General features: G+C 36.4%; 2 protein-coding genes across 2 annotated transcripts; one reads left to right on the top strand and one right to left on the bottom strand.

The window, feature by feature from the left end:
* Positions 1 to 2826: 2826 nt before the first annotated feature.
* On the bottom strand, positions 2827 to 33258 carry LOC308702142 (uncharacterized protein; the record flags this gene model as incomplete). The annotated part of the gene is made up of 27 exons (XM_081384809.1): positions 33138 to 33258; positions 27024 to 27122; positions 26770 to 26880; positions 26027 to 26134; positions 25685 to 25801; positions 24614 to 24698; positions 22499 to 22694; positions 20582 to 22397; positions 17579 to 17749; positions 17109 to 17282; positions 16770 to 16940; positions 16453 to 16623; positions 11598 to 11771; positions 11257 to 11430; positions 10947 to 11117; positions 10361 to 10534; positions 9350 to 9520; positions 8613 to 8786; positions 8276 to 8446; positions 7726 to 7899; positions 7420 to 7584; positions 6181 to 6354; positions 5921 to 6094; positions 5188 to 5361; positions 4530 to 4703; positions 3159 to 3320; positions 2827 to 2989 (listed from the first exon to the last, which is right to left on the bottom strand). Exons 1-27 carry the CDS (start codon positions 33194 to 33196, stop codon positions 2827 to 2829), a joined length of 5847 nt encoding a protein of 1948 aa, XP_081240935.1. The 5' UTR covers positions 33197 to 33258.
* Positions 33259 to 33298: 40 nt separating this feature from the next.
* LOC308702141 (ribonuclease inhibitor-like) lies at positions 33299 to 43797 on the top strand (the record flags this gene model as incomplete). Its single annotated transcript, XM_081384808.1, has 7 exons — positions 33299 to 33324; positions 37567 to 37740; positions 38183 to 38356; positions 39252 to 39425; positions 40332 to 40505; positions 41400 to 41558; positions 43076 to 43797. The coding sequence occupies 7 exons, from the start codon at positions 33299 to 33301 to the stop codon at positions 43077 to 43079; spliced, it is 885 nt and encodes a 294-aa protein (XP_081240934.1). The 3' UTR covers positions 43080 to 43797.
* Positions 43798 to 52806: the final 9009 nt, after the last annotated feature.

Genomic DNA, 52806 nt, shown 5'->3' with positions numbered 1-52806 from the left:
TTAACTCCACTGATCTTCATTAGCTTAAAAACAGTAGGCTACACGAAGATGATTTTTTTGTTATATTTATCTGCTAATGTTGTTTTGGCTCCTGGTTTTAAAATATGCAAATCTGATATTAGCACAAAATTAGATGAATGCAATTCGCACCGTCACAATTTCCAACCCTGCATGTCGGTTCTGGGTGCAAGAATAAAAACTAAATGTCAAGTTCAATTTGTCTTTTTCATTTAACTTTTTTAAAGTTGAGTTTTATTTACAGTATTTACGTGTTTTCTAGTTTCAGGTTAGTTTTAGTAAACAAAGTTACACAGTTAGTGTGTTAACTGGTATCAAACATGTTTAACTGTGTTAAATTTAATCATTTTTATGTTAATGAATACGGGTTCCATGACCAGGAAAACATCATGCTGAAAATGGGAAAAATTAACATAAAAAAAATTCTGTGAAAAGCATCAAAGAAAAATCTGACAGAAAAAAACGTATGGATGGAGGGACAATCAAACGCTCGTCTCACACAGACTGATGTAGGTCAGAGGTCAAGTGTTAGGGTCAAGAGCATTAGCTCAGGGTCAGGTTTGATCAAAAGACTTGGCGATCACATGGAGTGTATTTCAGCTTTAGTTTTAAATCTCAGTTCTTGAGATTTTCATTCATAAGATCATTAGCTATCATTAGAAACATGTTTATCTCAGATGATAATAATAATAATATGATGATGATGACCGGACAAATAATACAGCTACTGTATTAAGGAGCTGTCATATGCCTGTATTGATCATCAGCAGTGAAGCGTTCTGTCTACAGCACTGTGGCATTCTGGGTAAATGAATGACTTAAAAATCAGAGGGGCAAACCAACTGTTCTCTCAGTGATGTGCAGCAGACACACACACACACACACACACACACACACACACACACACACACACACACACACACACACACACACACACACACACACACACACACACACACACACACACACACACACACACACACACACACACACACACACACACACACACACACACACACACACACACACACACACACACACACACACACACACACACACACACACACACACACACACACACACACACACACACACACACACACACACACACACACACACACACACACACACACACACACACACTATTGTTTTTATTTTAGATACCTTTTTAAAATACTACATTGAAAAATGTATATATTATAGCCTAAAATTCAACCCGTCAAAGTGCCAAGTAGAAGTGACAGCATTACACACCACTGCTGAAATACACACGCATTTGTCAAGCCCTGGTTACATAACATTTTATTTTATTTTATCTTTATATTATATTGTCTTTATATTAGCCAGAATAGCATGTTTATTCTTTAACAGTTCTTCTCAAGACCTTTTAAATTTCAAGTCTATTATTTTAACAACAAAAATATATGTATATGTTTTTACTTTATGTTTACAATATGTGAATATAGTAACTTAAATACTAACTGGTAATATTTAAGTTTAGGAGGTCAGGACTGGTGTAGGAGAAGAGAATCCAGGCTGTTTCCAGAATCTAGTTTCAAGCATCATGAAAAAATCATGCTATTATTTAAATCTTGAATATATATCAAAACCACATAAAGAGTGCTTCAGTAAACCAATGATGCTGGCTGTACAATGAATCTCTTATTTACACTGTGCCTCTTTATTCATTATAATGAAAGGATTTGTGAGCACGCAGAACTCAGCACTGAACAAAACCCCGTTTTTGAGTGATTTTGACTAACTAATTGGCCACTGAGTTTAAGAGATCAACAGACATGACTGTGTTTGGCTGCACACCTCAACACTGCAAAAAGAAACCTTTCACACTATCCAGAGCACAAACACAAACACACTGGAGTGTTTGACAAATCTGTTTCACCTGTATGCTTTTATTACAGTATAGACTGAAACCGTTGCTTTCATTTTATGGTAATTATAGCGTTAGCACCGTTTAGCACCTGAGATTCCATTCAGTCCTCTCTGGTCAAAGCATCATTGTCTTGCGTACAGAGTATAGTGTACAAAACACAACAAAACTCTTACCTTAATTTTTCTTTACAGAACTAAGAGAATATATATTTGGGTAGGCACAACTTACAATACAAAGTAACAAAATATATTCTGTAGCCTACATAAAATGTATGAGATATAAGCTACTGTATAATGGCTTAGTCTCTGAAAAGGTTTGCTTGAGTAATATTTACGTTTCTCGCCGTCAAGTGATGAGTCCGATGACGGCGACGTGTGGGAGGAAAGGATTTTTTTAGATGAATTCAATTACAACTGCCTTGAACACAAAGGACTGGTTAATGCTGAACTTCTGAAGCACAGGGAAGCTCCTTGTGCTTTATATTTTATAGCACTTTCATAGCTACATAGCACAATGTGCTTTATAAAAAGTAAAAACACACATCAAATACAACAGAAAATAAGAGCTTTACAGAATATGCAGACACACTTAAAACAAGCTCAAAATATTTCATTAAAGCAAAAAATGTAAAAGTACCAACTTTGCTCAGTAAACATTCAGCATTACTCATGTGTATGTCTCTATTAATGCTGCATTCCACCTGTATGCATTAGTAATCATTTAAATAGTAATGCATAAAAGTATAATAAACTAATATATAAAAATAAAACTAATGTAATTAATAACAATGTAATAAACTTCACTTTTGTTTGTTATTTGTTATGTATAACTGTAGAAATGACAGAGTGCTCTTCTCGAAGATTTCAAACTCATACAAACACTGATTTTGTTAGATTTTGGTTACAGACATCACATCATCACACATTTATTACAGTGCTGAAGTGAAGCTCTTCTGAAGATTCCTCATCTGATAGTGTCTGGTCCAGTCCTGGTGATTTCACAGGTTTCTGAGATTTAGATGTAAACCATAAACCAATGCAGTTTAGTCCGGCTCTGAACAGAGTCTGTTCGCTGTCGAGCCTGTAAGATCGAGGAATCAAAAGAGAAAATAATCTGTGTTGGCTAAATTGAATATATAAAAAAAGGAACTGAAATATAGTAATTAATAACAGATTACACTAACATTCAATTCCTGTAATCATATTAATTATGGTGTTAGCGTGACATGACAAAGACGATGTTTACTCACCTCAGGTTACAGTCTGAGTCGTTGAGGACTTTACTGAGCTGCTTCTTTGAGTTTCTTATCTTATTCTTATTCAGATCAAGTTCTTTTAAAAAATGCAATGCTTTGGTCTTAGCCAAAGTCTGAGCCAAACAAGCCACATCTGTAACGCCACAGTCATTTAGGCTAGAAAAAGACAGAGAAAGAGACTTTCACTTTAACCCTTAGAGTTAGAAATGAACTTTTTAAGGTGTGATCATATTTTGTCTTTGTCCAGCAGCTCCGATGCCTGCTTTCAATATAATAACCAGTTAGAACAAAATCAATAAGTGGCGAATAACATTCTTTTTAAAATGAGATTACACTATACTAATAATAAGCTCGAAATAACATTGACGTTAAAGGTGCACTATGTCTCTCTGAGAACAGAGTTTGTTGTTCTCTCACTCATTAAATACATTTTGTAAATTAACAATAAAAAGTTGCATTGTGTGGCTTTAAATCAATCACTGATAACGTTATTCAGATCCAGATGCAAGTGTAAGTGAAACCTTTTATGTATTGCAATTTTATTAGTCTACAGCAAGAACTATATTCATCCAAGTTTATCAACACGGAAAGCAGCAGCGGTTGTGTGCCTTAAGTTGAAGAGATTTTCAAGACACTTTATTTTACCCACATCCCTTTGCAGTTAAATTATTTTATTTGCAAAAACGTCTATTTTTTTCCTATGAATTTTGTTCAAGTCACAATCGGCACATTGTTTACAGTGGAATATATATATATATTTGGACCATGATTTCATGACAAATTATCAGAACAAAACCACTAACAACTTACTGACTTCTACTGCGAAATAATGACTTCTCTCTGAAATAGCTGAAAGGCATTTAGTTCCACTTTTCTATTACGTTCTGCCAAAAAAATGCATCATTAGCAATATTCTTTCATTGAAACTTGACCCTTTCAGTGTCACATTAGTCAAGGACCAAATGTCCATCTCTCATCATGGCATAAAATTGAACAACGAGCCTATAGCCTGAATATGTAATATGCATGAGCATGATGTCGCCGTTTTCACAAATTCACGTTTTTTGTAGTTTACACAGAGAAGACAACAGTAGTTTTCAAAAAGTGCTTTCAAACACCTAAAGTGCTTTGCCATGTAAATGAATGGCCAAAACGCAAAAATGTTTTCAGTTGAAAATGCTGTTGTGTAAATGGCCCCTTAGTTGGAGAGTTTAGCTTCACCTCTATTTAAACACACCTGAAGCAGCTAATCAAGGTCTTTGAGATTACAATAAACTTCCAGACAGTTGTGTTGGAACAGGTTGGAGCTAAACTCTGCAGGATGTTGGCCTCCAGGAGCACCTCTGTTAGACAAATGCTTCTCACCTCAATCTCTCCAGTTTACATTGTGAATCCTTCAGTACGCCACATAAGTGCTTCAGACCTTTGTTTTTTATTTTATTCCCACTCAGGTTCAGTTCTCTCAGGTGTGATGGGTTTGATTTCAGAGCTGAAGTCAGAGCAGAACAACCTTCAGATGTCATACCACAGTATCTTAACCTACGTTGGAAGAAATGAAACAAACAAACATTTTATTCTATAAAGGTATATCATCTTCATGGCAAAAAGACTAAAGTGAAAGATTTGCCACAAATATAATGTGCACTTGCGCTCTTTACAAGATATTGAGCATGAAGCCCCAATATATTGAGTATAAACTTAGTTTTTCACTCAGATGTAATAAGAAGTTCAAAACAGCGTTGTGGATGCTATTATACCCATGTTGTTGGATGCAGACTTTTCATGCAGCATTTAAGTATGTAATGCCAGATTCACACATTCTGAGTGTGTGGAGTTAAAGGCAGACTTTTTTTTTTAAACTCTCAACTTTACCTTAACCACAATAATATAAACTCAATAAACAAACTCAAGATTTCATTTGAAATCATGTCACATTATGTTCTTCCATTTTATTTTAAGTATATCAGGGTCTTAAAATGTCAGGTTAAACATGTTTTGATTCTTGTATGTGAATGTTACTGACCTCAATCTCTCCAGTTTACAGTGTGAATCCTTCAGTACGTCACATAAGTGCTTCACTCCTGCATTGTTTAGTTCATTCCCACTGAGGTCCAGCTCTCTCAGGTGTGATGGGTTTGAACACAGACCCAGAGTCAGGATGAGACACTGTTTCTCTGTAATACTGCATCCACACAAGCTGAAGACAGAAAGAGAAAAGAACCATGACTCAGATCCATGTTAAGTCTGGAAACTTAATTGTATAACCATAAGCAAATATAGGATAACTAGGATTTGAGAATGGTGCCATCTGCACTTGGATAAAAAAAATGGACAATACATTATTTGTGTAGATTAAGATATGATCAACTATATTGATAATTGAAAAAATTACATTTCAATGTACTATTTTTAATGTGGGAAAAACAAGGAAATTTGGTACATGAATCACAATTTAGTTGAGTGTAGTTCACCAACACTAAATAAAAATGTTTCTTAATAAAAGTAGATGTTGTCAAAAGTACTATTAGTGCTGGAAAAAACATATAATTCTGTCAAAATAATCTAGTATTATGCATGATATGCTAGTTTTTAGTCTGCTGTCACTTCTATCTCAGTTTACAGTAAATATTTTATCTGATTTCAGAATATGAAACATTGCTCTTTCTACTGACAAATACTGAATCATCACAAAATTAGCTAACAGCGTAATAAACTTTGATCACACTGTAAATGCTGCACAGTATAATGATACTAACTCTAGTTTTTCCAGCTTGCATTGTTTGTTCCTCAGTAGATCACAGAGGTTTTTCACTCCTGAGTCTCCTAGTTTATTCCCGCTCAGGTCCAGCTCTCTCAGGTGTGATGGGTTTGATTTCAGAGCTGAAGTCACAGCAGAACAACCTTCATCTGTCATATCACAGTATCTGAACCTACATGTACATGGGAAAAACTTTTCATTCTGATTCATGCAAATACCAAAACACTTGACTCTTTATTCTCTGTGAATGTTACTGACCTCAATCTCTCCAGTTTACAGTGTGAATCCTTCAGTACGTCACATAAGTGATTCACTCCTGTGTTTTTTAGTTCATTCTTACTGAGGTCCAGCTCTCTCAGGTGTGAAAGGTTTAAACACAAAGATGAACTCAAACTGAGACACTGTTTCTCTGTAATGCTGCATCCACACAGACTGAAGACAGAAAGAGGAAAATGAAATGACTCAGATATTTTGCCTTCACAATATGTTTGCCTTCAGAGCCGTATGTCTGTTGAACGTTTTGTCATTATGCTGTCAACATGTCAGGGTCTAGATTCAGGTTGTGTGTCACCTTGACCCCGCTATATTACCGTGGACGAATCTCACCCAGGGGTGTATGATGTGCATGGAGGAGGAGCATGCTTGTCAGTCATCGAGGGGGCAGTTTCCCAATTTCATCATTATTTGAAAAATTAAGCAAACATTTGGAACTTTACTACAGTAAAAATCTACACTTCTATAAGTTAAGAAAATATGAGAATTTATCATACGTTTGGGCCAGATTGCTGCCGTAGGGTGAAACAAGCTAAATAACGTGACTTCATGTCAGGTCAAAATCATGTTCTGACAACAATGGCCAGTAGATGGCTGAAGTGGTCTAAAGATTTAATGCTTAGAATACATTTGGATATTTATTTAAACATTATACAACTGTCATGTGCCATTTTTTTCAGTAACACTAACAGCAATAGACTGCCATTCATTTTATTCTTTCTCTGTGTCTGTAAGAGAGTGTGTGTGGGTGAGAATCTTGTGTTTAGTTGTATTCTGTCATCCTTTGGATGTTTTATAGTCTCACCCCATCATTTCTGTGTGTGTTCGTTTAACATTGTGGTTGGTAAATAGATTTTATTCAACGGATATTAAAATTGCTCATTCATAGGGTCTGTCCATTTTGACCATGAACAGCCAAGGTGCGACTTTTTTAATGATCACTTAGACTCATCGATTGAAGTCCATTTTTTTCTTCAGAGTGCATATCTAAAGTCTCCAAGTTTTGGACCACTTTAGAAAAAAAAAGAAAAAAAAAGTAAATGTGTCAAAAATTACCGAATTGCCTGGGACAGTTAAAGACACTTAATATAAAGAGTGATCAATGAGGAAAGGCCAGTAGGTAAAGTGCTATAGATGATGTAACTTGAATCATGTTGTCTTCAAATAAATACCTAAATAGTAAACTTTAATCACACTGTAGCCGCTGTAAAGTATGTTACTAACATTAATATTTCCAGCTTGAATTCTGGGTTCCTCAGCAGAGCACCAAGGTTTTCAACTCCTAGCTGATTTCCACTGAGGTCCAGCTCTCTCAGGTGTGATGGGTTTGATTTCAGAGCTGAAGTCAGAGCAGAACAACCTTCAGATGTCATACCACAGTATCTTAACCTACATTGAGAAAGAGAACCGGAAATAAGATAGACCAAGGAAGAGACATTCTTTTTATTTCACCACATCACAAAAAGCACAAATAATGTGAAGTTTTCACAAATATAATTTTGTAACTCATTATAGGTGAATGTTACTGACCTCAATCTCTCCAGTTTACAGTGTGAATCCTTCAGTACGTCACATAAGATTTTCACTCCTCTGTTTTGTAGTCTGTTCTCACTGAGGTCCAGCTCTCTCAGGTGTGATGGGTTTAATTTCAGAGCTGAAGTCAGGATGAGACACTGTTTCTCTGTAATACTGCATCCACACAGACTGAAGACAGAAAGAGAAAAGACAATGACTCAGATCATTGATGACCCACTAATGTTAAAGGTTTGAGTCTTATGACAATAGTTTGACATTTGAAAAAAAAATGTTGTCACTAATACAGCTCAGAATTCAGCATCATAAAGTGTATTTGTCAAAATATTCTACTGTAATTCTACAACCTGTTTTCTCCCTCTGTAATACCAAACCAACTAAAAAGTTTGATGTCACTTATTTCCTCAGAGCTCTTGGTAGAAAGCTTTTTAATTTTAATAAATCATTTTATTGTGGCTTTAATTCTGACAAATGAGAAAATAGTACTATCAACTACTGTATTACTATTAAACGTAACATAATATTTTACACAATGTAAAATACTCACGTCAGCGTGTTGAGTTGACAGTGTTTATCCTGCAGTAGAGCACAGATCTGATTCACTCGTGTGTCTCCTAGTTCATGTTCACTCAGATTCAGCTCTCTCAGAAGTAATGGGTTTCTACCCACAAGTCCAATCACATACTGACAGGCTTCATCTGCAGCAGGACCCAAAAACCTGCAGAAGAAGTGCATTGACACTACCTGCCATATAAACACTTATTTTCACAAGCTTGTGAAAGGGCCTTTAGTCATTTCAAAGCTTTTATGAATGTCTTTTGATCATTCTCCTTCATCTGTAATGTTTTAAGACTATTGAACGTTATTATTTTAATAACACTCACCTCAGTGTCTTCAGTTGACAGTTTGGATCCTGTAGTAAATCATTGAGCTCCTTCACTCCTGATTGTCCAGGATCATTTCCTGTGAGATCCAGCTCTATCAGGTGTGAAGGGTTTGATCTCAGAGCTGAAGCCAGAGCTTTATAACCTTCTTCTGTGATTCTGCAGTTTGAAAGTCTATAGAAAAAAAGAAAAAAATAATATATATATAAATAAATCAAATGTATTATATATTTAATATATATCATATTATATATTTAAGATTTTATATCAAAAAGGTTCAAATACATTTTATTTATTTTAGCTTCTGATCAGAGAAGAAAAACATAATTCATCATCCGAAAGAAGCATTAGACTGGAGTTTGATCTCAGTGGCCTATTTCACAAAAGTCTATCCAGGTAAATTTGAGCTTTGTGTGGAGCAAACTCCAGTTTTTCCGGTTCAAGAAGATGGATTGGTTGTTAGCGGTGTCCATCACCATGGTAACTTACATTGCACGGATAACCAGCTCTGAAACAGGTTTTATTCTGGGCAACAGATTGCAAATCAAAACTGGACCAATCATCTATGAGCAAAGTGACGTATCTGATGCACTAAAGTCTCTGCAGTTTAAACTGAAAGTTTTAGAGAAAATTATTATGCAAATTATTTATTAAATTTTTTTTATACTTATTGCATTACACAAACTAATATACTTCAAGATTTTAAACATACAATAATAAATGAACACAACACTCACATCAGTGAGTTGAGTTTACAGTGTTTATCCTGCAGTAGAGCAGAGATCTGATTCACTCGTGTGTCTCCTAGTTCATGTTCACTCAGATCCAGCTCTCTCAGGAGTAATGGGTTTTTACCCACAACTCTATTCACATACTGACAGGCTTCATCTGCAGCAGAACACAAAAACCTGTAGACAGGAGAAGAACATTGACATTCCCCACCATATAATGACTTATTTTCACAAGCATGTTAAAGGGCCAGTGTTCATTTTAAAGGTTTCATTATGATGGTTTAATTCTATAATTTAACATGGTTTTGAATCAACTCCAAAGTTTATGGTAACATCCTAAACCATTAAATGAAAATATAAACAATGATTTAAACAATTTTACAGTTAAAACAATACAAGTTTTGACAAAACCCCAAAGTTTAAAAATGATAAACCACACACTGCAGACTTTAAACCTTTTCTTAAGAAAATCACATAAATTAAATAATCAAATAAATGGTACATTTCAATGTCAGAATAATGAATTTTACTGAAAGGTGATGAGTTTCCAGGTATGGTTAATAAATTAATCTGTTAAGTTTATTGATCATAGATAAATCAATTTCAGCACATGTGTTCAGTAATCATGCGAGCAGATGGTGAAAACTTATGACATACATCAATCATATGACACTAGAGTGCACATTATAGCTTGTGCAGTGCACATATTTCAAAATTTGCTAAAAGTTGCTGAATAAATTTTAAAAGAAGCTAAATTAGTCTGAAAAACTGTAAAATTTTTGCAACAAAATTGCTAAATTGGCATCACTGGGGGGTGAGAGTAGCACCAGTAGCATTTATATTTATTTTTCTATTCTTAATGTTAGTGGTGTTAACATTTCCAATTAAAAAGTTATATGAAAGTTAATTTGAATGAAAATCAATTACTAAGATCTTTTAAAACTGACATCACTACTTCCAGATAAAGTTTTAAATCAATTGCAATATTAATTATTGCATTATACTGAGAACACTCACCTCAGTCTCTTTAGTTGACAGTTCTGATCCTGTAGTAAATCATTGAGCTCCTTCACTCCTGATTGTCCAGGATCATTTCCTGTGAGATCCAGCTCTATCAGATGTGAAGGGTTTGATCTCAGAGCTGAAGCCAGAGCTTTATAACCTTCTTCTGTGATACTGCAGTTTGAAAGCCTACAAAAAAAAAAAAAAAAAAAAAACGTGAATTAAAATTAACGTTGTGGTGTGCAAAATCTGAATCCATAAATTGAAAACATGAAAACCAGAATACATGATCAGATAAGCAGGTAAGACATAAGTTGTATTCTGTCATTAATATGTGAAGTGATTAATTGTAATTAATGGTCAGAAATAGTGTATTTTTTGCATATGTGTGGTCTGAGTTATAAATTGATTCACACTTACATTTTTCCAAGATTTAAAATACTGTTACTATAGGCCTGAATCTTTATGCAGTTTTTATTAGTATTGTATTTAGTTAGAGGTACCACTGTTATGAGGTTATTGATGACTTATGATTATGAGCATATTCTTGAAATATATAATATTTCTGTGATTGGTGTGGAGTTGAATGTAGTGTACTCACCTCAATATCTTCAGCTCACACACAGGATTCTTCAGTCCCTCACAGATCTCTTTGACTCCTGAGTCCAGCAGACTGCTGTTATCCAGATTCATCTCTTTTAGGATGGTTTTGGAAGAGAGAACAGTAGCTAGAACTGAACATCTTTTCTCTGTCAGCTCACAGTTATTCAGCCTAAACACAAAAACAGCATTATTTATTATTCAACACACATCAAATCAGCAGGTCTTCATATCTGCTCACAAATGTAGCTGACAGTCATTTATAATGAATAAACAGAGAAGTTTTAATGTCTATAATTATGTTCACTCACTTAATTTTCTCCACTTTGCTATGAGAGTCCATCAAAAGAGCAGAGAGCTTCTTCCCATCCAGATCTCCTAGTTTATCTTCACTCAGATCCAGTTCTGTCAGAAGTAATGGACTTGTACCCAGAACTTCAAAGAGATACTCACATGCTTCCTCTGCAGCAGGACTTTTTAAAAACCTACATGAGGTAGATATTTTAAAGAATAATAATTTTATGTATTTTGCAATTCTACAATAGTAGAATGCATAATTAGTTCAAATTATTGATGTAATTATGTTATGCAACTTGTGTGGGAAATGAAAAGCAGTTGTACATAAGTTTTAAAAAAGTAAAGCTTTAATTACCTGATAGTCTTCAGTTGATTATGTCCATCCTGAAGTAAATCATTGAGCTCCTTCACTCCTGATTTTCCAGGATAATTTCCTGTGAGATCCAGCTCTATCAGGTGTGAAGGGTTTGATCTCAGAGCTGAAGCCAGAGCTTTATAACCTTCTTCAGTGATACTGCAGTCTGAAAATCTACAGAAAATATAAAAATATAATTTTTTTATTACATAATCCCATTGGGGAAACTGCTTTTTTATTGAAAATTTGGGCACCGTTGGTTTTAAGGCCAGCGGCGGAACACAAATAAAAGGGAACAGAAGATTTTCCACAGGGCCCTCTTCCAGGGGAGTGAGCGGTGCGGTCACCGTCTCCTGGTGAGCATCCCATCCATCTCTGGGTTTTCCGTCCTAGGGCCGCTTACCCCTGGCTTTGCCACCCTTCTCGGACGGGGCCTGGATGGGCGGGGCGGCCTGCCTGCGACTGGCTCCACGGCGTCGTTTAGGTGGAGGCTGCTGCTGCGGCGCGGGAGCAGGGGAAGGACGCCTCCGGCGACGAGCAGACTGAGGGGCCGTGGGCGGTGGGGTGGAGGCAGCAGCTGACCGCCAAGGCAGGATGTCCTTGATGGCCTCTATCTGCTTTTGTTGTACAGCCGAGAACTGCTGGGCGAAGTTCTCGACCGCGTCACTGAAGAGGCCAGTCTGGGACACGGGGGAGTTAAGGAACCGGAGCTTGTCGGTTTCCCTCATCTCGGCCAGACACAGCCAGAGATGACGTTCCTGGACCACCAAGGTGGACATCGCATGACCCACTGACCGCGCGGTGACCTTCGACACACGAAGCGCGAGGTCTGTTGCTGTACGAAGTTCTTGGAGAACCTGTGGATCATGACCATCAAGGGTGGTGAGGGAGGAGAAGCCACCGAGACGGTTTCTGGCAGTGAAAGGTGCCATCCACGTCCCTGTAAGCTCCTCGTGCACTTCTGGGAATAAAGGCACTGGGGTGGGTTGCTGAGAACCAGCGTGCGCCACCCTGAGATAACAATCGTCCAGCCTCGAGGGCTCGGGACACGGTGGAGGGTTCCACACGGGCCCGATCCTGTTGGCGGCCCGGGAAAGCATGGCCATCATCTCCCGGTCTGACTCGGGTACTGCTGGTACACCTGAAGGAGGCAGCAGCGCCGATTCGTCGTCCGCGGAGGGGTCTGACCCACCCTCTGATGCAGCGATCGACATCTGATCATCGCGGGGAGCACCAAATGAAACGACTGGTACACACCTCGAGGATGGTCCTGCACGTTCCATTGGTGGCTCAACTGGCTGCGGACCGTGAGAGGGATGAGGTTTCCTAGGGGGTTGGTTCCCCGAAGGAAGCGCGTTCACCGTAATCCTCAGGTCACCCGTGTCACTGCCCGAAGAAAGCCTCTGTGGAGGGTTGGATCGAGGCAGAGGCACGGGGACTCCGCCCCTTTGCAGGAACGAGAGTCTTGACTGCAGCTCCACGATGGTCATCTTCCCACAATGGGTACATAACTCATCCACAAAAGCTGCCTCAGCGTGCTCGAGGCCCAGACACACGAGGCAGCGATCGTGACCATCCCATGACCCCAGGTAACGACCGCATCCAGAAACACACAGATAGAAAGTCATCTTTAAAAAGAAAAAAGCTCTTTTAGGGACTGCTCTCACTGGTGCTGGAGCACGCAGGGGAGCGGCCATTGCGAACACAGACAGGAATGTGCACCAGTCTGTGCGCTGTCTCTTTCTCACTGGCAGGTTACTAGCAGTAAAAACAGCTTTTGAGCACTCTCACCGGCACACCTTACCAGCTGTTAAAACAGCCTTTTTGTTTTGCTCAAAAAGAAAAAGAAAACAGAAAGAGAGAGAGAGAGAGAGAGAGAGAGAGAGAGAGAGAGAGAGAGAGAGAGAGAGAGAGAGAGAGAGAGAGAGAGAGAGAGAGAAGAGACCGCTCGCACTGATGGGATGGAGAGGTCCAGATGAAGAGGTCCAGAAAAGCTTACAGTTTTCACACTCTGTAGAAAGCATCGAAGTGCTTGGCTCCGAATCAAAAAGCTAAAGTGCAATCACACCTGCTGCTCATTATATACCCGTGCGACGTGGTTGAGCAGCTGATGCAAATAATTGCACGCCAATGTGCATTGGCTCGTTAAGTTTCACTCGAAGTAGATTGGCCTCTCTAGCGAGATTCCTATTCGACGGTCTCGACGTGGCGTTTTTTTTTTTTCTGCTTTCAACCCTGCTTGCTCTTCAACTCTGCTTCGTGTATTCTCAAAACGGTCCATCTACAAAATCATAGCAGAGCATTTATCTTCAGCTGGGGAAATTCGAGACTAATATTAGTAAACTTGTCTCTTTTGAAGATCAGACTCATTGCCAGTCACTGCCTGAAGTAAAAGAGGGCTGCCCACTCTCACGCATTGACCGCGAGACTCACGCAATTGTCACTTTTCACACGCTCTCACGCCACACATCCATTTTCTCACGCAACTTACCGAAATGTATATTCCTCATACATAATATCGACCAATCAGTGTTTTTCAACCGCGCAAAGAGGTCAATATACCAGCTGGAGAACAATTGTGTCACATAACATTTACCTCAAGAAAGCCATTTAACCCTCTGGGGACCAAAAACGCGCCCGCGCGTTTTGCTCGTTTTTTTTTTTTAGCAATGAAAATAAACACTAAATGCTCTGTTAATTTTGATCTTTCATTTTCGTGTAATACATCAATCGATCCTGTTCAGTTTCTATTTTTTTTCTGTATACTCACAATAAAAATAAAGTGTTTTGCTTTTTGACAAATAAAGAAAAATTAAGATGATGCGATTTCTGCCTTCTCTCTGTCAGTAAACTCCCGTTTGAAACGCGTTCGAAAATGATCTATAACTCCGCGAAAATTCAGTCAAACAGGCAAACAGACCCACGGGCATAAAGCTTGAGATCGCATCTTTTAATTGAAGTCATTTATATAAAAAACAAATATTCTTAGTTTCTGTAATCTGTATACAAAGAGAGCGACTCCAGTCGAGCTCATTACGAGATGATTCACAGTAATTTGACCACTCCCCGGAGAGCGCGCGCTATTCAAATGCAAATTCCGAGAACCATTTCAGTCTGTGAAACGCCCACATCAGCTGTAAACAAAGCGCGTCGCGAGTGAGACATTATCCTTTATGGAGAAAAGTTTCCACAGTGCTGATGAGGAGAAATATCTCCTGATATGAGCAGCAGATCGTGCTGAGGAGTGAGGTAGGCTGTTTTCTTTTCTCAAGTGTGGAATAACGTTATGGAATAACGTTAGTGTAGGCCTATAAACCGCAAAAAGATGAATCGCATTTCTATAATATGACTCGTGTTTCTGTGAGATGAATGAAGGGTACATATTTGTAAAGAGTGTTTAGCCTAAATATGAATCGCGTGTCTGTGTGTGAAAGAATAAACTGCTTTGCCATAGCCTACTGAGATGAGTAAAAATCGACTGGAATATGTTGAAATAAAATGTATTTGTATAAGCAACGTAAATTAACATTTATATGCCCTGATATTTCAATAAAACAACGTTAGTCAGGCGTTAGTCACACTATTTTTGTCAAAATAAAGTCATAGACTAAGATGTTAGATGTTCCAATGTTGGCTATTTTCAAACTAATGAATACATATGATAAAATGTAGGCCTATAATCTTTTTTTTTCTACAAAGAAAGAGTACACTTGAAATATTGTTGAAATTGTAATTATTGTTGTAATTGTAACATTTTTAATAAAATAGCTAAACATATTTACAAGATAGATGTAAGCGAAATCTTAAATGGTCAATATAAGTATTCTTCTAAATACATTGTCCTTGCATTGTGGCTCAGTCAGTGTCACACCTGAATGAATGGCTAATTAGGCTATGCAGAGTCATTATGCAGAGTGGGTGGGACACTGTAATCTAAGGTGTAAACTACTCCTCCCCCTCGCATATTGGCTTTCCAAGCAAAACCTGTTTTACACCATTTAAATCAATGTATTTTTTTTGTGAACGATAAAGCAAGACTATTTTCACATAATTTTGAAGCCAGTACTCAAAGGTACAACATCAATTAGACAAAAGTCTTGTGGACACATATTTAATATGTGTTTTGTGGTCTTAATTTAGCCACTTTCATTTTTATTTTTTCCAATAACCACGCATAAACATTATTCTCTTAAAAATACAAACATCTACATACACGTTGCCCGCATATTTTGGTAGCCCTGTTTGTGCTATATAGAGTGATTTTACACCTTTGCCATTAACATGTTTATAAATAACTGAAAAAAGCACAAATTTCAAGGCATGTCAGAACATCTCAAGGGCTCCAAAAACACCTTGGTCCCCAGAGGATTAATGACCATGATATAGCATGTTATTTTGGCTAGAAAATAGAGCTATAGAGAGTATTTTGCTAATTATGTGTAGGCCTACTATTTTACATATTTTTTATATTTTTTACTTATATTATTAAATACAGTTGTTATTATGATAAAAAAAAGCACAATATTTAATTCAAATTTTTTTTTGTATTACATTTTTACTGCCGACGGTGGCTCTCCCTTCCAAGCAATTTACTAGCGTTGCCATAGGAACGCTTCGGCTTTTGCCACCCGGAAGAACGTCTATTACTGTTGTGACGTCATGGTGAATTGTCGTATTGTGTAGTAAAATAAAAAATATATTTCAAATAATTTTTTGGTAAGTGAAGAAAACATAATACACCATTACTGCTGAAGCAGATAAATCTTTCTCATTTCTTTAGTTTTCAAGAGGAATCTAACTTTAAACAAAATAAAATGTATTTGATAGTTTAAAACGGTTAATTTAAATCACTCACCTGAGTTTCTCCATTGTGCAGTTTGTATTCTCTAATCCATCCTGGAGTTTCCTCACTCCTGAATCCTGCAGATTATTGTTGCTCATGTCAAGCTCTTTCAGACTGGAGTTTGATCTCAGGACTGTAGCGAGAGCTGAACAGCTTTCCTCTGTTAGACCACAATTACGCAGCCTAAAATGTTGAAGAGGAGAGAGAGAATTTACAAACATAAAGTACTTGATGACAACATTAAATGATTACTGAGAATAATTGTGCTTTGGCCATCTGATTTCTTTAAGATACTAAAATATGTAATAATAAATGAAAGCAATACTCACTGGAGTGTGTTGAGTTTACAGTGTTTATCCTGCAGTAGAGCTGCGATCTGATTCACTCGTGTGTCTCCTAGTTCACATTCACTCAGATTCAGCTCTCTCAGGAGTAACGGGTTTTTACCCACAATTTCAATCACATACTGACAGGCTTCATCTGCAGCAGGACCCAAAAACCTAGAGACAGAGGATGTACATTACATTATCTATGACGACTTATTTTCACAAGCTTGTGAAAGAGCCTTTAGTCATTTTAAAGCTTTTATAAATGTCTTTTCATAGTTAAATAATCTTTCAGGTAAAGTTTTAAAACTATTTGACTAAATTATTTGTAGGAACATTTACCTCAGTGTCTTCAGTTGACAGTTTGGATCCTGTAGTAAATCGCTGAGCTCCTTCACTCCTGATTGTCCAGGATCATTTCCTGTGAGATCCAGCTCTATCAAGTGTGAAGGGTTTGATCTCAGAGCTGAAGCCAGAGCTTTATAACCCTCTTCTGTGATACTGCAGTCTGAGAGTCTACAGAAAATACGTTTTTAATAATAATAATAATAATAATAATAATAATAATAATAATAATGTTTTTATATAATGAATGTAATTGAAAAACTAAAATTGTTAAACCCTATATTGTATCATAAAAAAACAAGTTTAGAAATTGTTAGTTCCTCATCAGGATAGTTCATTAAAAAACAATTAATCATAACTGCTGACAGAAGAAAAATCTTCCCTTTCTATTACATTTACTAGAGTAATTTCAAGAGAATATTTTTTATCATTTAAAAGATAAAAATCTGTTTATTTAATCTACTTACCCAAGTTTCTCCAGTTTGCAGTTTGAAATTTCTAATCCATTCTGTAGTTCCTTCACTCCTGAATCCTGCAGATTATTGTTGCTCATGTCAAGCTCTTTCAGACTGGAGTTTGATCTCAGGACTGTAGCGAGAGCTGAACAGCTTTCCTCTGTTAGACCACAATTATGCAGCCTAAAATTATCAACAGGAGAGAGAGAATTTACAAACACAAAGTATTTGATGTTACCATTCAGTGATTACTGAAAATCATTGTGTTTTGGTCACCTGATTTCTTTAAGAAACATTAAATGTGCCATAATAAATGAACAAAATACTCACGTCAGTGTGTTGAGTTTACAGTGTTTATCCTGCAGTAGAGCAGAGATCTGATTAATTTGTGTGTCTTCTAGTTCACGATCATTCAGATTCAGTTCTCTCAGGAGTAACGGGTTTTTACCCACAATTCCTCTCACATACTGACAGGCGTCACTGGCAGCAGGATTTAAAAACCTGCAGAAGTGAAGTCGAAGAACGATTCAATTAAATTCCCAACTAAAAGTGGTGTACGAAAAAAGAAAAATTTAATGCTAAAAACCCTAATGGTCTGCTTTTATTATTTAATATATTAATATAAGTTACTGGGATAGTTCACCCAAATATCTAAATTCTGTTATCATTTACTCACAACAACAGCTTGTTGTATTACTGAAATTATGTTTCTGTAAAAATAATTAGCATGCATTTTGCTTATCACGTCTCACCTCAGTGTCTTCAGTTGACAGTTTGGATCCTGTAGTAAATCATTGAGCTCCTTCACTCCTGATTGTCCAGGATCATTTCCTGTTAGATCCAGCTCTATCAGGTATGAAGGGTTTGATCTCAGAGCTGAAGCCAGAGCTTTATAACCTTCTTCACTGATACTGCAGTTTGAAAGTCTAGAACAGGAATGAACATCAGAAAATGTAACATTTAGATGATTAATCGGTTATTCTTGAATTTACCTGAATATTAAATCATAAAAGAAACTGAATTTTGCTCTTTACACAAATTAATTCAAACATATTTTCAAACAAAAACTCTTGACTGAATATGGAGGCAAACAAAAGGCCCAGAGGCCTTTAATATGTTAGACATCAACTCACTTGAGTTTCTCCAGTTTACAGTCTTTTTTTAGACCATCAGAGAGCAGCTTTACTCCCAAATCCTGCAGATTATTATTGCTCAGGTCAAGATCTTTCAGACTGCTGGAACCTGAACTGAGAACTGAAGCCAGAGCTGAACAGCTTTCCTCTGTTACTGCACACTGGCTGAGTCTGGAAATAAATAGCTTGTCAATGTATACACATAGAAAAACAAAAAACAAATGCAAAATGGACGAGTCATATGAACGTACAGTCTGGACTACAAATTGCTTCTTGATGAGTATATTAATCTTAATCATTACCATTTCCACATGGTTTTACGTTTTTTATGGTTTCATGCATTTTAAATGTCTCCTGTGACCACATATGTTCAGATTTCGTCAAGACACCCCTCTTATTTAGTCACACTCTACATGATTTTCATTACTAGTAAATTCAAGTTTACATTAACTTAATAGATAGTATTTCAATACATTATTTAACACCCATTTTAAAAAGAATATCTCAAACAAGTCAAATACCTCAGTATCTCTAATTTACACTTTATATTCTTCAGTCCAGTGCAGAGCAGCTTCACTCCTGAATCTTGCAGATTATTATTGTTAATGTTCAGCTCTTTCAGATTGGTATCTGATCCAAGAACTGTAGCCAGAGCTGAACAGCTTTTGTCGGTTAAGTGACAATCATTCAGCCTATAAGGAAAATATCAAAATATCAAATAAGATTGAATACATACAATATATTTGCTGAATACAAATATTAAATATATTTTTCATGTATTATTTTTAGATTTATGGTAAATACACTCGGAGGATGGTGGACTACAGTGACATTTCATCTAAACTTTAAGACTATTTTGAATATTCTGCTAGATAAAAATAACAAGCATGCTTGAAGAAAAAAAAAAATTTAGAGATTGTAGCTTTAATGGAAAGGTGTTTCATTTAAAGCCATTAAGTGTATTTCGAGTGTGTGCTTGTGTATTGTAGCTAGCCATAATCATCGTAATGAGTGTCTTGAGGTGGAGAATCTGGGGGTTATTGACTTGAAATGGGTGACATAAATTTTGTAGGTTTACATGTTGCGCTTTTTTCTCTGTTAAACTAAAGTACACAATTTGTTAAAAAAAAATAAACTTTCTCAGTAATAAATAAACAAATTCAATAAATATTAGTACTGCACTGAACTGCATTCTTTAAAAACAATCTTATATTTTAACTGAACTATATAAGAGTTAACTTCATATGGACATATTACATAAGTACATAGACAACATGCCAATTCGTTCTTCATAAGTATAACACATATTTACATTTAGAGCCAGATTTACTAAACAGGGCAAACTAACATGAGAGCACAATCCCATAAAAGCGCACTTGAGAGTGGAATGTTCTGAGCTTGATCTACTGACGACAAACAAATGAAAGAACACAGATGCAGCCAGATCGTTTCCATAATGACCAATGCAATCTACTAAGAGCAGTGCAAATTAGCGTCTTATTTAAGACATGCTTTTTTGGGGCGGTAAATAACGTCGCATGTACCAGTAAATTGACTAGCGTAAACCTTAGTATATCGCATTGTGTGATTCATTTTACTTTCCTCCCATAAATTTTGAGTTTGAAAGGGAAACTTCTACAAATGGATATGCAATAAGGTCGGCCACAAAAATAACCCTGTCAGCGCCTTTTCAGCGCTAATTTTTCACTGCTTGTCTTTAGTGAATCCTGACAGTAGTTTTTAATGCCAAAAGAGGGGTTGCACTGACGCAAGCTGTCAGTAAATCTGGCCCTTGGTTTTGATTGAAAATTAACTATAAATAGATTTTAATAAACATACTTTTTAGATGAGAGCAAAGTTTTTATTTTATTAAATGACTTACAGAGCTGTTTTGGAGGTTTTGACGACTTCCAGTAGTCTAAAGAAACACTCTTCTGATTTTTTGAATTTCTGTTGGTCAAACTCCTCCATCTCCTCCTCTGACGTCAACAACACAAAGGCAACAGCAGACCACTGGGCAGGTGAAAGATCAGCAGATGAGAGACTTCCTTTGTTCAGTTGGTTTTGAATCTCTTTCACCAGAGTTTGGTCGTTCAGTTCATTCAGGCAATGAAACAGATTGATGGATCTCTCTGGAGACATATCATTGTCTAATTTCTGCTTTATGTACTGAACTATTTCATTGTAGCTCTGGTCACTGCCATTTTGCTGTGTCAACAGACCATGTGAAAATGGACGATTAGACTGGAGTGACAGACCGAGAAGGAAGCGAAGGAAAAGATCCAGTTGTCCAGTGTCACTCTCGAGCGCCTTGTCCACTGCAGTCTTGAGCAAATGAGTCATGGTTTCATTTTTGTTTTCCTCTTCTGCAGACTCTTGATTAAACACACTTTTCTTGTTGATGTCTAGAAACAGATGTGCATAAAGGGCTGCAATAAACTCTTGAATGCTCAAGTGAACAAAGCAGTACATGGTACCAAAAATTATCCCTGTTTCCTCCTTAAAGATCTGGGTACACATTCCTGAGTACACTGATGCTTTGGAGACATCAATACCACAGGATTCCAGGTCTGTGTCATAGAAGATCAGGTTGTTTCTTTCCAGCTGTTGAAATGCCAGTTTCCCTAGTGAAAGGATGGCATCTCTATCCCAGGAAACATCATACTTTCGTTTGCTCTGCTGGATCTGAAAGCTGAGAAAGTGGGTGTACATTTGTGTCAGAGTCTTGGGAGTGTCTTCAGTATTTGATTCCTGCAGTGTTATGGAGGTGTCATCAGTCTGATTGATTTTCAGATCATTATTTATTTTCTTCTCCAAAATGTTCTGAAGAACAGTGGCTGAAATCCAGCAGAAGACTGGGATGTAGCACATGATAAAGAGACTCTTTGATTGTTTAACAAGATCAACAATTTTGTTTGCCATAGTCTCATCTGTGAATCTTTTTTTGAAGTACTCCTCCTTTTGAGCATCATTGAATCCTCGTATCTCTGTCACACGGTCGATACAGTCAGGAGGAATCTTACTGGCAGCTTCTGGTCTGGTGGTGATCCAGATGAGAGCAGAAGGAAACAGATTTCCCTTGATGAGGTTCGTCAGAAGAACATCCAGGGAGGCTGGTGACGATACATCACGCCAAGTCTCATTGCCCTCAAAGTTTAGAGGAAGTCGGCATTCGTCCAATCCATCAAGGATGAACAAGACTTTAAATTTATCATTTCTTGCAAGGTTCAGTCCTTTTATCTCTGGGAAAAACTGACTTATAAGGCTCATCAAACTTTGTTCTTCTTCCTTTAAGTTCATCTCTCTGAATGGAAGAGGAAATATGAAGCTGATATCTTGATTTTCTTTTCCTTCGGCCCAGTCCAGAACAAACTTTTGCACAGAGACAGATTTTCCAATGCCAGCAACTCCTTTTGTCAGTACAGTTCTGATCTCCTTGTCTTGTTCAGGTGCTTCAAACAAATTTGTGCATTGAACTGGTATCTCTTGTGAGTCTGCACTCCTGAAAGCAACCTCAATCTGTCTGACCTCATGTTCAGTATTGACCTGTTCACTACAACCCTGAGTGATATAGAGATCTGTGTAGATGTTATTTAGAAGAGTGGAGTCGCCATGCTTTGCAATTCCTTCAAACACACATTGATACTTCCTCTTCAGGTTACATTTTAGCTGTCGCTGATGAATGAGGACAAGCTCATCTAAATACACAAACAGGAACAAAAACACAAAGGGATTTACCCTTTTTTCTCTTAAAAATATAAGAGTGACAATATGTCAGATTATGTCATGAGCATCTTACCTTCTAGAGACTCTGCAAGGTCATCGTGCTTCATATCTCTCAGGAAGTAGAGCGTGATATCAAGAGCTGCTTCTTTGATACTACACATGCCCTCATTGAAGTCCTGCACAAAGTATTGTGTGTTCTCCTTTTGTAATATTTTCTTAAACTTTTCCAGCTCATTTTTCAGAAATACGATTAATTTGTTCTCAAGATCCTAAAAGTATGTAAAAAAAGTAGAAAAAATTAAACATATGCTTATTCTTATTAATATAAACAATTAGACAAGCAGCAAATACATTAATGAAGTTGTGCTTGTGAGACATTTAACTACAAATGAATATAACGTAAAATAGACAAAACTAGTTCATTTTTAATAATAATAGTCTATTTTTATTTGATACATTTGTGAGATTAAAAACACAACATAAAATTTTTGGTGTTCTAAAATGAAAGCTGCTCAAAACCAAGATTAAATATGAATAAACAGTAAAGTATAGAAATAGAGATTTTTAGAACATCAGTTAGCATGAAATAAAAACTATTGAAGTAAAAATTATTATAAATATCTTTATTAACACTCTGGGGTCGACGAACGTGCCAACACATTTTGGTGGATTTTTTCCACATAGCAGCAAAATCAACTTAAAATACTCAATCATTTTTTGTCATATAGAAACAAGTAATACATCATTCAAAACTGATCAGGGTCTACTTTTATCTGTGTACACTCAAAATAACAACAAAACTCTGTGCTTTTGTAAAGTAAAGAAAACAAACAGCATTTCTATCTTTTTATTCAGCTACAACAATAACTGCATTAGAGGTTTCCTGGAACGTCATAAGTTACTTCTGTGAGACTTATTAGGACTTTCTGCGCGAGTGTGCCCTTCAGTTTTCAGTATGAATGAAACATACATAACGTGTTTTTAGTGCTTAATAATGTTCATACCACCCTATTTTTTTTTTTTTTTTTAAGTAAACGTATGATAATCCATATCATTTTCTATACTGAAGTGTTCCTTTTTAATTATTTATTGTTATAGTATTTCCCATAAATTAAAAGTGTTTTGTAAAGTAAATTTTAATTACAATATTATTATATTTATTCTTAAATAATGTATTTTTTATTTAATAATGAAATTGTGTTATTACTATAGTAATAATTTTTTTTTTTTATATTTCTATTCAGTACTAACAATAATATAAATCATACCGATCTATAAGCACCATTTTTTTGGGCCAAATTGTGCATCCCTATAAGTAGGCACAACAAACCTGGTGTTCTTTGTCTTTTTTTTTTTTTTATGTTTAATTGCAAATCACAATTTTAACCAGAAAGGTCGCAATTAGAACTCCTCCCTAAATCGTGCAGCACTACTTGCACCTGATATCAAAATGTTCCCAGTTTTTTTTACAGGGACCAGATGCCACTGGTGAGTCCTGCAGACTCAAACTTTCAAACAAGTCTCTTTAAACTGATTTACTCGGATGACATGGTAAAAGACAGGTATGTTGAACAGAAAATGTTTCAGGAATGGCACAAAGGTCTGACTTTTCAAGTCTCTGTGTTTAGATCAGTGTGTTGAATAACGTGACACACCAATATTCATGATGATCAACAGCTCAAATATATGTCTTACAAATTTTAAATCAATATATTGTTTTATGTGAATGAGGTGGCAGGATTTTCACATCTTCACATCTTTCACATTTCACATTTGAAGCAAACATTCTAGGCTACAAGATCTAGTTCCCAAATGTTTTGTAAACAAATATTCAGTATGGGTTTTAAGGCCTTATTTCATTGACTTATTTTTTCCCCCACAAACCCAGCATAAACTTAATTTTCTCAAAATTACTAACTTTTACATACATGCTGCTCACACTTTATTGTAGCAGAGGACAGTGTAATCAGACTTTAGCCATGAAAATATTATGAGTAACAAAAATAAGCATTAATATGGCAGGGCATGTCAAAACACCAGAAAACACCTCAGACCCCAGAGGGTTAAAAGAGAAATGTTAATTAGCAATATTTATATTTTTCAAAATAACACAAATACACAGTTTTTCAATACCATATTCATGTTTGTTATAATCTAAATATCAAAAAATTATGAATTTCTTTCCTACCTGGAAGATCCAGAGGCGATTTTCACTGAACTCCTTACGGAGGCGGTACTTCTGGAATTCTGAGTTTGATTTCTCATATTGAACCCTGTTAGCAAAATAAATTTGGCCAGTGTTTGCAGTAAATTAAAATACAATGCTGTGTTTCCAGAAAACATTTTAATATATCCAAAGCAATCTGAGGATAAAAGTACTTTGTGAACAAATATGTGGTGCTGAGAAGCAGCTTCATACGCAATACAAGACTATTCTTGAGATTAACATTAACAGTGGGATTTTTTTCTGTTGGGGTGTAAGCAATTATTATTTTGTAACTCAACATGAAGGCAAGCATAAATGTCCTTGATCATTTCACCTTGACGAAAGTGCAACACATCAGTGTCATCAAGAACAAGAGACAGAGAAGACAATTGCCAAAACCAACATTATCACACAATTCACACAACAAAAGATTTATTTTTAGCTACACACATTTCCTCTTCAGCCTGCTAATGCTAACTGGGTCTAAAGTAGTTAAACTTAAATTTTTGTTCTGTTTGCAAGGCACTAATTTTACTTACAAGAAATGTTCAATATGATTAATATTTTCATCTTTATATGGGTCACTGAACATGGCCAAACTCGATTCAGAAGATTAAATCACATATCACATTTAAAAAGCAGGGATGAAAACTCATCAGGGGTGAAAAAGGTAATCAAGATGTGAACCATTCAATTAAGATTCTGTTGTTTTCAGTGCGATTAGCTTTTGCCCACTTTCGCAAGCAACATAAATAGGCTACTGTAACATGCATTCCATTTAATTACACAAGTAACATACAGTAAGTCAATTTTAGCCACATATCTACATGACTTACGTCTCATGACCCACAGATCCAAAAGCAAATTGTTTAATTATATTGAGGTTATGACAGTATTAGCCTTGCTTATATTAAAGACAATGGAACCATATGCTATTACATTAACATTAACTTGGCAGTTTAGAGTGAGGAGGTCAACTGGCATTGGCATGGAAGCTTATTAATGTTGTAAATCAAACAGTGCAAGGTAAACTGTGGTCTCTTGTGTTTCTACCTGTTGAGAAGAAAAGATGCCAGTTCCACATCACTCTTCAATCCCTTCTGTGCTTTTAGAGTTTGCCATCGTGTAAATTCTGCTCCAATATTTACTGTACTCTTCTGCTCTTTGTAACTAAACCACACATTAAAAAAAGAAAACATATGGAATCTATCAGGAACACAGTTGTCTTTATCATTTGGGTCAAACCATCATCAAACCAGAAGGTTATTATTACCCAGCATTCATCAATACAGAAACAGAGTTGGTGGGAAATGCAGTTTTATAACCAATCAATGAATTACTTTCTAACACAGTTTATGTGTGACCAAAAAAAAAAAAAAAAAAAACATTAAATACCTTTTGGTAGATGATGGTGTTTCCTCACTGAAGTTTGGTACGTCTTCATATTTTGAACAGTCACTCTTCACAGACACAGATCTAAATATACGTGAGCCTGATCTTTGACTAATGACACAAAGAGCAGAGAAAAGCAATATTTTACTGCAGGAGGTTCTTCAGTCTCATAACAACAGTCAGTTTTATTTTGCTCTCACTGAGTTAGAAGCACGAGAATTTATGGCATGCAGAAACAATCATAGGAACAATGAAAGGCATGCAACATCATGGAAAGTGTCTCTGGTCTACTGTAATGTGATCTCTCACAGTTTGAAGTGTCTGTTATAGGAAAGCATCACTGTGCTGTCATAAATAAATGATAACAGTCTTCTCATAGGATAACACCATGTTTTAACCAGACGTGACGCGACGTCACGGCTGAAACAAGAACATGCATGTACGGATTATGTGCTTAATGTTAAGAGGGTTTAATGGGACTTTGCATAACATTTTGTGTAAACTTTAAAGCCAGAAGTTCTCGGTGTGCAATTTGCATTATTCATGTTAACAATTAATTATTATTTACTTGATTGTTTATTTTAATGAAATACTGTGGGCTATGATAGTGGGCAAAACAATCTCAGAAAATGTAGTTTAACATTGAATGACCTTTTAAAGAGTAGCTTATCTTGTTCTGTGATTGTTTTATTTATGAAGTTTTATCACAGTTAACACAAATCTACAATATAAAACACATGAAATACCTTTTGGTAGATGATGTTTTTTTCTCACTAAATGCAGGTATATTGCCAACATCTTTCGATTGGTCACTCTTCACAGACACAAAGCTGAAAACATGTGAGCCTTTTCTTTCACTAGTAATGACACAAAGAGAGAAAGAAAAAACATATACACAGGTGATTTGTGGTTTATTGTATTATTCAGTGAAGGTCTATTACATAAACCACAGTGGATAAATTAGCTAACACAACACTGTGATGTAAAACACATGAAATACCTTTTTGTAGGTGATGGTGTGTTCTCACTGAATTCTGGTGGTACATTTCTTGAATGGTCACTCTTCACAGACACAGAAACATGTGAGCCTGATCTTACACTAATGACACAAAGAACAGGGAGAGAGAGAGAGAGAGAGAGAGAGAGAGAGAGAGAGAGAGAGAGAGAGAGAGAGAGAGAGATTTTTTTCAAGCATCTTTATTGAACAAAAGATTACTTACATAAAAACAAAGTATATTTTGTTACACAATTTTTTTTTTTTTTTTTTTTTTTTTACAAAAAGAGTGCAAATATAAGTTCATTATCAATGACAGAACACAAAGCCCTTCTGTGACACCATATTCCTTCAAAAACATTTAAAGAGTCCATTACTTTATAAAAACGAAAATCAATTACAATCCTTGATTTGATCATAGCTGCAAACACCCTCTCGACATTATATTCACTTTTTTGCTCAATTTGATCTCTTCTACTAATATAAATGGCCATTTTGGCTTTACCCAAAATAAAATTCAACAAATGACACTCATACTTTCGCCTTTGAACATATTTAAAACCTAAAATAAAAGTTTGCACAGAAAAATTCTCATCAAAACAATTAAAAAGATTCTGCAAACTATCAAATAAAGGCTTTAGTCTTGAACAATACAAAAAAGTGTGAAAAACAGTTTCTCTCTGGAAACAAAAAGGACATTCTTTGCCAACATCTGGATTTAAAACAGAAATAAAAGCATTAACAGCAACAATACAGTGTAAAATTCTCCATTGTAAATCTCCATCTCTTTTAGCTAACGGTGGCTTGTACAATGCTCTCCACTCTGGTCTGACATTATCATTCATCTGAAAAACTGTACGCCATGGCGTGTCAACTCTTCCATGTAGTCCCTTTTTGTTAAAAGACTTTACACAAGCTTTATAAAACATTTTTCCATTACTTTCGTACAAATCCATATCTGTCAACTTTTCAGATTCTAGAAAAATCCCTGCATATTCACCTAAATTTGGTGAAAGAAACAGATTTGGAAACAGATCCCTCTCGTTAGGGATAACTTCCCCTTCACAATACTCTTGAAGCATTTTTGTCTCTTCTGTTGTAAAGGCAGAATGCAGTTTCTTTAACACTTGTGCCACAATTCGAATAGATTTAACTCCCAACAAAACAGCTACATCTTCAACTTTTTCAAAACTCGGGCCAGCCACTTTAATTAAACACCCAAGTGTTATGATCTTAGATTTAATAAAATCTGCAGACAATGTCCCACATGCTCCTAAAATGTCCAAACATGACCCATAAAACAGAGGTTCTTTCAACAGCCAAAACAATGATGACGTAGAATCAGTTCTTTTAACTTGAAAGAGGTCCCAAACTTTAAAAAGATTCTTGTAAAACTCTGGCAATCTGGATGTGTTGATTTTCCTGGGATTTAACAAGAACAACGACTTGTCCAAACATAGTCCTTCAGCAGTCTTTAGAATCGCACTGGCCACTGGCCTCCAGCTTAAGTTCTCTGGACCAGTGAGAAATCGCTGTATAAATTGTAGCCGAAAAGCTGCAGTCCTGCTCTGCAAGTGCACAAGTCCTTGCCCTCCTTCCTCTTTTGGAAGATACAATACATTATGAGGTATCCAATGCATTTTTTCCCAAAAAAAATCTACTAGAAGGGACTGAATCTTAGCAAGTATCAATGCAGGTGGATCAATACAAGCCAGTCGATGCCATAGGGAAGAGGCCACCAAATTATTAATAATCAGAGTACGTCCTCTATATGATAAACTCTTTACAATCCATTTCCATTTCATTAGACGACCTTTAATTTTTTCAACTGTTCCCTCCCAGTTTTTTTGAACAATCGTTTCATCTCCTAAAAACACTCCTAAATATCTTAAACCATCTTTTCTCCAACTTAACCCACTTGGAAGTATAGGTACCCCTCTTTCCCATTTTCCTACTAACACTGCTTCGCTTTTACCCCAATTAATTCTTGCTGAAGATATAGTTTCAAAATCCCTCAGTGTTTCTAATAATAAATCCACATCATTTTGTTTATTAAGTATAATGACAACATCATCAGCATATGCTGATAAACATAAAGTGCTGTTACAGGTTTGTAAAGATACCCCTTCTAAAACTCTTCTCAATTTATTTAAAAGTGGTTCTATTGCCAACGTGTAAAGTATTCCTGACAGAGAACACCCCTGTCTTACCCCACGACACACTTTAAAAGGAGCACATAAGCCACCGTTAACTTTCAGTAGACTCTCAATGTCATTGTACAGAATTTTAATATAACCTATAAAATCAGAATTAAAACCAAATGCCTGCAAAGTTTTCCACAGATAATCGTGTTCTACACGATCGAACGCCTTCTCCTGATCTAAGGAAATCAAACTCATGTCGACTCCCAATATTTTTGAAACATCAAATAAATCTCTTATAAAATGGATATTATCAAATATTGATCTTCCAGGTACGCAATAAGACTGACCAGAATGGATTACCTCCTCCAAAACTCTTCCTAGTCTAGTAGCTAAAACTTTTGAGAGCAATTTATAGTCATAACACAATAAAGATACAGGTCGCCAGTTTTTTATGTCTCTCACATCACCTTTTTTTGGCAAAAGAGTAAGGACCGCTCTTCTACAGCTCAGCGGCAGAAGTCCTCCGACTAGACTGTCACTGAGAACTGCCAGCAGGTCCTCCCCTATCACAGGCCAAAAGGCTTTATAGAACTCAACTGGGATTCCGTCTATCCCAGGAGCCTTGCCATTCTCCATACTCTGGAGAGCTTTGTGCAGTTCTCCCAGGCTTATAGCTCTCTTGAGTTCTGCATTGGAGTCTTCAGAGACCTTTGGTAGCTCTTCATAAAAACACTGCTCAACAACCCGATCTTCTCTGTGCTCACAACTATAAAGCTTTTCATAAAAACCTTTTGCTCTTTTCCGAATTTCAATAGGGTCTGATTCAAGAGAACCGGTCTCAGAGAATAAAGAATGTATAAAGCGTTTCTGACCGTTCTTTTTTTCTAGACTAAAGAAAAATTTGGACGGTACATCCATCTGGTCTATATCTTTAAAACGTGATCGAACTAGCGCCCCCTGTGCCTTCACTTTTTGTATGTCAGACAAAACAGATTTCTTTAAAAAAAGGGATTCAATATGTGTTTGATTTCCACTTGACTGTGCCGCTTCTTGAAATTTAAGAATTTCCTCTTCTAATACTTTCATGGATTTGATTATATCTTTTGTGACATTGTGAGTGTACTGTTGACATAGTTGTTTGGTTTGTATTTTACCAAACTCCCACCACTTTTGTAAGGACTGAAAATGATCTTTTTCCTTCCTAAAATTCTCCCAAAAAAATGTGAATGTTGCTCTAAAATGTGCATCACTTAATAAATTTGTGTTAAAGTGCCAGTACGCACTTTTCGGCTTGACAGAGTGTAAGGTTACTGTACATATAACAAGACTATGATCTGAATAACCAACTGGAATTATGAAACTATTTTTAAAAGTACCAAGATGGTGTTTATAACAATAAAATCTATCCAGACGTGCTAAAGACAACCTGTTATCACGAGCATGTGCCCATGTGTACTGCTTTAAATTCCCATTTAAACTCCTCCATACGTCACATAAATCATTTGTTTTAATCATCTGAATAAGTCGCTTACGAGAAAGCAAATGTGGCTCTACATGATTTCTATCCATATTACTTTCTACACAGTTAAAGTCTCCACCTAAAAATAAATGCTCCTCACCATTACATTTGTCCAACGTTTCACAAAGAGTGTGTAAAAACACCATTCTTTCTGCTGGCAGAGTTGGAGCATATGCACATATAAAAATAAAAGTGTGGTTCTCAACCTGGGCTCGAATCTTTAGCAATCTACCGTTCACAACCTCTTCCATCTCAGTAGAACAGGGAGTAAAACTATTAGCAAATAAAATAGCGACACCACCACTAAGTGAGGATTTGTGACTAAAAAAGGAGAGACCTTTAAATTCTTTCGCCCATTCATCCACATTTGTTGTGTCGCTATGCGTTTCTTGTAAAAGTAAAACATCAAGTTTTTTCTGATTCATAGTGTTGTATATTAATGTGCGTTTTATGCATTCTCTTGCTCCATTCACATTTAAGGATGCAACACGAATGTCTCCCATGAGAAAAAAAAATAAACTTAGGCCATAAAGAAAAAAACAGCCAAGAAGGACCAAAAAGTTAAGCCGATTTACTGCCGCCATTAATTATTCAATTGTTGTTGGAGTTTTGTCACAAATTTTTTCAACCTATAGACTTCTTTATTAGTGAAACATCCCTCAGCCATGAAAGCCCTCGTATTTTCCACAAAACGTTTTGTGTCTGGAAAATAGTCAGCAACCTGAACTCCCCTCAAGTTTTTTGACAATTTTAAAAACTTCTTGATTTCATCAGTATCATACTCTAGGCATGCCCATTCAGTCTGGGAACAACTAGAAGCACCGGAATCAGAGACATCACTCTCATTACCAACATCAACATCAGACTCTTTTTCATTTTCTGTTTTTCTAGCTTGTTTTGATTCGAAGACCCTGTCATTCTTTTTCCTCTTTAAAGGTGTTTTGAAAACTACCTGATCTAGGTCCGTCATTAAATCATCACTCAAATTGACACTCTCTGAAGTAGACTTTGAGACAGACACTATATTAACATGTGAAATATCCATGCTCTCATCAGCCTTGGGCTCACCTTTATCAACAACAGGGATAACTAAATCATTTTCCTCATTATTCTCAGTTATGGCCTGATTCACCTCAGTCTGTAAATGAGGAATTGACTCAGTTTGGCCGCTGGTGGATGGCCTGGGTTCAGTTTGAGTTGGAGCAGGAACATTATCAGTGGCTGCATTTCTGACTTGCCCACCAGTTTCACCTGAGACATCTTGTGTATTTAAACCATTATTATCTGGACAAGCGCGTACTAAATGCCCAACTTTCCCACAGCCAAAACACTTCATCACATCAGTACTTACAAAGACAGTATAATCAAAGTCATCAACTCTGAGTTTCAAATTCAGGTTGAGTTCAGTCCGATTTTCTTTCAAGATCATGTAAGTAAATCTCCGAAAAGATACCACGTGTTTGATCAAGTCTGATTTGCTACCAAGAACGATCTTTTTCACGGGGCTGACTATCTTTCCAAACCGTGACAGTTCTTTTGTCAGCATTTCGTCTTTTATGAACGGCGGAACGTTAGACAAAGTGACTTTCCTAGCGGGGGTAGAAAGGGGAAGCACTGGGGTGAACAAACCACTAATAACTACACCTCTTTCCACTACTTCATTTGCTTTCTCAACAGAATTTAAAAACAAAACCATTGCATTATTCATCCTAGATGCCGCTAAAATACACTCATGACCAACAACATTGCCAACGGCCAAAATGCACTCCTCCACCTTCACAGCGGACACCACTTTCACTCCGTGGCGCCGCGTGAGAGAATCTAAACAGGTGTTTGTGTTTTGGGCTGCCATGCTTCCCAGTGATACACTGGTTGCAAACGGCCGAACCCCTACACCAAAGGGAGCCTTACTTCACCACCCAATACACCGCAGATATCAAAACCGAAAAGAATAGAAAAGAATTGAAAAGAGAAAGGAATTTTCCGCCACAGCGGGCATAAACCATTCGCACTCACCACACGCACCTCACGCACCTCACACTTGCTCAACAAACGCTCACGCATGCGCAGAGAGAGAGAGAGAGAGAGAGAGAGAGAGAAAGAAAACAAGAGTCTTAATACGAAGACATTTAGCACTGCACATGGTTTCCGCAGTTTAACAAACCCTGTCCTGTCTGAAACTAATATCTGACCAGATCTACTACAATGGAATCATGGCTAAAATAACAGCCAAGAAAAGCACTGATTCCTCACCCTGAACAATTAACACTACATGCATGTTTGGTTCAATACTTTTTAACCCATGTGTATAAAAAACATTTAGGCAGTTCTAAATTTGTATCCAAAAATACAAAAAACACAGCAAGTATAAAACACTCCTTGTTAAAAAGGTTTTGTTGATTAAAACGTGTTTAAAGTTAAAAAGTGTTCAAAATGCTTAATTGAAAACTGCCTTACCTCTGTTTCTCTAGGAGATTCACTTCAGAGAGAGAATCCTTTCCTCGCTCCTCTGACATTACTGTAAAGCTGCCAGTGCAAACAGCAAAGCATTGATTTGTGACAAAAATCAGCCACTCGGTATGCCCTGGAAATTACAATATGTTACTAAGATCAATAACATGGTAGTTGTTCAAGAAAAAAAGACGTAAGGTAAAATTAAAAATACTTTCTATTCAGCATAATCACAGCCTAAAAAAAAGAGGGGCAATGGGGAAATCCTTCAAAAACATATATGTTTTTAAAAGTTTTAATTTTTTGCAGCTGCTTTGTCTGTTCAATAACTCTGGAATAAGAACAAGCCTTCTAACTTCTAATTTGAATAAAACATGCTATGACATTGTAAGTCCACAAGACTGCAAGTGTACATGAATTGTGCCATATGACACAAGACACAAGCATTAAAAATAAGATATACTCAACTTAATGCGAAAAGCGACAACCACTGGAATAAAATAATGCTTAAGAGACACAATGGAGCGTTTAAAAAACTGTATCTCTATATCAGCCTATAACACAGTAGCAACATCAATAACCTTATTTTAATATTTCTCTTTTTCCTCGGTTGTGAGTGGATTCTGTTTTTGTATTTATCAGTTTAGTTATAATTACCAAATTAACCAAATTCGCTCCATGAACTAGCTATCCGTGTGTTTTCTCAACTCTGTGGTTTAAGTTTTTGTGTAATAGTTTTGATTACACAATCCCTACATTACTACATCCTTAATTAGTAATTCTTGGGAATGTCTAACATTGTTAAGAATCCAACCCTTTACTCGTATAGCCTATTCTTACAAAGCAGCATCTTCCAAGTATCTATCTATCTATCTATCTATCTATATATGTAAAAAAAAAAAAATTATTGTACATTGTGATAAAAGTAAATCATAAGAATTCCTTTAGCACTGAAACTTGTTTGTATACAATATTATAATGCAATTTCAGCATTTAGGCCTATAGTGTAAAAATGCATGTTAAACGCACACTAACGCACAGATTACACTAAATAATGAATTTGTATCACTCACAGTTTATTAGCTTTATGTGTTGTAGGCCTATTTTTGATGCAGAGGAGCAAAGGCTCTACTCTAAACCCCTCCTGAACTCCGAGCTTCGCACCCTGCTTTGTTTTCTTCTTTTCTTCGCAAACCTTAGATTGCCTTGAAGTCACGGCTATTTGGAACAATATCTACATACGACATTGTTATATGTTACATGATGCACCTTTACACAGGCAGCGAACACAACACTAATATAACAACGCGGTAAAGAGTTAACAGGGAACAAAGAGCAAAGCGGTCTCGTATTCATGCTTGTAGGAACTTTCATACTGTAGGGTACAGAAATAATTTCAAATTCATTATCACAAAACAGCTTAAACACATGCATGGGCCTTTAAGGCTTAACATGAAAAGCGTGTAACGTGGATAAATGTGGGCTGATAGTGGAAGATCAAATTCATGGAAGCCCACAGTAGCTAATTGATCTCAGTAGCCTACACACACTAAATGACGCACATGCAACAACAACTCAAGACTGCGGCTTTGCATTCAGAGTTTGAGATCCTCTGGTCTCTCCCAAATGTCAAGCTACGCCTATGGCATTAAATTCTTCCAGAACCGCCTCCACAAATACCGGAAAATATCATTATGGGTGTTAGTCAGAGCATAAGAAATTTTGGCAGTCATTAATGTATTCCCTTCAGATGATGTAAACAGCTGAAAAAGTATTACATTCCCATGCAATGACTTTTAGGTCATTGTGGCGGAATCTCTATTACAGGAGTAGGGGTGAGCGGGGCACGGGGATAGTTGTAACACACGTGGTTTAAAACTTTCCACACATGCCAGCATGACGAAACTTAGTGTATTTAGCCTGCTATTTGCCATATTAACACTACATAGAGAAAAAAATGTGCCAAATTAAAAAAACACAAGACACAAGCATCAAAAATACTCAACTTCATGCAAATGAGAAGCGACAACCATCTTATTTTTGATGATTTTTGATGCTTGTGTCCTGTAACACTTTGACAAAAAAAATTATATGATCTAATAAAAAAATATACAAGACAAACTAAAATATTTTCTCAATAAAATACAATTATTAACTTTTTCATATAAAATAATAGCATTTTTTTATAATTAAAAATGAACAGATTTTTACAACAAACAGTTCAAAACAATAATTAATAATTTCTGAACATTGACTCAGTCTTTATTCACCTTTTCTCATGGTTTCTCAATAGAATTCATAAAAGTATAGAATAGCCTAATAGGGGCACATTTGTAATGCAGTGTTTCAATGAGCCCCATCTGCGGGAATTAACCCTGCTAGTGTCTTCTGGTTAGATCAGGTTAAATCTGCCTCAACTGTTAAATAACAGATATAACAGTTGAGGCAGATTTAACCTGATCTAACCAGAAGACACTAGCAGGGTTTAATTCCCGCAGATGGGGCTCATTGAAACACTGCATTACAAATGTGCCCCTATTAGGCTATTCTATGAATTCTATTGAGAAACCATGAGAAAAGGTGAATAAAGACTGAGAGCCAATGTTCAGAAATGATTAATTATTGTTTTGAACTATATGTTAGTCCGATGTGTTTGTTGTAAAAACTTTAGCGATACAGATATGCCTAGAATTGCAACGAGCTACACGTCATTGGGCGTTTGCTTTGTTTTCTATGGGAGGAAAACGCTTAAAGTGCAATCTAGCAGCAGACTGAAATTGGTCCTCCAATATCATTGACATAAGCCCCTCGTTTAACGTGTGTCCTTGTTCGCGTCATGCTGCATCATCTTCTACAACAAATCTACAAGCCGACCGTAAATTCGAATTTGCATCACTCTTACACAAAATAAAATCCCAAAATAACTGTAATTAAAGTTAAACTTACTTGCATATGCGACAATCTTGCTCACCAAGAAGAGAATCCAGAAGTATTTGAAGCACTTTTAGCCTGATGTCTGATCGCTGTTGAGAAAATAAGCCTAGGCTTATCAATGAGCGCTTTAAATAAACTAATAAACTAAAATATTTTCTCAATAAAATACAATTATTAACTTTTTCATATAAAATAATAGCATTTTTTAATAATTTAAAAAGATTTAGAGAGCGCTCACGGCTGGTATGAAAGGAGCAAGAAAGTGAAACTTTGCACACGCGAAAGAGAACGTCCGCACACATCCAAATATTTATTTTAAATGCAAAATTGATTTTCGTTCGCTCACAATATTTTCTTATCTGCGAGACGAACATTTCTCCGCAAAACTCAGTTCACGCGCGTGCGAAATGCCCTTTTGCACGCTCAAAATGTGATCTTGCGCGCGCAGAATTGTGACCGAAATCTCACCCCATACTCTTTAAGATAAAATCCGATCATCAGGCTGGCTATCCGACCCTCTCCATATGAAAGAGGAGTGTTTATCACCTTGTCCTGCACCCCCACGATAAAGCCACAGAACTGTCCCTGCAAACCCCCCACAGGCTAAAAAGAGAGGAGCATCTGAGACTGACTTAAAACAAAGAGAAGTCGCAAATTCACACTTAAATATTGTAGACATTAGCATTATTAAAGTGTTAATAATGAAGGTAATAAATAATTTAGGTTTTGTTGTCATAAAAGTTTATTAACTATATATTTAAGTATTTCAATGATGAAGAATTAAAATGCTACTTTGGTTTAGGCCAGCTTTTTCCAAGCAAAACGAAATACAAACTTCAAACTCATGTTCATTTGTTGTCATGAACTAAATGTTAAACTCAATATTCAATTCCACAGGGATCTTTGGATCCTTACAACCAGGGTGCGATTTGTGAATAAAGCAGAAGGGGGAAGTGTTTTTATTTTATTTTATTTTATTTTTTTATCTCAAACGAAGCTGGGTATTTCGTGCTGCTGTTAAACTAAATAAGATTTATAGAATAAATATGAACTTAAATGAAACAATATCGCAACATGTTGACAAAAAAAATAAAAATGTAAAAATATTAGAGCATACATTTTATTAGAGCGAAATTTTCACTCTTGTCCTTTCCTCATGTTGTGAAATGTAGTTTGCGGACCAGATAGTGTTGTCAGTGATTCTTCCTATTGTAAAGTCATTCAATGTGTAACCAAACCGATCCATCGTGCAGTGAACACAGCAGCAACTGAAAGTTACCCCAGATAGTCGTGCAGTGTGGAAAGAACAGTGATCTGACCACTTGGCCCTTTATGATTTGATTCAGTTGTTCACTTTCGTTTTGAACGTTCCTACAAATGGTGTCTCCTCTGCCATTGAAGGGCGCAAAAAAAGCAGTTTGAAATTTGTCCTTTATTCGTTATGAAGATGCTATAACTTTGCAGAATTAATATTTTCTTTTTCTCATTTCTCCAAATGTAGTTTCAGATATTGTGATATTACAGATGAAGGTTGTTCTGCTCTGACTTCAGCTCTGAAATCAAACCCATCACACCTGAAAGAACTGGACCTGAGTGGGAATAAACTAGGAGACTCTGGAGTGAAAAACCTCAGTGATCTACTGATGAACCCAGAATGCAAGCTGGAGAAACTAGTGTTAGTATCATTATACTGTACAGCAGTTACTGTGAGATAACAGTTCACTGTTTATTTTAAGACAACAGGACTCAAGTAATAGTGTTTTTAACTCTGCACCTTCTGTTACACTTTATTTTAAATGTTTTTAACTAAGTAATAAATCTTAGTGTACCAGTATATATTTAAATTTTTCTCACAACCTCATTTTTATACACATAAAATTCAATATGGAGTCTAACCTGACTAAGGTCTATTGTGTTAAAGTTGAAGAATTTGATACAATGTACTGATTGTGTAAATGTCGTTCTGCAGAAATCTGCTGCTACAATAAAGAGTAAAGAAAACTGAATCGACATCTTCCAGCATACAGAACTAGTGTGACATCCTTAAAAACAGTATCAGAAATTAAACTAGTGACTGATGTAGCTCTTCAGTTTGTCTTTTCTCTTTCTGTCTTCAGTCTGTGGAGTTGCAGAATTACAGAGGAACAGTGTCTCATCCTGATTTCAGCTCTGAAATCAAACCCATCTCACCTGAGAGAGCTGGACCTGAGTGTGAATGAAATAAGAAACACAGGAGTGAATCACTTATGTGACGTACTGAAGGATTCACACTGTAAACTGGAGAGACTGAGGTCAGTAACATTCACATACATCAGTCATAAATCCAATTGAGCATCCTTATGCCCTTCTTACTCTGATAGTCCTTGAAATGGAACTTTACGGGCGTCAGTGTTTTTGTGTGTCACAATGAAGCGGTTTGGAACGCACTTGGTGAAGAAAAAGACAATGTAATTTCCTCATTATCTTCACTGGGAATGTTACCATGACAATGCAGTATGGCGTCCAGAAGCCCATTAGCTTACAGTAATATATGATTGTTGCAAATAAATATACATTTTATAATGAAGCTTTTAGTGTGTGTGTGTGTGTGTGTGTGTGTGTGTTGTGGGTGTGTGTATGTGTGTGCATGAGTGTGTGTGTGCGTGCGTGCGTGTGAGAGAGAGATTGTGTGTAAGTGTGAAAGAGTGCAAGAGTGAGTTTTGTGTTTCTACTCCTGCCATTTCCACACGAGGTTGCAATTCTTAAATGTGATCTAACAAAGGTAAAGATAAATTAGTAACCATATTACTATTACTAATATTGTAACTATTACTGTAACTAATATTACTATTACTATGTGTGTGTCACAAATTTTGATCATGTGTTTACTCAAACTCTTCCGTCATCTGTCTTTTAAATGAATCACAAGGATTTGTCACCCTGGGTCACATGACCATAAATTATAAAAGTGTAATGTAAAATTAAAAAGTGACCACGATGCATGTACCCTTTGTTAACAGACTTGTGGAAATGCCCTTCAGGAAGGGATTTAGTTGTTCACTTTCGTTTTGAGCGTCCCTACAGATCGTGTCTCCTCTGCCATTGAAGGGCGCAAAAAATCAGTTTGAAATTTGTCCTTTATTTGTTTTGAAGATTCTATAACTTTGCAGAATGAAGATTTTCTTTTTCTCATTTCTCCAAATGTAGATTAAGCTGCTGTAAATTGACAGATGAAGGTTGTTCTGCTGTGACTTCAGCTCTGAAATCAAACCCATCACACCTGAGAAAGCTGGACCTGAGCGGGAATAAACTAGGAGACTCTGGAGTGAAAAACCTCAGTGATCTACTGATGAACCCACAATTCAAGCTGGAAAAACTACAGTTAGTAATATTATCCTGTACAACAGTTATTGTGAGATTACAGTTTATTTTAAAGATCCCAAATTGTACATCTTTCTGAAGTTTTATTGTAGATTTTGTTGTCCTTAAGATTATATATTTGCTACATAAGTACCAAAAGACATCACAATATAAATTTTACAGCTCCTTTCTCAGGAGCTCTGCCAAGAACAGGTCAATTTTGGCCTATCTACTTAATATTCATGAGCCCTATCTTCTGATTGGCCTGTTGTTTTCTGAGTGACCCACCATTGGTGGGGGTGGTGACTGGTGGGGGTAGTTCTGACATAATATTTATACGGAAGTCACAAGAGCTCGTGAAAAGGCACAGCTACTTTATGCAGGCTGTGAGCATTTGTCTGTGGATCAACTTTTTTGAAACTTATATGGTAGTTTCATAGACCCTAGACTTCTGTTATCATGAAAAAAGCCAGGAAATTTCAGCTCTGACAATATGGGACCTTTAAGACAACAGGACTCAAGTAATAGTGTTTATAGCTCTGCACCTTCTGTTACACTTTATTTTAAATGTCTTAGTAATAGTAATAAATCTTAGTACACTGCTATATATTAAACATTTTTCTAAAAGCCTAATTTTCATCCACATAAAATTAAATATTTCATCTAACCTGACGATGGTCTATTGTGTTAAATTTGAAGAATGTAATGATTGTGTAAAGGTGGAAAAGAAATCTACTGCTACGATAAATAGTACAGAAAAGAGACATAAAAGAAAAACGAAAGATAATAAACAACATCTTCCAGGACACAGAACTATTGTGACAGTTGAAAACAGAGTATGGGAATTAAACTGAGTGTCGGATGTAGAAGTTCAGTTAGGTGGTTCACATTGATCTGAGTCATTGTCTTTTCTCTTTCTGTCTTCAGGCTGTGGAGATGCAGTATTACAGAGAAACAGTGTCTCATCCTGACTTCAGCTCTGAAATCAAACCCATCTCACCTGAGAGATCTGGAGCTCAGTAAGAATAAACTAGAAAACACAGGAGTGAATCACTTGTGTGACGTACTGAAGGATTCACACTGTAAACTGGAGAGATTGAGGTCAGTAACATTCACATACAACAATATTACTATCCCTGTAGTTCAGAATCATGTGCTTATGAGATCCACATCAGTTCTTTGACTCTTTCCTTTTGCAAGATCTGTGGAATCTAATAACACACACACACACACACACACACACGCGTTATTAATCTGAGAGTTTAGATAAAACAGATCAATCTTCCAAACCGTGGCTGTACTCAAATACACTTTGATGAACCTGTAATATTGAACTGTATTTTTAGAGCTGTTTGTATGGATTTCATGGGAAATTACTTGCATCATACACACTTATACAGAGAAAAGTAACTCCGAGTTATTTTTATTTTTCACCACTAGACAAGTGTAGTGTAGTGTAGCGATAAAGAGATACTCAACCCAAAACTGAAAGTTTCATCATTTACATTCCTTAATGCCATCTCAGATGTATGAGTTTATTCAGATGAACAAGATTTTTAGATAAATAATCTGTCTCTATTATATTATATTATATTATATTATATTATATTATATTATATTATATTATATTATATTATATTATATTATATTATATGTACTGGACCTCCAAAGATGACACTTCATAAACCACACAAAGCACACACAACAGTTATCCATACGACCCCAGTTGATAAAAAGAAATAAACGATAGGTGTTTGTGAGAGAAATAGTATTTTAAACTTTTCAAACAATAAACCATCATATCTATAAACCAACTGTAACCTTGTGTGGAGGATCTCTTTAACAAACACTTCAACAGTTTAAACCAAGACACTTTGAAAAGTCTCTCCTGAAAAGACAGTTTACAGTGTATTTGTGAAACATATTTCACCTAGTCATGTGTTTTGTGATCTGGTGAAAGTAAGATGATCTCTGTCTGTTTCTCTCTCTCTCTAGCCTAAATGACTGTGGCATTACAGATGTTTCTGCTTTAACTCAGTCTTTGACAAACTCAAATGCACTGCAGTTTTTAAAAGAGATTGATCTGAGGGACAATATGATCAGAGACTTAAAGCAGCTCAGAGATGTGATACGAGACTCAAACTGTACACTGAGGTGAGTAAACATCACTGTGATGTTAAAGATACTTTCATTTATCTCTGACAGTCTTTCAATATTTGTGAAAGGAAAATATAATTAAGTTTTATTGAAACCTGTTTCAAAGTTTGCGTTGTCATGCCACCAAAATGCTGTGTCATGTAAATGAACGACCAGAATGCATTCAACGTTTTCTGTTGAAAACTGTCGTGTAAATGGCCTTATAAATTATTTTTACAATGGAAATGAATCAACCCTGAACTTACTTAAAGTCCAACTGAAATCAAAATTGACCCCATTTACTTTGTTAGCGCATATTACTAGTCTTGTGGTGAACAATTAATCCGTGCAAGTTAATACACAGAAAAAAATTGTTTGCCGTCGTAATCTTTAATCAAAGTCTGAAAAGTTACTTCCAGTCTGGAATGGCATTCCTTCTCTGATGACGTAGGTTTGACTGCTTGGTTTGGGAAACGCTTAACCACTCCCCTCAAATCGTTAGTCTGTAATGAGCGAGAGATGGAGAGGAGGAGCGCTAGAGTAAAACCCTGCCCTCTGTTCAATATTCCTTTTCACTGGGAAATACGTCACAACACTGGAGAAAAGTTGTTTGCAACTTCCGGTTCACGCAGACTTTAAACTAGACACAATGACTTTCTTCTAGAGTTGCTGTACAGCAAAAAAATAAAATAAAAAAATGTTGCTTTCATTTCCTATTATCACTGTAAAGCTGCTTTGTAAAAATCTGTATTGTAAAAGGCGTTATATAAATAAAGGTGACTGGGCTTGACATGACCAATGAAATCTCTAGTATCAGCCGGGGGGCGGGGTTTGGACTTTAATGGTTTCTGGAGAAAAAACTAAAGAACAAACAACTTTATTGAACAATAGCTTTATGTTATAATATATATAATATATAGTATATAGCTCATCAGTAGAAAATCAATAGAATCTGATAGAACAAAATTAGACTGATAGTTGTACACAGATTGTAAAACGCAGGTAAAATCAGTGCAGATTCCAGCTTCAGCTCACAGCCGTCCAGCCTCACATGATCAATGTCTCTGTTTTGTGTGTGTTTCTACTTTCACAAGCACCACGTCACATTGCTTTAGGCTTTCTTTACTTTATAAACTCTAAGAAATGTGTGAGGGTCTGATGTCTGTACAACTTAATGTAAAATGTACATTCTATATTCAAATATAAACTCTGTTATCAACTGACAATATCAGTTTTATATCTTTAAAATGAACAGGGATTTTGGTGAGATTTGGTGAGACTATTTAAAACCTACATCTAATGAATTCAAAGTGATTATACAGAAATGCATGTAATAGAAAATTGAAACTGCTTCAAACCACACTGCTTTAACAAATGTAAAGTTTATCATACTAGCTCTTATGTATTACTATTTTAAATGACTAGTAATGTAAACAGCATTATTAGAAATATACATGTACACATAAGTGATATTGAATGCTTATTGTTGGTTTAGTACTCTGATAGTCTGGTACTCTGTTTTATTTTATTTACAGGTGAAATGGATTGAGAAGATCTTGGTCAGAGCTGAGATGAAGCAAGAATACAGAAGTCTTTAGTATAAGGCCTACAATCATGATGATATTGGAATTAAACTCATCCATATTGAAGCAATTAAAAGTTAATTCACGATTCATCACAATTCCTTTTCATGTTGATTTAACTATTTTCCAAGTGACCATTACAGCCAAACTAATTTCCATATTTTAAAAACAAAGCCTTACAAGTAAACAAAATATAAAAACTATAAAATTAAAGACTGAAGTTCTGCCTACTTGCCTGTCAATCATCCACTGAGCTGAAATAAATGAACTTTGCCAGTTACATGCAGCTTTTAATGAAAATAACCTGTACAGAAAACTCTGAGAAGCATATACAAAACTTCTTCAGTATACCTTATTATCCTGATTAAAACATCACGATTGTTTAGATTAAAATCCAAGTAAATCTATAAAAAATGCTGTACTTTAACCAGAGACATTGGCATTAGTGTATATTATTAGTATGTGATTATTTTTACAAACTTACATTTAGATGTTGTTTAGCTGATTCAGTTAATGACAAATAATCTTGTTTATTTGTTTAAAGCAGAATAAGGTTCTTCCTCTCCACCAGTTTTTTCATCAGATAACTTTATTTCTTTATCCACTCATGTTTTTTTATTAGTTCTGTTAGTTACTGTTGTCTATCTTTATCTTAATAAAATTCCTTTTATTGCACATGTGTCCTCCTTGTGTTGATAATGCAGTCAGACTCAGTTATCCACTATCTCATAAATCCTTTAGATTGTTCAGCTGACAAACTCCCTCCAGTTTACATGTTCATTTATTCTGCAATCCTCCTTGATTGTTCTTAGTTGTAAGTTAAGTTAATAGTAAGTAGTTATAATAAGTTATAATTAAGTAGTTAAGGTGAAAATCCTGAGGTAAGTTATAACTGTTCATTGTGCTGAATTATAATCTCTCAATTTTCATTAAACATACGTTTATGAAGGTTATGAGGCAAATATTCCGCCTCAGATGTTTCTCCTCAGGACAGTTGGTGGTCAAACTGAGCTCAATAGTCTTCAAGACTGAAGTTACCACTGTAAGTCTCTCAGTTTTAAATGTAAAGTTGCTTGTTATACTAAATGATAGCAATAACAAAATTAAAATTTCTGAAGCCAAGTGGCTTTCAAAAATGTATTGAAATGGGATTTATTGCATTTTTAATGCTACACCGTTCAAACAGCAGCAGGTTCCACCTTCCTTTTTTTTTTTTGAAACAAAGATATTATGAAAGCTATTGTTTCAGATGAGATGGATAATATTTGAGAATAAATTGAATTGACGGTAAATACGAGAGCTGTTCATTGTTTATTAAAAAGTATTAAACAATAAACTGTTATAAATATACATTTTAGAATATAAAGTTTTAATTTATCTATCACTGTCATTAACCGATTCAGTTGAGGTTAGTGACTTTCTATAGAACACATTAAGAGACAGACTTTTATCGGCGTGTTGAGGTGCTGTGATGGTTTTGGGGATCTTTTGGATTGATTTTTGTGATTTTTGTTCAGGTTTGTGCTTTTATTTTCAAGTCTTTGGTCTCCTTCCCTGTTTGAAATCATTTATGTTCTGTTTAAATTATAGTTTTTTTTTTTCTATAAGTAGCATAGGATCTTTACCTAATTGGGGAAAAGAGAGCCCAGAAAGCAAATAAATTGAGAAGTCATTAAATCTTATTGTTTCCTGACTGCGTTTCCATTAACCGTTTTACACAAAATGTTAAAATGGCATTACATGCATTTTGTGAAAGACTCATTGCATAAATTATATTTAGGCTATTTACTTTTATCTGCAATGTACAATTGTACTTATTTTTATTATTATTTACCAGTACTACTATTTTTTTTTTTTAAACAACTATTACTTAACTGTAAATAGCAGTGTTTTGTCAGACAGTCTTTTCAAACGAGTAAAGAGTTAAATCCAATTTTCCCCTCTGATTACCAAGAATTAAAGGGGGGGTACAATGGTGTTTCATGTATTCAGAGTTGTTTACAGAGTTAAAGAGATGGATTCTCATGCTAAACATGGGCAAAGTTAAAAATATATATATTTTGGACGAATAGGCTAATGGAGAATTTCTGTGCCGAAAATCTTACTTTCGGGTTGGTACAAGTTTCGGCTGGTTTTTTTCGATCGTGGATCTAATGACGTAGATGAGAGTGGAACTCCTTATATGAGCATTTCTCTCGGAAAAGCTCGCCCGCGCACACGTCGACCAGAGGAGAGCGAGACCGTGCACATCAACGCGCTTCAACAGGAAATCATCGGCAGCCAGCGCTGCATAGGATTTGTTCAAGAATGTCTCCAAAAAAGTGGGTTTTTGGATGTGAGGGAAAGCTTACCGTGTTCAGCTTTCCAAAGAACCCGGCGTTACAGGAACAGTGGATGCAGTTTGTTTTTCCGGGGCAGCAACAGAGTAGCCTGGGTGCCAGCCCGAACCCCGCCCACAACATTTTTTGGTCGGGAAGTTCGGTCTGGACTCGCTCCGTTGAGGAGCTATTATGCCCGAACAAAAATTGTTCGGACCAATCAAATTGTCAGGGCGGGCTTTATACGATGATGGACAGATGAGCAATCATCCACGTCACCAAAGAGCGCTTGATTTGAATTAGTTTACAACAAAGACGACTGCTGCTGGAGAATTGAGTTCTCTTACGAGAGGTTCTCTCGTATTGCGTAAGCTAGCTTACGCTGCGGGAAAGTCTCCTTTCTCGAGATACTGAAGCCAAAAATTATCCTTAATTTTTTTAATCTTGTCAACGCAGTGCGGCAGCCTGCAGACCTAGGGCAGGCGAATCGCGTGCCCATTGGCTGCTCTGCGGCAACTGCAGCAGCCTATGGCTGAGCCTTGCGCGTGACGTCACGTCCAATGAGCGCGCTTGGCGCGCTTAATGCGTCACAGCCCGTCATTAGGGGTGTGGCTTAGCGTATATAAGCAAGGTACAGAGGCTGCTTCGCTGATTTCTGTCTCTTCAGCGAAGCTCTTCGCATCGCATCTCTGAGGAAGCCGCCGTCGAATCAAGCGACCAGCACGCCGAGGATTTCAGCCTGAGGACGCCGGCCGCTTCGCCGCCTTCAGCCTTCCCTGCCTGCTACGCCATCCGGCATACATATCCTTTACTTGCTCTGTGTTGTGTGTTCTGTGTGTTCGCCCCGCGACACACTTGCATCTAAAAGAGCGCGAGGCGTTGTTGCAAATGCCTCGCTCATCCTGTGGCTCGTGTGAGCCACGCTCAGCGACAGAGACCGCCATGTATCTGCGCTCTCTGCCTGGGCTTCTATGACAGCTATTTCCTTCTCCCCCCCACCTTCCGACGCGCAGCGGCCGGCTTCGCCCGCACTGCCGTCGCCTCAGGGGTTGAGGCAGACAGCGCTGTTTTCTTAGACAGCTGCTTTCTCCCCTCTGTCAAGCCGCGCAAACGGCGCCGCTCACAAGGGATGTCAGAAACGGACGGTCTCGGGCTATAGCTTCCTTTACGTTACAAGAAAGCTACCCCCCGGACGACGCACGCCCCTCCCTGCGCTCTCCCCCTCTGTTCGAGCCGCGCAAACGCGCCGCTCACAAGGGATGTCAGGAGTAGACGGTCACGGGCTGGCTTCCTTTACGTTATAAGAAAGCTACCCCGCGTCTCGGTCGCGCGCGTCACTCTCCGGCCACCTCCGTTTCTCACACATTTCTCAGTCCCCTCCTAAGCTCAGGCGACTAGAAATATCAATATTGCAGTAAACGAGCCTGTTTCAATACACGCACGCCTGCAAACATACGATGTCATAGCACATGATGACATCTTCCCGCTCTCTCTCCCTTGTTCGAGCCGCGCAACTGCGCTGTTCTCAAGGGACATCAGAGCGGACGTCACGAGCACCGGCGAAAAGAGGAAGAGAGAGTGTTTTCGTCCTCGTATATTCTCAGTCCCCTCCAAGTTCAGGCGGCTGGAAATACTATACTGCAGTAACGAGCCTGTTTTATTACACGCGCGCGTCTGCAAACAAACGCCGAAACGAAACATCGCTCGGTCATATCCTCGCACTAACTAAATGTTTATGTGTGCTCCTGTGGCTCAGTGGCAGAGCATTGGACTTCCACACGGGAGACCCGTGTTTGAATCCTGCTCTGGCGGCAGATAAATATTTTTTCTGCTGGCTTCTCCGAGCTCGCGGCCAGCTTTCTCACATACAGAAAGCGAACCCGTATCTCGCAGGATGGTGCTTGAGTATTTATGAGCGTCTAAACTTATGAGCCATCAAAGCTTCTCGCTCTATCAGTTTCCTATAACACCGATGGTGTTATACGTGTAGAAAATGTGCCCACTCCCACGTGCTCACTGCTACACACAAACACGGTCTCCCCGGTAACGTCCACAGAGCGCACTCTCTTAAAGCGGTCACACCCCAGCTAACACAAATACGTGACTGTTACGTAACTGCAACGTAATCTGGTGACCAAACTTTCGTCGTGGCGACGTAATTAGTTACGTCGTGGCAACCGGAAAAGTGAAATTCCCAGATACGTTGCTACAACGTAACTTTGTAACGTTGTCAGCAGGTAACGGCGACGTCGTGGCAACGTTGTGGATCGACAGTCGTGTGTTGGTAACCAGTTGGTCATTTTAGTTTTTAATAATATGGGCGGACATGCAGTGGTCTAATTTAACTTGTCCTCATTGGCCCAAAACTATTTTAGAGACTTTTTCAACGACATATGAACGATATACAGACTCAAAATTTGGTTAATTCAGTTCATTTACTATAGAACAAAGCACAAACAGCAAAAACAGTTTGCAAACAGGTTATACATTTAAATGAACAAGATTTTCCTCAAAAGCTTGAACATCAAACTACTCCTACACGTCTTCATTTTGGTGGCCCTAATAACAAAGCAAGAATAAGAAAAGAAAAATGCAAGAAAAAGGAACAGTTGAGTGTTTTCCCATTTAACATTTAAATACACAAAGCAATTAGCACTGAAAGATAGAATCTATATAAGACAGTTTTGTTTAAAAATCGCTTGTATATTTTTCTAAACATTGTCACAAAGTTATGTTGTGGCAAGTGCATTATTTCCTTTTAAAATAATTTGATAACTTAATGACATGTATCACTATATTCTATAAAACCTTAGTTTGAAATTATTTTTTTTGTACATTTAATAATACATATTTTGCTTTTCTTCTTCTGAAGTCATAATTACAATGTCCTTTTTTTTTTAACTAGGAAACTAGGCCTATTTATGATTATTCCTGAAGGCAGCATTAAACTCCTAAAATGTCAGGTGGTGGTGCAACTGTCCGAACAAATAAACAGATTAAGAAAACAATTTAAAATGGTGTCTTAATAATAACAAAATAAAAACTATTCCATCATTTTAGGTTTGAAGCCTTTCATTTAATTGTTTTTTATAAATATCAGTAGAAAACTTTTGTCCGCCATTTGTATATTCTCAAATGTTATTATGAATTTACAAGGTAATAACAGTAAACATGATAATGCATCATCCAGAGGAGCCTAACTGATCTCTTTTGCATAGTGAAAAAGTTTGTAGAGCTCTTTCAAATACTGATAAAAACTGCTAATTTCAAGTATGGGTAGGTTGGTGGTACACTTTCCATGTCAGGTGGTACAACTACAATACATAATATTTTTGCTGTACCACCTGACATAACTTAAATTAGTTTAAACACTTTAAAATATCATTTAACATCTGAAAATTGTTTAAACACATTGTCTTCAAGAGTGTTGATGTCATTAGAAGTCTTCCCAAGTGAGGCTGGAGCCTGGATCCGAACTGGAGCTGCTGTAATCTCTAGTAAAATATGCTGAGCATCCTGAGATAGAAACAGGGAGACAACAGGAGAAAGATTAGCATTGCTGCTGTTCATATTATTTACATGTGCACTTTTTACTATTTCATCACATATAGTGCAAGATTATGAGATGTGTTAATTGAATGCTTGGCTAAAGAGATGTGTCTTTAATCTAGATTTAAATTAGGATAGTGTTTCTGGGCCCCAAATATTATCAGAAAGGTTATTCTAGAGTTATTCCCTTACATTCTATTGAAATAATAGGAAATCATCTGATTTTAAAAAGAAAACATGGCCTCACGAGTCAGCATTTTAATATTTGAATACTATACATTCTTACAATGCAAACGTCCTAAACATTTCTGAGTATTATTAATGTTGAAAACAGTTGTGCTGATTAATCTTTTTGTGTAAACCAATGTAAAAGTTTAAACAATTTTCTTTTTTCTCTCTCCAGAATTCATTGTTAAATAGACCCAACATATACACTACTGTTCAAAAGTTTGGGTTCAATAGAGTAAAAATAAAAATAAAAATCATATTTTATTCAGCAAGGATGCATTAAATTGACCAGAAGAGAGAGTAAATATTTTTGTTTCAAATAAATGATGCTTTTTTTTTCTTTCATTCATCAAATAACCCTGAAAAACACAAAAATATGAAGCAGCACTGCTGTTTTCAACACTGATAATAATCTTAAATGTTTCATCTATGTTTTTAGTTTTACTTATTCACTTATTCATATTGCTCATACAGTTTCACTTAAGTTTGGATGTCAAAACTTTCTTAAAATAAATTAAACAAATAAATGTAAATGTAAATATGAGAATTTAAAATAACAGATGCATGGTGATGTACAGTAGGTGACAAAATATTGTGAGAAAATGGATATGAAGTTATTTAATGAGCTTCCTCACTTCACCTGTTTCCAACTTCTCTGGCAGCAGCTTTCTTCAGAAATATTGAAGTCGTGGAGCTTCCCTCTGTTGTAGAAGGATTATTTTGTTGATGCTGAAATCACAGAACTAGTTTTATCAATTTGTGTTTACCACTGAGCTAGTTTCAGCCTATTTTCACACTCCATGTAACGTTAAGTGACGTCATCGAGTACGTTTATGTTAAATACGTTTATGTTAAATAAATTAGCTCACTTCCAAACTAACTTATTTTTTACAAAACTATCAAAACCTCTCATCTACCCATAAAATGCGATTAAAATCCTAAACTTTCATATCAAAAGCTCAAGCTATGAAGTTAGCATAACGTTATCTCTTCTGAAAACGGTTGAGATGCTAACGGACTTTTTCCTAAGACACTAAACCATTTCTATAAAGCAAATATTCAACAGAAGCGTATCAATTACAAGTACGAGAAGTGTCAAGAACAGTTGTGTGTATTATTTGTGTGATTTTTAGAGACTAAACTCACCTGAAAGCAGTGAAAACAATAGCGAGAGACGGAGTTCTGCCGCTTTGTCAGTTGCAGTCATTGGGCTGGTCGGTGACGCGCCGTTTCCATGGCAACTCATCTCCGCCTCAGTGTTTGAGGGCGACTCGAAGGTTCACGCGCACGCCCATTAAAAAGTCAAAGCCACGCAACATTTACAAACATAAACATCTAAAATTATAACCTTACTTGAATAAAATGAACGTATTTCAAACGTACAGTACGGAATACTAAACAAACAATTGAAACAAATAAAATATTTCATAGAAATGCAGTCTGATAAGATGGTAATGAAATTACGGGCCCGTGACGTTGCAGTTCCGTTGCCAGTAAGTCATGAAATTACCAAGGCTGCGTCCGAAATCGAATACTTCCCTACTATATAGTATGCGAAAAACAGTACGCGAGCAGTATGTCCGAAATCATAGAATTCGAAAAACAGTAGGCGAGAAGTACCCGGATGACCTACTACATCCGGCGAGATTCTGAAGTGCGCATACGATGGACACTTTACTATCCCATGATGCCACGGGAGAGGAGTTGTCGTCGTTATATTTGAAAATGGCGGAAAACGGAGACGCGGCTGTTTTCAAGTGTAAGTACTTTACAACACACTTTTTGTTTATTTGTGGTTAAATTGTATTCGTTTAACATCATACAAGTAAACGATTGACTTGTTAAAAGTTTAAATAATGTAAATTGAGGGTACAAGTTTGTGAATTGGCTGCAAAATGACAATTTTATCATTATTATTATTGCCGAACAGAACGAGCTAATGTCTGTCAGTTAACACTGTTTTATTTAAACAACGACGTTGTTTCTCAGATAAATGAGAGGGTTACAAAACTTTTCTTTTTTAATTTTACAACGGTTTTATTTCTTCTTTACCAGTGTTGATATGTAATATGTGTTGGCTACAAAGCAAGCTACTGTAATCAAGTGTACCTCAACTTGTCCAACATTAATATTAATTTAATAATATAGATTGAGCATGGTTCATCACTAATGTTAAATTCTGTGTTGATTTTGCAGGGGCTGATGACCACACCTGTGTTCTTTATAGAGTGGCTAATGAAAGGGAGGAAAGAAAAGAAAGAGCGACGAGAGAGAGAGGAAAGATTCCTTCAGCTTTTAGAAATTGCTAAAAAAAAAATATAATAAAGAAAACAAATGTTACACACTCTCTTTCCATTTATTTGTTAGTAAGTTCATTTTGTAATGCTGTTTTAGCAAGTTTTATTACAAAACACTTAATTCCCAGGGATTTACAGTACCGGTAGTTAGATGGTCAGTTGTAAAGTATTTAATATGTGGCATGGAGTAATTAATATTTTTAAAGGGTGTTGTGTGTGCACTTATTTTGTGACAGATTCCAGATGTTTTTTTCTTCTTTTTTTTTTTTTTTGAAAAGCAAATTGCAGGTATATCTGAAAAATAGTGCCACACTGAAGAGAAATATCCACACACCCCAGACACCTTTAAAATGTATTTGCTTTATTTTTGTATATTATTTAACTTTTAAATGGATACAGAATACAAAAGTTTAAAACAAAATCACAAAACTTTGGCACAAAGTAGTATAATATAGCTTAAAGCACCACCAAAAGCAAAAGTTTTAAAACTTTTTTTATTAAAGTGTCATCTTGAGGGAAGAAAATCAACGTCAGCAGCTTCAGTAAGTTAACCTTCACAGGTTTCTAAAGATCTAAAGGGACTTTCTTACTAACAATCTCATTTGTTGGGCATCACTTTCAAATAATTTAAAATCTGTTTCTTTAAAAGCATGTGTACAAGATGAGAACTTTACACCCTGGGCAATTTTTGGATTTCCACATTAATTTTTCCTACCTAAATTTAAAGTAAATAATTTGTAAAAAATTAAGCTCAAATATGTGATGTGTAGCTAGAGCACCAGCACCTCGATGGCCTTTTTTTTCCACCCATGGTCGCAATCAGTGACTGGATGGACTACCGTGAGGGGTGGAGGTCAGCTCCATCTTTAAAATATAGATGAAGAATTGGCGTTGTAGGGCTCACAATCTGTAAACGTGTTCATAGTTTATTTTAGAATACGATTTGAATCGACAAGACACTTGTTTTCGGTGTTGGATTATTTATATGTATTATATCTGTATATGCTCCATTTCTTATATGTGTGTGTGTGTTATACACACACACACATACATATATATGAATACTTAATGTAAAAGCCTCTAAGTGCCATCTGGAATTTTCTTTTAGTTTGATTATTTTTATCAAGCGTGTATGTTTATGTTCAGTTATTTCACTTTAATGGCAATGAAAAGGACCTATTAATTGTCATTAAAGTGAAATTACTGAACCTAAATAATACAAGTTTGATAAAAATGCTCATTTTAGAAGAATTCTTTTCTTTTACGTCTTAAGTCTTCATATATACACATG

The sequence above is a fragment of the Scardinius erythrophthalmus genome, assembly GCF_964197995.2.
Source record: "Scardinius erythrophthalmus genome assembly, chromosome: 14".
Lineage (NCBI taxonomy): Eukaryota > Metazoa > Chordata > Actinopteri > Cypriniformes > Leuciscidae > Scardinius > Scardinius erythrophthalmus.
The sequence above is the reverse complement of the archived record's forward strand: the minus strand, read 5'-3'. Positions and strand labels throughout refer to the sequence as shown.